The 72,089-nt window shown below is 38.4% G+C and overlaps 1 protein-coding gene across 1 annotated transcript; it reads right to left on the bottom strand.

Annotated features, from left to right (window-relative positions):
- Positions 1–24,541: 24,541 nt before the first annotated feature.
- Positions 24,542–41,645, bottom strand: AGR3 (anterior gradient 3, protein disulphide isomerase family member; the record flags this gene model as incomplete). The annotated part of the gene is made up of 7 exons (XM_080915997.1): positions 24,542–24,591; positions 25,117–25,200; positions 25,574–25,637; positions 25,827–25,903; positions 26,549–26,601; positions 36,305–36,368; positions 41,540–41,645. 7 exons carry the CDS (start codon positions 41,643–41,645, stop codon positions 24,542–24,544), a joined length of 498 nt encoding a protein of 165 aa, XP_080772123.1.
- Positions 41,646–72,089: the final 30,444 nt, after the last annotated feature.

Here is a 72,089-nt window from a genome sequence, read left to right as displayed (position 1 = left end):
CTTCACTTTGTACCTTTTGCATACATAAGTGTTTAATTTCCTCCCATTCCACAAGTCCTGAGGGGTTCTGAATGGGTTCTACTGGATTAGTATATGAGAATCATCTTGTACAATAATTTCCTGCTAATGTGACCCTTCCTCTCCTACCTCATGATAGGGAGAGATTTCCCTCTTGTTCTGTCTTCAGCGAGTCAGTCTATTCTCTTGGCTACACATACTAATTACTTTGGGTTGTCTAGAATGCTGTCTTAGTTAATTTTACAATGCTTTGATAAAGACCCTGATCAAAAGGGGAGGGAAGGATTTGTTTGGTTTATATCTTTGGGGTTACGGTGCACTGAGGAAACCCAAAGCAGGAATCTGGAGGCAGGAACTGAAGTAGAGAGTATGAAGGAATGCCCTTAACTGGCCAGTTCTCCATGACTTGCTCAGCTTGCTTTCCTATGCTACCCAGGGCCACTTGCCCTGGTGTGGCACTGCCCCTAGTGTCCTGGTCCCTCTCACATTATTCATCAATCAAGGAATCATACCACAGTCTTGCTTATGTTCCAAATGGATGGAGGCATATTCTCTGTTGATGTTCCCTCTTCCCAAGGGACTGTGACCCGTAACAGGTTGACAAAAACCATCTAGCACAAATGCCTCATCTGGGCATTCTCATCCCTGTTATCATTTGTTTCCTCTTGAACACAGAATTTCTTCTGTGACCTCTTCTTAATAGAACACTGGGGAATTGATGTTTTTGTTTTGTTTTGTTTTGTTTTAAGATCTAGCAAGACAATTCTCTGAGTGGTTGGGGCCAGCCAGGAATAATCTCACCTCCTGGCATGGACATGCACAGGTGGGGTAGTAGCTGCTCTGCAAGGGCTTGTTTTAAGGATTAATGATTATTTAAAAGATGTCTGCTGTATATTAGGTGCCCAATAAAGAAAAGGTATCAACATTACTAGTGTTAATAGTGGTGTATGACAATGTCTTTGAAAAGTGTTCACATTAATATAGCTGATAGCTTTCTACCAAAGTATAAGGTAATATTGGCTACGTGTGTGTATGGAAGAGGGCTGTTGGGGCACAAACCAACGCAGCTCAAGAACCTTGGCTCTCAGGACTTCACTTAAATCAGGCCCATATGGACTCTGGGAAAATAGGTCTCAAGTCCAAAGCCAATCTTTTGGGGGAGTGGGCAACCAGTTCTCTTATATTTTTTTTGCTGGACAAGGATGTCTACATTTATTTAAAACTTAGGTATTTTGTTTGTTTAAGACAGGATTTTGTTGTGAAATTATATAACCTGACTCTCTCTCTCTCTCTCTCTCTCTCTCTGTGTGTGTGTGTGTGTGTGTGTATGAGAGACAGAGAGAAAGAGAGAGAGAGAGAGAGAGAGAGAGAGAGAGAGAGAGAGAGAGAGAGAGAAAGGGGAGAGGGAGAGAGAGAGAGAGATCATGATCCTTTGATCTCATTTTTTTGAGTACCTGGCTTCATTTAAATTGTTTTTCTTTTGATGACTCTTTCATAAGCAGCAGGATGTTAAGATTATGTATTTTTTTTTCACTTTTGATCATCATTGTCTGCTTTCTCTAATTATCAGGACGTCTGAAAAGAAATCTGTTATAATTTCTTTGTTTTTCTTTATGAGTAACATGTTACACTGTTTTTCTTCCTGTGTTTAATATTTTTCCCTTTTGTCTTTAGAAATATGATTGCTGTCTGTCTGGCACTTTATTCTGCAGTTTCCTCACTGCAGAATTTATGCTGTGCTGTCATGTGTAGTACTTGAGATTTATAAATTACTATTTTTTGGAACTTTCTCAGTACTGACTTTCTCTTTTCCTTTCAACATGCCAATCACAAGATTGACCCCTCCCCTACTCCCACAGCATTATTAAATTCACAGATTCTTTCCTGGATCTTCATTCTACTGTTTGAGCCCAACTCTGGGGGGAGGGGTTTCATTTGTTTATTAGTTAAGTCATTGCACATTTATATTTTTAAATTCCCATTATTTCTCTGTCTTCTCTCCTTCTTTACTGAGCATTTCTGATCTGTTTGCTTCAAGCACGTAAGTATTTTAAATCATCTTTATGATAGTTGCCTTAACTGCTTCACACAGGGGTTAATATTTTATAATCGTGCAAAAATTAAACATAAAAATGGGCTAGTAGCTGGAGAGAAGACCCAGGAATTAAGAGCTGTTGCTCTTGCAGAGGACCTGGGTTCAGTTCCAACCATGGAGGCTCACACCATCTATAATCATCATTCCAGTGGATCTGCTACCCTCTTCTGAACTCTGTGAACGCCGGGCCCACGTAAGGTGCACATGCACACACGCAGGCCAAGCAATCAGACACGTAAAGTAAGTAAATCTAAATATAAATACAGAAATGAGTGGGCCAATGAGATGGATACACACCTTCTACAAAAGGATTCTCAAATGACATCTTCAGCCATGGGGGAAACACAAAACTGCTCTGAGATTGTTTTACTCCCAGTGAGAATGGTCAATGTCAAAAAAACAGGATGTGGCAAGAAGAAATCTTTATTCACTGCTGGTGGAAGTAAAACTGACTTAGTTACCATGAAAATCAGTGTTGAGGGTTCTCAAAAAATTCATGATGAAGTAGTAATGACCAGCTAGACCACTCCTAGGAGTGAGAGGACACTTTCCTAAATATGTACAAGACCCTGAGTTCCAATAGAAGGATGAAGAGAGGAGGGAGACCAAAATATAAAATGTTAATAAAATTGTAATTAAAAACAATTTCTGGGATCAAGGGACTGTACATTCCAGAATGTGAATTTAATTATCAAGGTTTGTGTTAATGTTGTCCTCTACCCATGATACATATTTGTCAACATTTTAGCAGCTTTGAAAGTTAGAATGCTGTTTAGGATTGATAATCTGTCATAGCCGAACCATTGCATTTAATTCATTTCTCATATTGAATATAAAAGCCTCTTTCTTGTTTTGATGAAAACACATATATTTTACAATTTTAACCCACGGAGTATTAGAATTTACTACTAGCACAAGAATGGCATCCACAGAGAGAAGAAAGATGCTGGTAATATAAAAATGTTTCTAAATGGCTGGTGTCATGGAAAGCTGTAATGTGCAATTGTGGTGGCCGAACTTGACTATCAATGGGAACATCTGTGAGGGGTTTTCTGGACCGACCCTAAATCTGGGCCACACCTTCTGGTTGCAGCCCACATAAACACACATGGAAGAAGGAGGTTTTGCTTTTTTGTCTGCTTGCTCTCATTCTCATTGTCAAGTTCATCCATGCTCCACTATGTTCATGGCAACCTTACTTATAATAGCCAGAGGCTGGAAGGGCCCAGATGTCCTTCAACAGAGGAGTGGTTACAGAAAATGTGGTACATTTACACAATGGAGTACCACTCAGCTATTAAAAACAATGACTTCATAAAATTTTTGGGCAAATAGATGGAACTAGAAAATATCATCCTGAGTGAAGTAACCCAGACATAAAAGAACACACATGGTATGCACTCACTGATACATGGATATTAGCTTAAAAGTTCGGAACACCCAAGATATAATTCACACACCATATGAAGCTTAAAAAGAAGAAAGACCAAAATGTGGATGTTTCAGTCCTTCTGAGAAGGGGGAACAAAATATTCATGGGAAGAAATGCAGGGACAAAGAGTGGAGCAGAGACTGCCCCACCTGGGGATCCATCCTATAGCATACACCAAACCTAGTCACTATTGCTGATGCCAAGAAGTGCTTAATGGCAAAAGACTGATATGGATGTATCCTCAGAGGCTTTGTTAGAGCCATACTGATACAGATGAAGATGTTTGCAGCTAACTTTTGGACTGAACATGGGGACCCCAATGAAAGACCTAGAGAAAGGACTGATGGAGCTAAAAAGGGTTTACAACTCCATGGGAAAAACAACAATATCAACCAACCAACTCCCCCACCCCCGGAGAGTACCCAGGGACTAAAACACCAACCAATGAGTACACATGGAGGGACCTATGGCTCCAGCCACATATGTAGCAGAGGACGGCCTTGTCTGGCATCAATTGTAAGAGAAGCCCTTAGTCCTGTGAAGACTCTTTTCCCTAGTGTAGGGTGTCGAAGTGGGAGTAGTTGGGTGGGAGAAGGAGCATCCTCACAGAAGCAAGTGGAGCAGATGGGAGAGGGAGATTCCAGAGGGAAAAATGGGGAAGGGGATAACATTTGAAATGTAAATACATAAACTATTCAATAGTAATAATAATATTAAAAACATTTCCTGGGCCTTGGAGCTGGGAATCTTCTTCTTCCATTCCTATAATTCTTATGGTTGAGACTTTTCATAATATCCCAGATTTCTTGGCTATTTTGTGTCAGGAACATTTTAAATGTAACATTTTCTTTGACCAGTCTATAGATTTCTTTATATTTTCTATACCTGAGATTCTCTCCTTCATCTCCTGTATTCAGTTGGTGAGGCCTCCATCTCTAGTTCCTGTTCTCTTACCTAGGTTTTTTATTTCCATCTCTAGGATTTCCTTAGTTTATGTTTTCTTTATTGCTTCTAATTCCATTTTCAGGTTTTGAACAGTTTTATTCATTTCCTTTACCAGTTTGATTGTGTGTTCCTGTATTTCTTTAAGGGATTTATTCATTACTCATTAAATGCCTCTGAGTCTATGGAATAGATTTGTACCCCAGTGACTGGATCTTCTTTTTCTTTTATTGCTATGTTTTACATGGTATTGTACTCACTCCCCACCCCCACTGGAACTCATGTCTCACAGCCCTGCAGCAGAGCAACTCTCTTACATTTCCCAGGGAAGCTGGATCAAATACTAACACCTACCCTTTTTTTACAGGTGCATAGAGAATGAAAACAAGAAAAACGAGCTAGGAAAGACAGGCCCACACACTCTGACTCTAAAGGTGTAAGGGGAAACCGAAATTCTCATAAAGCAGCTAAACACTACTCAAATATCCTGAGCAGCACATTCACATCCAGGGGAAAAGTGAACACCATCATTCCATGGAAAGAAACAGCATAAAATATTAAAGAAACTCAATAGGCCACATTGGCAGGTACAGTTGGTAATGTAACTTACATATTTTATTAGAACTCTGATGCTTGCATTACTGTTTCTTGCAGATCTTTTTTGGATGGAGAAAACATAATGTTTCTCAAACACACCTCACTGTGTTTGTGCCTTCCAAATGTTTTCTTTTACCTGCCAGGGCAGGTTTTAGGTCTAAGCAACAGGAAGGGCAGGGCTTGGGGCTCATCCCCTCATTTCCCTTAGTCATCTGAATGCTGAGGTGTCCTAAACTTCAGGCATTCTTTGAAAGCTTAGCTCTAGGAGGTTATTTTCTTTTTCCTCCACCGTACTTACTCTGATACAATGCAAATATTTGTCTATTAAGAAATTGACAGCACACTGGAATCATAAACCCACCATCTGCTTACAATGAGCCAACACCCACGTGTAAAGAGACGGATGTAGGCTGGTATCCTGTTTCTCCTCCTCCGGAGAAGGCAATTGACACTACGGGGCCCTGCTGTGTTTGCCCTGCCCCACGCTAAGATTGCTGATAAAATGTAGGAAAGGGTGTGTGTATTTGCTGCAGCTCATAAAGACTGCTTTCAGGTTCTCTTACACAAATCTTTCTACAGTAATGGAGTCAGAAAGGGGCTGCATTATCATCCGCTTTAGGTAAATCGATGTCTTTGTGGAGTCTCTGTTCTGATGTTTAGGGAGTAAGGAATGGAATAAGAAACTTGGCATATCGCCCTGTGGGTGTTAGAAGGGATGGCTATTCTGGGAAAGAGATCTTCATTGCTTCGTCCCTAGCAAAGACAGAACAAATGAAAGCAGAAAAAGACACACAAGCCACGGTGGTGTGTATCTTTAAAATGATCAGCAACTCTTGTTTTAAACTGTAGATGCTTAGCTGAACTTAATCTTACAGCTCACCCTCAAGTGTTTGCTCTGGGCACTGGAGAGTGAGTTTACAGGAACTGGAAAGTGAGCCTTGACTGGAGAGCTGTCCCTTGAAACAGATGCCTTTGCTTTCAGAAGGAAGCGCTAAGGGAGCCTTCGGCTTTCTACTTGCACAGTGTCACCTGGAAGGCTTGCTTCTGGTGGGTCTTTTTCTTTGGGAAAATTCACATATAAGATAAAGACAGAAAATTGACTGACTTTTGATTTTAGAGCTTGAAAGTTTTGAGACAAACTATAAATGGTTTAAAAAATATATAGTAAGATGCCTGCACTAAGAAACAAAACTTCCCCCAGACTCCCAGGTGGTTTCTCTAACTTTGTACATGTTCTTTGATAAATCTAAGTGTGAAAACACATCATACTTACCTTGATTATTTGTGATAAATTAGTATGAAAGACTTCCTTAGGCCACCAAAGAATTGTGAAGAATTAATGAAATTCAACAGTATTTCATAGGACTAGTAGAATTAGGAAAATATGATTTCAAAATGGTAACAAACCCAGGTGAAGGTGGATAGTATTTATTAGAACTACTATATTCTATTATATAGAGTGTATGTTATATATTATGTATATTATACATATTATAGACTATATACTACACTATTATATAGAGAGGTAGTCAAAGGCTCTGACTTTATTATGCTATTGTATTGGTACCCTAAACCTCTAAGGCTTTAGTGCCCCAGGCTTTCTATGCTAAGCATGGAGTTCGCAGACATAGCTCAGTTGGTAGGTATTTGTTTAGCATGCATGAAGCCTCGAGTTTGATCCCTACAACTGTGTAAACTAGGTGTGGTGGAATGCCCCTGTAATCTCAGCATTCTGGAGCAGATGCAGGAAGGTTAGAAATTCAGGGTCATCTGCAGCTATGTAGTAACTTCAAGGCTAGCCCAACGACAAACCAGATGCCATCAGGGAATTATAAGAAAAAAAAAAAAAAAAAACAATGTTGATCACAATTCCTGGAAGAGGGTTAGTCTACTGATTGTTCAAATCCCTTTTAAGGTGGGCAAAGGGCAGATGGCTTGAGAGACCAAGGAAAGCAAAGGGACTGAGGAGAGCAGACACTTCCAAGTAAGGACAGTGAGTCTGTGGAGGGGAGAGGCTCTGGCCAGGGGCTGACACTGAAAGAGGAAAACTTGTGACTTGGAAAAGATCTAGGAGAACTGGGGCTGGAGAGACACCTTTTAGGTTAAATGTATTCCTAAGACCCAGATTCAGTTCCTAACACTCAACACCAGAAGGGTCATAACCACCTGATTCCAGGTCCAGTGGCTCTTCCTCGCCTCCACAGACTATATATATGTTTCTCATATCACACAAATTAAAAGCAGAATGCTATGAAGTTGAGGACATGGACACAGAATCTAGATTTGCTGGATTTGAGTCCTGGATCCATGAATGTGCGTATTAGTGACCTTTGAACCAAGCGATAGAACAGTGTCAAGTTCCCACTCACTCCCAAGCTGAGTGGATAACACAATTTTCCATTGACATAAACACATTAGTACATTAGTCCACTCAAAGACTTTCACCATTGTGCCTGGAACATAGTAAGAGTCAATGTTGCATCTGACACCTGGAGTAAGCAGCTACTTCCCCAGAGTTACTTCTGCTTCTGAGTTGAAGCCACAGCATTGGCTTTATGTATTTCATGAACTTTATTAGTTTAACTTGGGATCCAGCAATAATGTAAAACTGAGCAGAAATGTGTGCAGAATAGAAATAGAACCCGATGAACTTCCTGTGAGACATAGCTGCTTTTTTGTATCAAGGTTTCTTACAAAATGTGTCATGGGGAAGTTTTGGCATTTTCTTACCCATTGTGGAAATTCTGCAGTTTGGACCTGGGAGGGATGATCAGATCCGTGAGTTTTCTAGGGCTGTCATAGCAAAGCACTACGCTCTGGATGACTTTAATAACAATTTTTGACTCACAGTGCTGTAGACTGGAGGTCTCTGACTGAGATCTTGATATTGTTTCTTTATGTGAATGTCTTTTACCCAAATCTCTCCCTCTTATTGAAAATTTATTTTTCTCCCACCTAACACATTCTTATTATGGTTTCTGTCCCTCTAACCCCCAGTTCCTTCCCACCTCTTCTCCTGTTTGAATGCACCGCTTTCTAACTCTCATTAGAAAGCAAACCGGCTTCTAAAAACACAGTACTAAAATAAAATAAGATAAACAAAAACTGTGGATGGAGCAGGAAAATCCAAACAAATAGAAAGGAGCTGAAGAGAAGGCACAAGAGACAGAGATCCAATCTTTGCATACTCAGGAACCCCATCCAAACACTAGACTGGAAACCATAATAAATGTGCAAAGTGTCTGCAAAGATTGAAGAAAAGATAAATGAAATAAAATAATAATAGTTAAAAAACAAGCCCTGACGTGACATTATGAGACAAGGGACCTCCAAAGATGGGGCTGAGGTCATTTTGTGCGGGGCAGTTACTGCTGGACCTGCAGTCTACCCTTAAGAGTCCTTTATTTCCCCAGCAACATTCCCTTGGAGGAAAGGAAAACTTCATTTATAAGTGTTTATGAGTTGAAAATAATTTCTGGATCAGGTATGGGGGCATGTGTCCACTTCTCTGTCCGGATCTCCATGTAGATCCCTGCAGGCCCCGTGCCTGCTTCCTCAGTTTCTGTGAGTTCATATGGTAGTCAGACCTGCTGTGTCTAGAAGGTCTTGGATTCCATAGTGTCCTTTATTCCTACTGGCTCTCGCACTCTTTCTGCCTCCCTTTCTGCAGTGTTCCCTGAGCCCTGAGCGGAGGGATGTGATGGGGACATCCAATTGAAAAAAACTGATTTTTCCAAGGTCCCTTACTTTCTGCACGTAGTCCTGTTCTGAGTATCTGTATTTATTCCCCTTAGCCAGAGGAAACTTCTCTGATGATGGCTGAGCAAGGCACAGATCTATGGGTAATATCATCAGGAAGCATTTTAGTACTTCCTTTGTTGTTACTGTTGTTGATTTAGAACACTAGTATTTGGTTTTACCCTAGGTCCCGGTCTTGTCTAGACTCAGATTTATAGTCAACTAAGCTATGTCATATTTTTTTTAAAAGATTATCTATCTATCTATCTATCTATCTATCTATCTATCTATCTATCTATCTATCTATCTATCTTATCTATGATCTATCTATCTATCTATCTATCTATCTATCTATCTATCTATCCATCCATCCATCCATCCATCCATCCATCCATCCATCCATCCATCCATCCATCCATCCATCCATCTATCTATCTATCTATCTATCTATCTATCTATCTATCTATCTATCTATCTATGTTCTATCTGCATGTACACCTGAATACCAAAAGAGGGCATTGGATCCTATTACAGATGGCTATGAACTACAATGTGGTTACTAGGAATTTAACTCAGGACCTCTGGAAGAACAGCCAGTGCTCTGAACCACAAAGCCATCTCTCCAGTGTCATCTTGGTACATCATTTTGTGGAGTGAGCCTTAGGTCAAATCAGATATTCATTGGTCACTCCCACAAGCTTTGTGCCACCATTGCTCTAGCATATTTTGCAGGTATGATACTATCATAGAACCAAGAACTTGAAGGTATGTTGGTGTTTACATTTCTCCTTTGGTAACTTGCAGAGTGTTCCTGTACCAAAGAACTAGCATACAGAGATGAAGAATATATATGGGATCCAACTCAGTTTCTTCATGTTCAATGAGTTGGGTAGGTGTTGTCTTCAGCAATGGGGACTTATTATTGGTTTGTGGAGAACACGGGGAAATCTTTCCATCTTCTGATATTTTCTTCAATTTCTTTCTCCAATATCTTAAAAGATTTTATCATGCAAGTCTTTTACTTGTGTGGTTTAAGTTACCCCAAGATATTTTATATCATATGAGGATATTCTGAAAGGTGTTTGTTTCTTTTTCCTTTCTCAGTCCATTTGTCATGTGTATAAAGGAGAGCTACTGATTTGTGTTAGCCATTTTTTTTAAATTCAGCTATTTGCTGAAATCATTTATCAGCTTTACAAGTTTCCTGGTAAGATTTTTAGGGTCTCTTATGTATATTATCATATCATCTACAAATTCACACACACACACACACACACACACAGTTTGACTTCTTTCACATTTGAATCCTCTTGATCTCCTTCACTTACTGTTGTAACTAAAACTTTAAAACTTTAAGAGTGAGAGAGCACAGATATAAGGGGAGTGGACAACTTCGTCTTCTTCATGATTGTAGTAGAATAGCTTTGAATTTCTCTCCATTTAAGGTGATATTGGCTATGTCACTTGTATCCCTAATCTGTCCAAGACTTTTATCATGAAGGGATATTAGATATCTAGTTTGTTTGCAAGAATTTAATTGATAGCTTTTGCATTTATATTCATAGGGGAAATTGATCTGTAATTTTTTTTGGTTGGGTCTTTATGTGGTTTGGATGACTATGGCCTCTTTGACAGACTCTGAGAATTCTGTACTAAAGCCATCTGTCCCCAGGCTTTTTCATAGGTAGATTTTAATGACTGCTTCTATTTTGTTAGGTGTCATAGATCGGTTTAAATTTCTTATCTGGTCTTGATTTAACTTTGGTAGGTGGTATGTTTTAAGAAGATTATCCATGTGTTTTAATGTTTTTTAATTTAATAGAGTACATATTTTTATGAGTTTCTGGATTTCCTCTGTGTCTGTTGACCCCCTTTTGTTTCTGGTTTAATTTATTTGGAAAATGTTTGTGAATCTTATTGAGGATCTCAAAGAACCAACTTCGGTTTCATTGATTTTTTTTTTTTTTATCTTTTCTTTGTTTCTATTTTTTAAACTTCAGCTCCTTGCCATATACTCTTTTTGAGTGTGCATATTTCTTTTTGTTTCAGAATTTGAGTGCTGTTAAGTGACTAGTATGATATTTCTCCAGTTTTTTTTTTTTTAATCTAGAAACTTCGTGCTATGAACTTGTCTCTTACTACTACCTTCACTGTGTCACACGAGTTTGGGTATGTTGCAGGTTCATTGACTTCTACAAAGTCTTTACTTTATTTCTGTCTTGACCTATTTTTCATTCAGTAGAGAGTTCTTCAGTTTCTGCGAATTTGAAGCTTTCTCATAGCTTTAATCTATGGTGGTAATACAGGACACAAGAAGTTCTATCCACTTTCTTGTATCTTTTGAGACTTGCTTTGTGTCCAAATGTGATCAGTTTTGCAGAAAGTTTCATGAGCTTCAGAGAAGAAGGTATATTCTTTGGTGTTTGGGTAAATTTTCAGTAAATATCTGTTAGCTTCATTTGGTTTATAATACAAGTTAACTCTAGTATTTCTCTGTTTAGTTTTTATTTGGATGACTAGTTCACTGGTGAAAGTGTGGTATTGAAATCTGCCACTATCAGTGTCTTAAAGGTCAGTAAGTGATTTAAGCTATAAATGTGTTTGTGAACTTTGATGCCCTTGTGTTTGACCATAGATGAAAAGAATTTCAATGTCCTTTTGATAGAATTTTTTGATAGAATTTTTTTGATAGAATTTTTAATTAAATAATTTTACTTTAAAAACAGATAAATGTACAGATTTTAAAAGAATTTTTGCATAAAAGTATATGAGTACATTTTTGTCAGTACTTCATTTTTTTAAAGGTTTGATAATATGCATTAAAATCTTACTAGTTACAATGAGCATAAAGTACATGTAAAACACTATGTAACCTGGAAATAGTCAAAGTTTTCTTGGTGTGTAAAGATTAAACATAATGATTTTTCATTTTTTTGTCCTTCGTTTTTCTTGGACTTCATATAGTCTGTGAGTTGTTTCTGGGGTGTTCAGAGCGTTCTGGGGTTATTATGCAATTATCAGTGACTGCACATTATGTCTGATCTTTTGTGACTGGGTTATCTCACTCAGGATGATATTCTCTAGATGCATCCATTTTCTTAAGAATTTCATAAAGTCATTGTTTCTGATAGCTGAGTAGTACTCCATTGTGTAAATATATCACAATTTTTGTATCAATTCATCTACTGTTGGCTCATTTCCATTTATTAAACCATCCCTGCATCCCAGGGATGAAGCCTACTTGGTCATGAAGAATGATTGCTTGGATTCAGTTTGCAAGGATTTTGTTGAGTATTTTTGTATCAATGTTCATAAGTGAGATTGGTCTGAAGTTTTCTTTCCTTGTGCGATCTTTGTGTGGTTTAGGAATAAGGGTTATTGTGGACTTCAAAAAATGAGTTAGATAGTGTTCCATCTGACTCTGTTTTCTGGAATAGTTTGGAGAGTATTGGTATTAGTTCATCAATAAATATCTGAGAATTCTGCACTGAACCCATCTGGACCTCTTGGGTGTATCTGCTTCCTTTTGTTCTAGAGATTTCAACTGTGCAATCAAGTTGCTAGTGTATGCTCTCTCCAGTTTCTTTTTGGAAGCACTCAGAGCTATGAGTTTTCCTCTCAGTCCTGCTTTCATTGCATCTCATAGGTTTGGGTATGTTGTGTTTTTATTTTCATTAAATTCTAGAAAATCCTTAATTTCTTTCTTTGTTTATTCTTTGGCCATGCTATCGGTTAATAGGGCATTGTTAAATTTCCACGTGTATATGGGCTTTTTGTTGTCTTTGTTGTTAATAAAAACCAGCTTTAGACCATGGTGATCTGATAGAATTGGTGGGAGTATTTCAATCTTCTATGTATTGAGGCTTGTTTTGTAACTGATTATATAGTCAATTTTGGGGAAGTTGCAGTGAGGTGCTGAGAAGAAGGTGTATTCTTTTGTTTTAGGATGAAATGTTCTGTAGATGTCTATTAATTCCAATTGGTTCAAAACCTCTGCTAGTTTTACAGTGTCCTTGTTCAGTTTCTGTTTCCATGATCTGTCCATTGATGAGAGTGGGGTGTTGAGGCCTCCCACTATTATTGTGTGGGGTGCAATATATTTTTTGAGCTTTAGTAGATTTTCTTTTATGAATATGGGTGCTTTTGTATTTGGAGCACGTATGTTAAGGATTGAGAGTTACTTCTGGCAAATTTTCCCCATAATGGGTAAAAAGTGTTTTTTCTTATCTTTTTCCATAACTTTTGTTTGAAAATCTACTTTATTCGATATTAGAATGGCTACTCCAGCTTGTTTCATGGTGCTGTTTGCTTGAACATTTTTTTTTCAACCTTTTCCTCTGAGATAGTGTCTGTCTTTGTCTCTGAGATGAGTTTCCTGTATGCAGCAAAATGCTGGATTCTGTTTATGTATCCAGTCTGATAGCCTATGTCTCTTTATTGGGGAATTGAGTCCATTTATGTTAACAAATATTGAGGAATAGTGGTTGCTGTTTCCTGCTATTTTTGTTTTTAGAGGTAGAATTGTGCCTGTGTGTCTTTTTTCTTTTCGTTTTCTTGCTTAGGTATTTTCTTGTTTTTACTTGGATGTAGTTTCCCTTCCTGTATTGGGGTTTCCACTTATAATTTGTTGTAGTGCTGGGTTTGTTGTCAGATATTGTGTAAATTTAGTTTTGTCCTGCAATATCTTAGTCTCTCCATCTATGGTGATTGAGAGTTTTGCTGGATATAGTAACCTGGGATGACACTTGTGTTCCCTTAGGGTCTGCATGATGTCTGTCCAGGATCTTCTAGCTTTCATAGTCTCTGTTGAGAAGCTGGGTGTGAATCTGATTGGTCTGCCTTTATATGTTACATGACCTTTTTCCCTTACTGCTCTTAGTATTCTTTCTTTGCTCTGGGCACTTGGTGTTTTGATTATTATGTGTCAGGAGGAAAATCTTTTCTGGTTCACTCTATTTAGAGTTCTGTAGGCTTCTTTTATGCTCATGGTCATCTCATTCTTAAGGGTAGGGATGTTTTCTTCTACAATTTTTGTTGATATTTACTGTGCCTCTTAGTTGATATTCTTTGCCCTCTTCTATTCCTATTATCCTTAGGTTTGGTCTTCTCATTGTGTTCTGAATTTCCTGGATATTTTGGGTTAGGAACTTTTTGGCTTTTATATCTTCTTTAACTGTTTTGTCTATGTTTTCAATGTTGTCTCCAGCCCCTGAGATTCTCTCTTCCATCTCTTGGAGTCTGTTGGAGATGCTTACATCTGTGACTCCTGATTTCTTTTTTAGGTTTTCTACTTTCAGGGTTGTCTCTTTTAGTGTTTTATTGTTTCTATTTCCATTTTAAATTCCTTCTTCAATTCCTTCACCTCTTTAGTTCTGTTTTCCTCTACTTCTTTGATTTCTTTGAATGTTCCTCATGTTTCCTCTGTAAAAACTTCTATTTCGTTATGCTTTTCCTCCTGTTCTTGTTTAAAGATCTCCACCATCATCTTGAGGTATGATATCAGGTCTGAGTCTTCTTTTTCTGGATTGTTTGGCCTTCTGTTGTTTGCTGTGATGGGAGAGCTGGGTTCTCATGTTGCCAGTTTGTCTTGGTTTCCCTTGGGTAAGTACTTTCGCTGTTCCTGGTGGCAAATGGCCTGAGATTTTTTGAGGATTTTTTTTTTTTTTTTTTTTTTTTTTTTGATGAGTGTGTGTCTTTGCTTATTTTCCTCTGATTACTTTTTAAAGTCTTTTTTGTCAGGCATTAACATAGCTATATGTGTTTGCTTCTCCTGACTTCTTTAGGGTTAGATTTATAGAAAGATAATTGCTTAAATTTGGTTTTATCATGGAATAGCTGATTCTCCCCATATGTTGTGACTGAAAATTTTCTGGTTATAGTAGTCTGGGCTGGCACTTGTGGTTTTTTTAGACTTTGTAGAACATCAATCCAGGCCCTTGTGGCTTTTACAGTGATAGGTCTCTGCCTTTATATGTTACTTGTTTCTTTTGCTTTGTAGCTTTTACTATTCTTTTTTTTTTTTTTTTTGTTCTGTACAATTAGTTTTTGATTATTATGTGCAAAGGATAATTTATTTTATTGTTTAGTTTACTTGGTGTTCTGGAAGCTTATTATATCTTTATAGATAGCTTCTTCTTAAGGCTAGATTTTTTTTCTTTTGTTCCTTTGTTGAAAGTATTTTCTGAGCCTTTGAGACTAGATTCTTCTTCTCCTTCTATTTTTATTATTCCTCGATTTGCCTTTTCATATTGTTCCATGTTTTCTAGATATTTGGTGCCACGCTTAAATTTTTTTTTCTTTGACTGATGTATTTATTTTGTATATCATGTCTTCAGTGGCTGAGAGTCTCTCTTCCATGTCCTTTATTCTGTTGGTGGTGCTACATCTGTAGTTCCTGTTCTCTTTTCTAGGTTTTGCATCTCCAAAATTGCCTCAGTTTGTGTTTTTTTTATTGGTTATATTTCAATTTTCATGTCTTATATTTTTAAAAATTTCTTTAACTTTTTTGTGATTTCATAGATTTTTAAAAAGAGATTTATTCATTTTTTAAAAAACTTCTATCATATTAATAAAGACCATTTAAGGTCCTTGTGTTGTGCTTTACTTCTATTGCAGTTCACAGAGCCTATTGTGGTAGGGTTGCTGGGCTCTAGTGGAAACACATTCTCCTTGCTGCAATTAATTCTGTTTTGTGTTAGTGTCTAAATCCCTGGGATTTGAAAGATTACAATTCTAGGTGATGATGTATAGTCTTGTCTTTGATAGATGTTTTGTTTCTTGGTTTCTGTTGCCCTCACTGATTTTTTAAAATAATTTTTGGGGTTGGGCTGGTTTGTTCATATTTATAATTATTTTTTATAATTTTTATTAGATATTATGTGTATTTTCATTTCAAGTGTTATCCCCCCTTATCATCTCCCTTGTCCATCCTCTTTCTTCCATGAAGATGCTTCCACTCCTACCTCATCACCTTGGCATTCCCCTACACTAGGAAAATGAGACTTCACTGGACCAAGGGCCTTTCCTCCCACTGATGCCAGACAATGCTATCCTCTGCTACATATGCAACTGGAGCCATGGGTCTCTCCATATGTACTCATTGGCTAGTGTTTTAGTACCTGTGCACTCTGGAAGATTTGGTTGGTTGATATTGTTGTTCATCCCATCAGCTTCTTCAGTCCTTTCTCTAGTTCATTCATTGGACTCCCTGTGCTCAGTCTAATGGTTAGCTGCAAGGATCCTTATCTGTATTGGTAAGGCTGTGGCAGGAGACATCCATGTCAGGCTCCTGCCATTAAGCACTATTTGGAATCAGCAATAGTAGCTGGGTTTAGTAGCTGCATATGGGATGGATTACCAAGTGAAGCAGTTCTTGATCCACTATTTGTCCCCGTATTTTCTCCCATAAATATTTTTCTCCTTTCTATAAAAACTGAAACATCCAAATTTTGGTCTTCCTTCTTTTTGAGCTTCATAAGGTCTGTGAATTGTTTCTTGGGTATTTGGAGCTTTTGGGCAATTACCCACTTATTGGTGAGTTCATACAATGAGTGTTCTAATGTATCTAAGTTACCTCACTCAGTATGATAGCTTCTAGTTCCATCCATTTGCCTAGGAATTTAATGAAGTCATTGTTTCTAATAGCTGAGTAGTACTCCATTGTATAAATGTACCACAATTTCTGTATTCATTCTTCTGTTGAATGATATCTGGGTTCTTTCCAGCTTCTGGCTATCATAAATAAGGCTGCTATGAACATGGTGGAGCATGTGTCTTTGTTATATGTTGGAGTGTCTTTAGGGTATATTCCCAGGAGTGGTATATCTGGGTCCTCCGGTAGTACTGTGTCCAATTATCTGAGGAACCTCCAGACAGATTTCCAGAGTGGTTGTACCAGCTTGAGATCCCACCAACAATGGAGGAGTGTTCCTCTTTCTCCACATACTAGGCACATTTGCTGTCACCTGAGTTTTTTTTTTTTGATCTTAGCCATTCTGACTGTTGTGAGGTGGAATCTCAGTGTTGTTTTGATTTGAATTTCCCTGAGAACTAAGAATGTTGAGCATTTCTTTGGGTGCTTTTCAGCTACTTGATATTCCTTAGTTGAGAATTCTTTGTTTAGCTCTGTACGCAATGATTTTAATGATTCATTTATTTTTTCTATATGTGAGTAAACTGCAGCTGTCTTCAGATACACCAGAAGAGAGCTCGGATTCCATTACAGATGGTTGTGAACCACCATGTGGTTGCTGGGAATTGAACTCAGGAACTTTGGGAGAGCAGTCAGTGCTCTTAATTGCTGAGCCATCTCTTCAGCCCTGTACAGCATTTTTCCTTATGCTTATTTGAGTCTCTGAAGTCTTACTTCTTGAGTTCTTTGTATATTTTGAATACTAACCCTCTATAATATGTAGGATTTGTAAAAATCCTTTCCCAATCTCTTGGTTGCCATTTTGTCTTCTTGACTGTTCTTTGTCTTACAGAAACTTCACAATTCCTGAGGTCCCATTTTTTCACTCTTGATCTTAGAGCATAAGCCACTGGTGTTCTGTTCAGAAAAAAATTTCCCCTGTGTCTATGTGTTTTAAGCTCTTCCCCACTTTCTCTATTTCTGGTTTTATGTGAAGGTCTTTGATCTACTTGGACTTGAGCTTTGTACAAGGAGATAAGAATGGTTTGATTTGCATTCTTCTACATGCTGACTGCCAGGTGAACCAGCACCATTTGTTGAAGATGCCGTTCTCATTTCCATTGAATATTTTTAGCTTCTTTGCCAAAGATCAAGTGACCATAGGTGTGTGGGTTCATTTCTGTGTCTTCAATTCTATTCCATTGATCTACCTCCCTGTCTCTGTACCAGTACCATGCAGTTTTTTTTTTTTTATCACAACTAATATCTAATACACCTTGAGATCAAGGATGGGGATTGCAGCAGAAGTTTTTTTATTGTTGAGAATAGTTTTTGGTGTCCTGAGTTTTTTTTGTTTGTTTGTTTGTTTTTTGTTTTTTTGTTATTCCAAAATGATCTTGCAAGTTGCTCTTTCTAACTTTATGAAGAGTTGAGTTGGAGTTTTGATAGGGTTTGCCTTGAATATGTACATTGCTTTTGGCAAATAGTCATTTTTATTATGTTGATCCACAGAAGAGATAAAATCAATGTGTTCTACAAAGCTTTTCAGTCCCCTGGGCATATGGGCAGAGTAAGGGGAGTCAACAACAGAGTCTGCTAGAGAGCTGGGGCTGTGACTAGGGATGTGGAGAAGAGGGAGAAACAAAGATCATCAGCTAGGATTCTGCAAGTTTCCCACAGAATTCCTGCTGGAGCTGTGTAAGAAGAGCTGCGTGGTCCCCTGGGCATTGGAGCAGAGAGGAATGGGAATCTACTTCATGTTGTCTGCTACAGGGCTGAGCATGATGCTAAAATTCAGATTTGAAGGAGAAGGGAAGAGCCAAAGCTAACCCCCCTGCCTCCCTGGCAGATGTGACCTGGTGGTTCCCAGAGGATGCCTGCTAGAGTTAGGGGCTGGGAGAATGAGATGATTGAGGGGTGCATAGTTTCAAGGGGGGAAGATCTGTGTGATTCACTGGAGGTGGGGCCAGGGAGGGGAAGGAAGTCATCAGCAGGCACAATGCTTTAGATAAGACACAGAGATTGGTTTTGAAGGAACACACTGAGAGGTGAATATTTTTAGGAAGTCTTCCTGCTTTTATGGCTAGAATGGGATCAATTTCCTATTTGTAAAGACACCATCATCACATTGGAGTTGGGACCCATCTCACCCAATATGTCTATGTCATAACTAATGACATCCCTCAAGGTCCCTACTTTTAAGTAAGGTGATATTTGAGGTACTATGAACAAGAACTTTAACATGTAAAGGTTTTAGGAGGAGCAATTCAACCTTTATGTGATGGATAGTTTAAATTAACAAGTAGACACAGCCTAGAATTTCCTCAGAAGAGAATCTCAGTAAGGAACTATCTAGGTCTTGTTTGCCTGTAGGCCTGCCTGTGGGAGATCATCTTCACTGCCTTCACCGAGGTAGAAAGACCCAGCTACTGTAGACAGCTCCATTCTCTAAGTTTGGCTCATGGTCTATATGAAAGTAGAGAAAGCATGCTGAGGACTAGTATGCATGCATGTCTCTCTCTGCTCTGACTGTGGATGTGATATTGTGATGTGCCCAGGTACTTCAAGGTCTTGAACATTTTGACTCCCCTGCAATTTGGACTATAAACTAAAATAAACCCTTTCTGTTTAAGCTGTTTTCTTCTTCTTCTTCTTCTTCTTCTTCTTCTTCTTCTTCTTCTTCTTCTTCTTCTTCTTCTTCTTCTTCTTCTTCCTCTTCCTCTTCCTCTTCCTCCTCCTCCTCTTCCTCCTCCTCCTCCTCTGCTTCCTCCTCCTCCTCCTCCTTCTTCTTCTTTGTCAGGATGTTTCATCACAGCATGAATGTAGCTAAATATGATTACATATTCTCTATGAAAATCACTGCACTGTATTTCCTTGTGTGCCAGTAACCAATGGTTAGTGTGAATACAGTCACATTCTAATAGATCTGTTACAGCCAAGGTATGCAGTAGTCCTAAACCAAATCTGGGCAAATAGCAGGTGGGTCAAGTGTTTAGTAGCTTCTGGTTGCAGGTGGGTTCCAAAATCCTTTCGCTCTCCCAACATCCATACAACTTTGGGATGCTGTGTATCAGTGTAGATGCGCAAGAGGGCCAGGGAGCCATAGGGAAAGACTTTGTTTCCAGGGGTTTTATTACTTAGTGAAAAACAGACAGGGAAGAAACACATTTAAGAAGCAGAAAAGAATTTTCTCATTTTTCCTTTACTCAGGAAGACCAGTGCTGAATATGTAGATTGTGCATAATTATGTTTTAAGAAGTATCACTTTAAAATCTTTAGCAAATCTTAATGTATATATGTATACTGTTCTAGAAAGATGAGTTTTCTTGAAGCCTGGCAAATTCTTGTTAATTATAAAACCCGTAAATATAAAACAAGCCTATGTATACTTTTTCTGTTTTTAGGACTATACCAATGGATTTTTAGCCCTGAGGTATACTTTCCCTTTTATCAAATTGGCAGTAATAGAACACGCTGTCTTTTCACTTGAGATTCCTCCACGCTACAGCTTTCGTGGAACTTGACAGCATGGTGAGACATCTGTGTCTCTCTCTACTGGTCAAACTCCATCAAAGTCATGGTTGGAAGAGATTGTTTCCTATTGATTAGGCCCATACATATCTTATCACTAGATGGAATTTCACGGAGGAGGGAGATTGCTTAAACTTTTTCCAGTCTGACTTTGCAAATACAGTAACAAATGCCATTGCTGGCACAAAACAGAAAACAGATGCTGGATAAGTAGGAAAGATTACAGATTTTAAAATACAGTCTTTGTGTGCTCACGCTTCCTTACATGAACGTATGTTGTTTGTTTGCTTGGTTTTGAAATGGAATCTCTCATTGGCCAGGGACTAGAACCTGCTTAGCACCAGACTGGCTGACCAGTGAGCTGCAGAGATCCGAGTGTCTCCATGCAACACGTCTATTCCAAGTGGGTAGCACTGTGCCTGGATCTATTCACATGAGTTCCGGGATTTGAACTCAGGTTATCATGATTGCGTGGGAAGCATTTTACCAACTGTTCGCTGTTCAGTCTCTAATGGACAATGGGGCACTGGAATGAGAGGATCAACCAAGGGTAGGGAAGGGAGAGGGGGTGAGGGAGGAAATATGGGGAGAGATGGCTAAAACTATGGCCATGTGAGGGGCCATATGGAAACATAATATGGTAAGATCTTCCTAAAATACACACATATATAGAGGTGATCTAAATGAAATTGTTAAATGATGGGAAGATAGAGCTTTAAGTAAACATTTCCTGTTCCTAAATGAAGCTTTCAGTACCAGGGTCATATGGGATCTCCCAAAGAATCAAGGCTATTGCCAAGGTTATGAGTGGCTCTCTGCAAAATAATAGTAAGGCCCCATTGCTGAAGACAAAACCTACACAACTTCAGGAACATGGAGAAGTTAAGCTAGGGCCCATATTGAGCCTTTACCTGTATGTACCCAGCATTCATAGTATTGGAAGGTACTTTTCATGATACCAAAGGAGAACAGTTAAAACCAACCCAGCAACAAACTCATCTATGATTGTAGTCTGCCTTCAGAACACACTGGTGCAACAGTGGCACACAGCTTGTGGGAATAGCCAACCCGTATCTGACTTGGGTTAAGCCCCATTTGATGAGATGGATCTCATACCAGATGTTGCTTGTGTGGCCAACATTCTGAGACTAGAGTGGCCTGGAGCCTAACCAAATACTACTATTCTGCTAAAGGAAAGTGGCAATAAACTGACTCCCAGTGACATTCTGCTACATTCATAGGCCAGCGCCTAATTCAGCCATCATCAGAGAAGCTCCTATTGTAGCAGATAAGAACAAATACAGAGACCCACAGCCTGACAGTATGCAGAGTGAGAGACCTTGGAAATGTACTCCACAAAGGTATTTCTCCATCAGAACTCTCTCCTTGGGGCATAGGAAGCTCTGTGAAAGAGACAGAGTGCAAGAGACAGAGGGGATGTATGTGTCTCTGCATCTCTGTGTGTTTCCTGTGCTTTCTCTTTGGCTCTTTTTCTTGTTTGTCTTGTTCTTTTCTTGTTTTTGTTTTATCTTATTATTCTTTCTTGGATGCCTATAATTTTCTAGGGAGCGACAGAAAAGGCATGGATCCAGATGAGAAGAGAGGTGGAAAAGAAAGGGAAGGGGAAGCAGGAGGGTGAACTGAATATATTATATGAAAAAAATTTATTTTCAAAAAAATCTATTTTTCTTTTTTCAAAAGAAAAAAGTTATGTCTTTTATTTTTGAGATCATAATATAATTACTTCATTTCTAGTCCTCTTCCTCCAAACTTTCCAATATTCTCCTCTTTGCTCTCTTTAAAATTCATGGCCTCTATTTCTCTACTTTTTGTTGCCCACCCACACATGAACACACACATTTCTAAATACAACCTGTTCAATATGAGTAATGTTTGCTCTATTTATGTTTTCAGAGCTCTCCATTTTGGTACTGGTTAACCAATTGGCGAGTTCTTCTGTGGAGAAGACTAGTTTTCCCATGTCCAGACTTCCTTAGATGTGTGTACATCTTTGTGTGGGATGGGGGACTCATAGGCCTTCCCCATCAAGTTTGGCATGTCTATTGCTCTTGTTCAGCAGTCCCATTGATGAGACTTCATGGCTGTTGATTCTGACATTGAAGAAGACATAACCTCACAGGAAACTGCCCAATCTTTGGTTTTTACAATCTTTCTATTCCATCTTCTGCAATGATTCCTGAGCTTTAAATAGAACGGTGGCTTTGTAGATGTAGCCACTGGAACAGCAGCTTATCTAAATTTAAGTGGGTACCCTATAGAACACAACCCCACTTTATCACTTTGAATATTTATCTTTCTGACTACTACATCTCTTTTCAATGGAAATGAACCCTGAAAGATCCCCTATATAAATTCCATTCATACAGGATTGTACATACAGTTTCAGAGAGTTGATATTAGTAATATTTTCTTAATGTTGAGTACATCAGGGAAGAAATTTAGAAGTTATAGGTCTAAATGATGGGAAAGAGGTTATGCTTGTGCCTTCCTTCTCCCAGAACCTCCTCCATGCTCTAAGTACAAAATAGAAGAGCAAATCTAGGAGCAGTGAGGTCCAAGCAAGTCATTTAGGGAAATGATCATATTAAGTAGAAACATTAAGTAGTCTACAGAGTTTAAAAATGTAAATGAGTTTAGAGAAAATAACAGATTCCAAAGCTATATTTCCTAATATAAGTATTACAAAATTACACTTAAAAATGAATGTCATTTAATGCATGCAATAATACAATTATATATCAATATATAAAGAAATATTAATTTTATTACAAAGAAAATCAGTTTCTTATCCAGTGACATATTTACCATTAACTCTAGATAAAAGCAAGTGAACTGTTTTTTTTAATTTCTAGAGATTAAGGTTTCAGTGAATCCCTTCTGTAGGTCATATTTAATAACTACTGACTTTCTTCTTTTCCTTTGTATTCAGTAATGGATTCCTTTAATCCACTGTATTATGTTAATCTTTATCTATCAAAAGAATATTAAGTGTCACATTTTATACTATATTCTATTTTTAATTTTAGATCAATGTCAAATTAGTGTTTAAGTAAATACCACAATATTAAAATGCACTAGTATTCTTTAATTTGGGAGCATGAAATTTTTGTGTGCTTATGCCTTTTGCAGATAGCTTACATAGAAATGTATTTCAGAGAGTCATGCATCCTATTTGTATCCAAGTAGACCAGGTTCCTAAAAGTGTAATTTAAAACCAACAGGATGGTGATCAAATGACTCCTGGAGCAATCTTTCTCTGACTCATCAAATCTTGGGGTCATTCAGACATGGGTATCAGACTGTGTGCATCTAGCTCAATTACATGCTTTTTCTTTCTTTCTTTCTTTCTTTCTTTTTTTTTTTACTTGAAACACCTGAGAAATATGATCAGATTTTGTAGGTTAGAAACACTAACTATACAGAGCTGTTATGCCTTTTGATAATTGCTCCTTCCAGACTATAGGATTCCTTTTGGCAGAAATTTTATTATTATACCAACCATCTGGTATACTTGTCAAGAACTGAATTAGAAATTGGTCATCTGATATTAGGGGGAAATATCATCCTTTCCTAATAATTATTTGGAGAAATTCTTTAATATTACTGAGATGATTTCACTTTTCTTGAGACATTAAAAATTTAAAGTATTTACTAATGATTAAGAAAAACATGTAGTTTGAATTTTAAATTTTATTCTAAGTTTAGTTGAATTAGCTTTCAGATGCCTATCTTAATCTACAGGGGAAAATAAGTAATTAATTAACTTTGCAATATTATGCTAAAGGTTTAAATATGTAACAAGTAAGTCATCATTTACCACAACATATTTGATGTGCTGCGGAGCACAGGTGTACAGTTAGATGAGTGGACAACGAGAATGAGAACTGGGGATGTAGGCAAAACCACAGACTTCTTACTGAGCCCTTCTTCCTCCACTAAAAATGTATTAGTACTTTGTGCAGTAACCAAAGCATCTGGCATGGCAACACAAGGGAGGAAGACTCAGAGGGTCTGGTCCATAGTCAGTCTGTACCAGAAACTTTGGTAGAAAATTTATAGTGGGGAGTGCGAGCGTGTGTGTGTGTGTGTGTCTCACAGGTTTCTCCTTTTGGCCAATAGGAAATAGAAAGCAAGACAAAAAGGAGTCAGGGACGATATATTCTTAATGAGCTACTCACCGGGACCTATGACCTCAGTTAGATCGCACCTTCTCAAGTTTCCAGAACTTCTTTACTGAGAGCCAAGCCATCAAGACCCGAAGCAGGGGAGATATTGCATATACAAACCATAGCAACCCTGAGCTCATGGCAAACTGTCTTTGCTACAGATAGAGGTAGACGTCAAACTAGAATATCACCATGCAGTTTAACATTTATTAAAATATAATTTTACATTCATACACTATCACAGACATTTCACAAAGTTCAAGAGTGGTGCTATGAAATCCATGCGGTTGCACATTTGGTGTTTGTTAGTGAGCCAGATGCTTGTGTCACACGATTGACCATTTAGAGCGGAAGCATCTTTCCATCATTCCTTACAACTCTGACTGGATAAGCCTTAATGCTTTCTTCATGTTGTCTATCACTGAAATAAGAGTAAACACGTGTTATGCTCTTAGTAAACAAAAGTAGTAAATGTTAGAACTTAAATGATAATAAATAAAATTGAATTAATTAAGATTTCATATTAGTTGGCTCATGAGCATACTAAATTAACAAGCTAAATGAGTATTAGTAAATTTATGGATGATTAACTAGAGTTGGCTCATGCCATAAGCAGCTTTATTAAAGGAGCATTTCGAGAGTGTTCTCTTTTTAATTAGCTATTGAATTAATCCAGTATTGCTGTGTCTGAGATCAATACCATCTTATTAAATATGACTGATGGTGACAGTTATTAAAAATAGTTACTCTTAAGTAAATTTTGTACCTCATTATTTATAGGCATTTGAGAAAGACAAAATCATCCTTACTGTCATCTGAGAAAAATCATACTGGGTCTTTGACACTAGGATGAAGTGTTATCTCTCCTAATGTTTGTGTCTTTTTAGTGTGTGTCAGGGTCAGTTCTTGCCAATGACCAATATAATTTATGATGTAATTTACTCACACATGGGTAAGTCCCGGGGTTCATATGTATATAATCTGTTAGAATATCTTCCAGTGATATCAGCCCTAACCGTCAAAGAAGGGTCTGTCAAAAACAACACAAAACAAAGTCACCCAAACATTACTTAACATGCTCTTCCCCCTACTCTAAAACCAAGGTCAGGGAATTTATAAGCAAAGTCAGTTTTCATCATTTAAATTCATGCTGGATTAGCCTTGTTTACTTTTAGAGAGGCACGGCTCTATTTTGGGGTATTGATTTAAGATTTTAAATATTTAAAATTTGTTAGCAACATTGTGTATTTTGGCATAGATCTAACAAGAACATAATGTTATTGACTGGATGGAAATGAATCCTTTAAAAAACAGTGCTTAAGTTTGAATCTTAAAGCAAATGAAAGCAAGCTTGCTAAGGTGCCTCTCAATTTAGCAAACCGGATGTGGAGCTGTACACATACCAACAAACATGATCCTTGGCACGTACTGCCCATCAGGTGACAAGTTCTTGTCTGTGGTCTCATGCTAGCAGAAGATGAAATAAATGTCATCGGATTGTGTAGCATTCTTTATGGAAGCTAAATTTACAGGAAATTATACATTCAAGTCTTTTAAAAATCCTGTAGTAACTAATACTTGACCCTACATGCTTAAAAAAAAATAAAGAATTCAACATTTCCATGAAGTTATGACATTATTGTTGGGTTTATATACCATGAGATTCAGCATGATGAAGTCATTTTGTGCCATTTCTTGTATTTCTTCATTTTTGGCAAATTCTTTCTTTAGTGCTGTGAGTGAGAATAAAACGTCAGTTTGCCTAAAAAGCCAAGACATTGTCGATGTAATATCAAAGTTAGTATGCGTTCTGTAATTTGTGTCAATGGCATGGGTTTTTACATGGCTTGTTGTCCTTTCTCTACTTAGTCTATCATTGTGAAGCAATGAGCTAGACTCTGCTTATGGAGATGCCAATGGACAATTACATTAATGAACACAGTAGTTTTATAATTTACATTGTGTAGTTAGCTCATTGGTTAGAAGAATTTCTGTCAGCAAATTTCCCCACTCATTTTTATTTTTAAGAAGTGGATATCACATTTCAAAGAACATATCATAGTTTCACCTTCAACAGATTTGAACAACCATTATAATCTTTTATCTGGATTGTGTCTCACTACTTAGCCCAGGTTTACCTCTGACTCATAATCTTCCTGCTGCAGTTACCAAAGGGTGCCCCTGGTAGCTCTTTTTTGGTCGTTAAGCATCTTGGCAGGATTGTGCTACTCTAGGAATTACATTTTTAAAATGGTATTTTTTCTGGGTGTTAAGCTATTCTTAACTTTCTTACCTATTTATCTTTCTTAAATTATCCTCACCAGCTAATGCCCGTCTTATGTTTGTGTATGCACTAAGATCCTGGGAGCTAACGTTACCTTGAGAGTATTGACAGTCTTCTAGGTGGTGGATGACCATCAGTGGTTTGTTACTGAACAGAGAAAGCATAAAATGAAGTTGATTAATGCTGGGTCAAATTCTAAAACGGAATTATATTTAAAGTGTTGGTACTATTGATAATATTTAGATATCTTAGGCTCACACTTCATTGCAATGTAAGCTGTAGTAGGTGGTGTCATCTGGTATGTGGCCACAGAACATATGTACAACGTGTCAGCTCACAGGCTGCATATCAGACCGAATCAGATAGTTGGCATAGGTACAGGAAGCACAGCTCAAAGTAATAGGTAGCTTTTAGGTCTACTATAACATGAATAGATAACTAGAAAGTAATATTATCTCCAGGACTTATGTAACCAACATTTATTTCTAATGAAACAGTGATACATGATTTTAGGAAAGCCAACTTAAACTATTCTTGGTTTATCATTTAAGTTTTTACAAAATAGTCATATTTGATTAGTTTCATATCATTTTGTTCATGTGTCAACCCAAATTTACACATAAGTGAGAGTTCCCTATAATGCCTTTTTAGGATCATTTTGATTTTGACTCTGAAAAAGTTGTAATACTAAGTTACTTCCCAACTCTAGACTAAAAGTAAAATGACAATAGTAATTGCAGAGTGGAGAAAATGATTATGATATGGATATTTTCATGGTTTAGGTTTTATCCTTTTCCCAAAAGTTCTCGTGGTAGAAGCAAGGTCCCTAGTAGGATAACAAGGTGGTGGAAACTCTAAGGGGGAAGTGGTTAGATAATGACTGTGTCCTCAAGTATTGTCACTGTGTTTCCTGGGAGACAATCTGGTCTCCTGGGACTGGATCTGTTCCTACAAAGATGCTTTGCTGTGAGGCTGGGAAATTCTAATACTCTTTGTACACAATCATTTTAACCATTTGCCACGAGAGCCAGGCAAATATTGATTCCTATGCTCTTGAACTTCCGGAGCCAAGTAAACCTTTTTGGTTTACAAATTTCCCTGCTTCATGTATTTGATTATAACTGACAACACAAAACTGACTAAGAAAGACATATTGGATAACTTTTAAAAATATGGCTTTAATACTAAAATAATCATAGATATCAAAAGATAAATTTTGTAGACATGCTTATTCAACAAAAAAATTTTACCTATTATTATTTATTAATTTGGCGATGCTGGTAAGCAATCTTTGGACACGCTGGCCAAGCACTCTACTAGGTGGCTGCATTCTCAGGCAGCATGAATCTTCTCAAAACCAATTACAAAATATAATTATATAAATTTAGTGGTTGCAGAATAACTGAAAAATACTATATCCAGCATTGAAAAATACTATATAACTTAGTAAATGTTAAATACAAACTTTGAATGGATAACTTTATTTACTTTTCAAACTTTAAGAGAACATTTTGGAGCCAGGTGGTAGTAGTGAACACCTTTAATCCCAGAACTTAGTAGGTTGATGCAGGCAGATGTCTGAGTTCAAAGCTAGCCTGATCTACAGAGTGAGTTCCAGGACAACCAGGACTGTACACAGAAGCCTTGTCTTGAAAAACAAAACAAAATGACACCAACAAAACACCAATACACCCAACAAGAAATAAGTGCATTTTGGGTAAAACTCTTTTAGATTACATTTAGGATTTATGAGAAAATTAGAAAGCTGCCATTCACCAACATCAGACATTGGCAAAACTGGAGACTTGAGCTATGAAGAATGAAATGTTATACACACTTCTTGTAAGTAGCATGCTAAGACTAGCTATTCAGCGAGGCCTTCACAGACAGCACACACTAGATCCAGACATCCTGAGCCTAAGATGTTTAATGATACTCTCACAAGCTTAGTAAACTAAGCCAAAGAAGTTTTCTATTAGGTGGCTGTTCTTCTGATGGAGGTCAGTGAAGACAAAACTTTAAGGAACATTTTGAGACAAAGTTGTAAGGAATATGGGCTCTCCTGACTGGCCAACATTTCTTCCCAGTAGACCTCTTTTTCTTGTTATTTTTTTATTGATATATTTTATTTACATTTCAAATGTTATCTTCTTTCCTGGTTTCTCCTCCATACACCCCATATCCCATCACCCCTTCCCTTGATTCTATGAGTGTTTACCCACCCACCCACCTACCCTTGCCAACCTCCCCACCCTGACATTCCCCTACACCGGGGCATCCAGCCTTGGCAGGATCAAGGGCCCAATAAGGCCATCTTCTGGTACATATGTAGCTAAAGCCATGGGTCTGTCCATGTGTACTCTTTTGATAGTGGTTTAGTTCCTGGGAGCTCTGGTTGGTTGGTATAGTTGTCCTTATGGGGTTGCAAACCCCTTTAATACCTTCAATTATTTCTCTAACTCCTCCATTAAGGACCCAGTTCTCAGTTCAGTGGTTGGTGAGCATCCTCCTCTACATTTGTCAGGCTCTGGCAGAACCTCTCAAGGTATAGCTATATCAGGCTCCTGTCAGCATGCATTTTTGTCCTTAACTATATTGTCTGGATTTTGTAGCTGTATATGGGCTGGATCCCCAGGTGAGGCAGTCTCTGGATGGCCTTTTCTTTGATCTCTGCTACAAACTTTATCTCCATATTTCCTCCTGAGAATATTTTTGTTCCCCCTTCTAAGAGGAACTGAAGCATCTGCATTGTGATAATACTTCTTTGTGAGCTTCACGTGGTCTGTGAATTGTATCTTGGGTATTCCAAGCTTTAGGGCTAATATCTACTTATCAGTACATACCATGAGAGGTTTTTTTTTGTTGTTGTGTGTGTGTGTGTTTGTGTGTGTGTGTGTGTGTGTGTGTGTGTGTGTGAGATTGGGTTATATAACTCAAGATGGTATTTTCTAGATCTATCATTTGCATAAGAATTTCATGAGTCATTGTTTTTAATAGCTGAGTAGTACTCAATTGTGTAAATGCACCACAGTTTATGTATCCATTCCTCTGTTAAAAGACATCTGGGTTCTTTCCAGCTTCTGGCTATCATAAATAAGGCTGCTATAAATATAATGGAGCATGAGTCCTTGTTACATGTTGAGCACTTTTTGGGTATATGCCCAGGAGTGGTATAGCTGGGTCCTCAGATAGTACTTTGTCCAATTATCTGAGGAACAGCCAGACTGATTTCCAGAGATGTTGTACCAGTTTGCAATTCCACCAACAATGGACGAGTGTTACTTTTTCTTCATATCCTTGCCAGCATCTGCTGTAACCTGAGTTTTTGGACTTAGCCATTCTGACTGGTGTGTGGTGGAATCTCAGGGTTGTTTTGATTTGGATTTCCCTAATGACTAAGGATGTTGAACATGTCTTTAGGTGCTTCTCAGCCATTTGATATTTTGCAGTTGAGAAGTCATTGTTTAGCTCTTTACCCCATTTGTAATAGGGTTATTTGATTCTCTAGAGTCTAACTTCTTGAGTTCTTTGTATATATTAGACATTAGCCCTCTATCAGATTTAGATTTGGCAAAGATCTTTTCCCATTCTGTTGGTTGCCATTTTGTCCTATTGACAGTGTCCTCTGCCTTACAGAAGCTTTGCAATTTCATGAGGTCCCATTTGGCCATTCTTGATGTTAGACCATAAGCCATTGGTGTTCTGTTCAGGAAAATTTTCCCCATGCCTATGTGTTCTAAGCTCTTCTCCACTTTTTTTCTACTAGTTTGGATGTCTCTGTTTTTATGTGGAAGTCCTTGATCCACTTGGACTTGAGCTTTGTTCAGGGTAATAAGAATGAATCATTTTGTAGTCTTCTACATGCTGACTGCCAGTTGGACAAGCACCATTTGTTTAAAATGCTGTCTTTTTTCCATTGGATTGCTGTAGCTCCTTTGTCAAAGATCAAGTGACCATAGATGTGTGGGTTCATTTCTGGATTTTTAATTCTATTCCACTGATCTACTTTTCTGTCTCTGTACCAATACCATACACTTATTTTTTTTCATTATCTCTCTGTAAAACAGCTTGAAGTCAGGGATGGTAATGCCCCCAGAAGAGGTTTTTATTGTTAAGAATAGTTTTCCCTATCCTGGATTTTTTCCCCAAATGTATATTTAAATTGCTCTTTCTAACTCAATGAAGAATTGAGTTGGGATTTTGATGGAGATTGCATTGAGTCTGTACATTGCTTTTGGCAAGATGGGCATTTTTACTATATTGATTCTTCCAATTAATGAGCATGGGAGATCTTTCCATCTTCTGAGATCTTCTTCAATTTATTCAGAGACTTGACTTTCTTGTCATACAGATTCAGTTGCTTGGCTAGAGTCAAACTAAGTTATTTTCTATTATTTGGGACTATTGTAAAAAGTGTCATTTCCCTAATTTTGTTCTCTGCTTGTTTATCCTTTGTGTAGCAGAAGGCTAAGCATTTGTTTGTGTTAATTTTATATCCAGCCACTTTGCTGAAGTTGTTTATCAGTTGTAGCAGTTCTCTGGTAGAATTTTTGTGGTCACTTAAGTATACTATCATATCATCTGCAAATAGTGATATTCTAACTTCTTTTCCCACTACAGCAAGCCATGGATACCATAACACACCTGAAAAGCAAGATTCTGTCATTAAATCCTATCTTGTCAAGATGATAGAGGCCTTTAAGGAGGGTATAAATAACTCCTTTAAAGAAATACAGGAAAACACAGCAAACCTGTAGAAGGCCTTAAGGGGAAAACAAATCAATCTATTAAAGAAATACAGGAAAACACAGCAAACCTGTAGAAGGCCTTAAGGGGAAAACAAATCAATCTATTAAAGAAATACAGGAAAATACAATCAAACAGATGAAGGAATTGAACAAAACCATCCAAAACTTAAAAATAGAGATAGAAACAAAGAAAACACGAAGAGAGGTAACCCTGGAGAGGAACAACTTAGGAAAGAGATCAGGAGCTACTAATGAAAGCATTCCCAACAGAATACAAGGGATGGAAGTGAGAATATCAGGCATAGAAGATACCATAAAAGATACTGACACATCAATCAAGGAAATACAAAGTGTAAAAAGTTCCTAACCCCAAATATCCATAAACTTTAGGATACTCTGAAAAGATCAAACCCAAGAATAATAATAATAGAAGAGGGTGAAGATTCCCAATTCAAAGGGCCAGGAAACATCTTCAACATAATTATAGAAGAAAACTTCCCTAACCTAAAGAAAGAGAGACCCATAAAGGCACATGAAATCAACAGAACCCCAAATAGACTGGACCAGAAAAGAAAATCCTTCTGTCACATGAAAATCAAACCACTAAATTCACAAAACTAAGAAAGAATATTAAAGGCTGCAAGGGAATAAGGCCAAGTAACATATAAAGGCAGAGGTACCTATCAGAATTACACCAGACTTCTTAACAGAGACTCTAAAAGTCAGAAGACCCTGGATAGATGTCATACAGACCTTAAGAGAACTCAAATGTCAGCCCATGCTAATACAGCCTCTCAATCATCATAGATGGTAAAACCAACATATTCCATGACTAAACCAAATTTAAATAATATCTTTCCACTAATACAGCCCTACAGAGGATAGTGGAAAGAAAACTCTAATACAAGAAGGGAAACTATATTCTAGAAAAAGCAAGAAATTAATCATCTCACAGTAAACTCAAAAGAAGAGAATCACACACACAATACCACCTACAGCAACAAAATTAACAGGAACTAACAATGATTAGTCTTTAATATTTCACAACACCAGTGGCCTCAATTCTTCAATAAGAAGGCACAGACTAACTTACTGGATAGGTAAACAGGACCAAGCATTTTGCTACAAGAAACACACTTAAGCGACAAAGACAGACACTACTTCAAAATAAAAGGCTAGCAAAAGGTGTTCCAAGCAAATGGTCTCAAGAGACAAGCTGGAGTTCCCATCCTAATATTCAATAAAATGGACTTTCAACCAAATCTTATCAAAAAAGATTGTCAAAGACACTTCATATTCATCAACTAAGAGGAAGTCTCAATTCTGAACATCTATGCCCCAAGTGCAAGGGCACCCACATTCATAAAAGGAACTTCACTAAAGCTCAAAACATACGTTGAACCTCACACAATAATAATGGTAGACTTCAACACCCCACTGTTACCAATGGATAAGTTATTGAAACAGACATTAAACAGAGACATGTGGAACTAACAGAGGGTTTGAACCAAATGGCTTTAACAAATATCTATAGAACATTTCATCCTAAAACAAAACCTTCATCTCAGAACCTCATGCAACCTTCTCCAAAACTGACCATATAATGGACACAAAACAAGCTTCAACAGATAAAAAAATATTGAAATAATCTCATGCATTCCATCAGATCATCACAGACTAAGGATTCAATAACAACAAAACCAACCAACCAACCAAAACAAACAAACAAACAAACAAAAAACCCAAAACCGCAAACCCCAACATACTCATGGAAACTGAACAACTCTCTGCTCAATGATAACTTGGTCATGAAAAAAATAAAGAAATCAAAGACTTTATAGAATTCAGTGAAAATGACGACTCAGTGTATCCAAACTTATGGAACACAATTAAAGCAGCAATAAGAAAATTTATACCCCAAGTGACTTCATAAAGAAATCAGAGAGATCCTATACTAGTGACTTAACAGCGCATTTAAAAGCTCTAGAACAGAAAGAAGCAAACACACCCAAGAGGAATTGATGGCAGGAAATAGTCATAGGGCTGAAATCAACGTATTAGAAACAAACAGAATGATACAAAGAGTCAACAAAACCAGGATTTGGTTCTTTGAGAATATCAAGAAGATAAATAAACCCTTAGCCAAACTAACTAAAGGGCACAGAGACAGTATTCAGATTAACAAAACTAGAAATGAAAAGTGAGACGTAACAACAGAAACTGAGGAAAAAAAAAAAAACAAAAACCTCACATTATATCTTACTACAAAAGCCTATACTCAACAAAACTAGAAACTGTTAGCTAGATCAATTAGACAACAAAAGGAGACCAAGGGGATACAAATTTTAAAGAAAGAAGTCAAAGTGTCACTATTTGCATATGATATGACAGTACACATAAGCAACCCCCAATTCCACCAGACAACTCCTACAGCTGAAAAGTTGAGCAAAGTTGCAGGATAAAAAATTACCTCAAACAAATCAGTAGCCTTCCTTTATGCAAATGATAAACAGGCTGAGAAAAGCATTAGGGAAACAACACCCTTCACAATAGCAACAAATAGTATAAAATATTTTGGTGTAACTCTTCCAAGCAAGTGAAGGATCTGTATGCAAGAACTTCACATCCCTAAAGAAAAAGATCAAAGACCTCAGGAGATGAAAAGATCTCTCACGCTCTTAGATTGGCAGGATAAATATAGTGAAAGTAGCCATCTTACCAAAAGCAATCTACAGATTAATTGTAGTCCTCATCAAATTTCCAACACAATTCTTCATAGGCATGGAAAGAGCAATTCTCAACTTAATATAGAAAAACAAAAATTTATACTAACCAAAAAATTCTCAACAATAAACAGTCTTCTGGGATCCCTGACCTCAAGCTATACTTCAAAGCCATAGTGATACAGACTGAATAGTATTGTAGAGTCAGAAAGATCAATGGAATAAACTTGAAGACCTAGAAATACATCTGCATACCTATGGAAACTCGATCTTTGACAAATTAACCAAAACAAACAGTGGAATAAGGAAAGCATCTTCAAGAAATGGTACTGTTGGTCTAACTGACAGTCTGCATGTAGAAGAATGAAACTAGATCCATATTTATCACTGTGCACAAAGCTCAAGTCTAAGTGGATCAAGGACCCTAACATAAAACCCGATACAGTGAATCTAATAGAAGAGAAAGTGGAAAGAGCCTTGAACTCATTGGTACAGGGGGAAATTTCCTGAGCAGAACACCAGTGGTTTAGGCTCTAAGATCAACAATTATAAATGGGACCTCATGAAACTGAAAAGCTTCTGCAAGGCAAAAGACAATATCAATAGAACAAATTGGCAACCTTCAGATAGGGAAATTTTTTTTTACTAACCCTACATCTGATAGAAGGCTAATATCCAAAATATATAAAAAACCCAAGAAATTAACCTCCAAAAAACTAAACAACCCAATTAAAAATGGGGCACAGATGTTAACAACTACTCTGGAAATCAGTCTGGCAGTTCATCAGAAAATTGGACAGAGTCCTACCTGAAGACCCAGTTATTCCACTTCTTGGCATATACCCCAGAGATGCTCCAACATACAGTAAGGGTACATGTACCACAATGTTTATAGCAGCCTTATTTATAATAGCTAGAAGCTGGAAAGAACCCAGATGTCCTTCAGTAGATGAATGGATACAAAAATTGTGGTACATTTACACAATGGAGTACTACTCAGCTATTAGAAACAATGACTTTATGAAATTCCTAAGAAAATGGATGCATCTATAGAATATCATCCCGAGTGAGGTAACCCAGTCACAGAAAAACAGACATAATATGCAGTCATTGATAGTTGGATACTAACCCCAGAAGCTTTGAACACCCCAGAAACAACTCACAGACTATATAAAGCTCAAAAAAAAAAAAAAAAAAAAAAAAACAAAAAAACAAACAAAGACCAAAAAAGTGAAAGTCTCAGTCCTTCTGAGGAAAACAATAAGTGTATAGCACCCTCTCAGAGTGTGGTACACCTGGACCTTAATTCATTAATAATCCAAGAGCTAAGAATATAGCCTTGTGGCAATTTCTGGTATTCAAAAATCATTATGTTTAATCTATACGCACCAAGAAAACTCTGACTGTTTCCATGTTACGTTCTTTTCTACATGTACTTTATGCTTATGGTAACTAGTAGATTTTGATGCATACTATCAAATTTCTAAAAGAACTAAGTACTGACAAAAATATATTCATATAGTGTTATGCCAAAATGCCTTTAAAAATCTGTACATCTCTCTCTCTTTCTCTCTCTCTCTCTCTCTCTCTCTCTCTCTCTCTCTCTCTTTCTCTCTCTCTCTCTTTAAAAATAACATCGAAAGAGAAAAAAATTATGTTACATTTGATTATCAATCAGTGCCTGGTACATAACAGGGGATGATCAACTAAGAACACGAAGCATGAAATAAAGATTCCCAGGGTGTCTGACCCATCAAACCTGATGAAGGACTGACCGTTCCTGTAAATTGCTTTCCTACTAAGCTTGCACAGTGCCTGGTGAGGAGCACCACCGTATTCATACAACTTATATTTAATGCTTGCCTGTGTAATAAAGAAATTTGAACAGAAGGATTTAGAACCTTTACAAATAAAGAATACCACTTGTTATGGTTCAAATGGAAAATGTTCCTATGGGTTTGTTTGTTTGAACAATTGTTTCCAGGTGATGGTATGTTTTTGCAAGATTGTGAAACCTTTAGAAGGTGGGGAGAGTGGGGGCTGGTGGGAAGTTCACATAGGATATACCTGACCCTGGCCCCATTCTCTACTGACTGCCAGCGTGGTGGAACCTTCTGCCACGAATTCTTCACAATGATGGATTCTATGTCCAAGTTCTGACTGAAGATAGATCCTTCCTTCTTACGTTACATCCTGTCAGGTGTCTGGCTACAGGAAGGAGAAGAGTAGCTAAACCAGCATAGTGTTAGCATCTGTGACCTCACACAGACACAACAGCACAAGAACTGTGGCTTTCTTTCAGGAGCTAAAGCAACTCTTTCTGGTTCTTCCATGAGGCGTGAGAGATGGGATGTGAAGAGTCACTGAGAGAGATTTTACCTTTTGTGAGCGTGGAAGAGACCTTCTTCATAAGTTTGCACCCACGTGATGTCATCTCCCCATCCTGAAGGAGAGAGAAATTCTTGTATTATTCCAGGACTATAGTTTTCTAATTGATGAGTAGATGCCACCTTACAGACCTATAATAGCCCCAAAGCTGTTGAGTGGCACAGACTGTAAAAGATAGTAAGTTATATCTAGATTCGGAGAAGTAGTGCCCTATCAGATTGTATGTCAGAGAATTTGGGAGTGCACATCAAAGCTCAAGGCCAGCCTTGAACCTGGCCAGCACTAGTCAGGACCTGATAATTGCTGCGAGGTGGCTGAGAAGACATCTTTGGTCACACAAAAGCTCTAGCCTGCAACGTGTACATGAAACAACAGTTATCTTAGCATACTTCAAAGGTACTGCCAAGGGCCCTTTGCACTGTGCTACCAAGTGCACTTTGAATCTTGATCATCCAAGGATGCTGACTGCTTCAATGCAGTGCACATTTGGGCAACAGAGTTCCAAATTCTAATTTCAGGATTTGCTTGAAATATGTTTAAGGAGGAGAATTTCGTGTTTGAAAACCACACACACACACACACACACACACACACACACACACACACATGCACACAGGCATGCACACACACAGAGTATTCTGGAAACATATAAAGAGTGAAATACAGGGAAAGAGAAAGCTGTGACTACAGAGAGAATAATTTGGCTTAGAAAGGAAATAGCAGTAGTTGTGAATGCACGGTTGAGATTAAAGGATGAAGCTTTCGGGAAGTAGAATATTGCAGTGTTTAGGATTTGCTTTGCTGGGATATTCCATGCTGGTCCACTGAGGTTGAGAAATTAGCAGTGATTAAGAAGAGTCCAGCACTGTTGAGGTGAAATCAACAACACTGACCAGAAGTGTTTTCTGAGTCAGCACCCAGAATGTGGCCAAAGCTGTACCTTGTGCTGGCAGTCAAAGTTGGTACTGTAAGAGTCACGCAAATGGCAGTGGTTTGGAAGGCATAAAACGGTCATGGAGAGCTGAGACATGGCACTGTGAGTGACTAGATGTGGCCTTTGGTGAAGGTGCAGCCTCAGTGGCAGTTGAAGGCCCAGGATTGAAAAATTGGAAAGGACCAGGCAGAATAATTGAGGCATGAAAGTGCAGCTCATTCGGAGCAGAAGACACCAGCAGTTTGGAGATGCCAGTGCTACGGAAAGTAACATCAAGAAGAGCAGCGGCTCTGGAGTGGAACCAGCTGGAGCCAGCAAGAGAGAACAAGGTGTACCTGTTGCAGAGGGCAGAGCTGGAGAAGTAACCCAAGCCATTTGGAGGAGCCCACAAGTTTGGGAGTGCATCAGAGATAATTGGACAAGTTATTTACACCTTTGGAGTTGGTTTTTGTTTTGTTCAGGTTGCTGGTTCTTCCCTCTTGAAGTAAGAACATATTTAATTTGTTTTTTTCTAATTTTATTTTACAGGAGCCCAGAGTTGAGAGACTGAGTTTTTAAAGTGATTCTTAGGTTTTTAAAGGAGACTGGATGTTTTTTAAAGAGACTTAATTTTAAAGAGTTTGAATTTGTAAAGACCACGGGACTTTCACTGTTTGTAAAATATTTTATGTTATGATATTGATCTTGGGGATGAACAAGAAAGGAGTGGTTATAGCTTATGAGTGATATATCGGAGTGTCAAATTGGCATGGGATCAATTATCCTTCCTGGTTTTATGTCAACTTGACACAAGCCAGAGTTGACCAGGGAACCTCAACTGAGAAAATGTCTCCATAAGGTGCAGCTGTAATGTACTTTCTTAATTAGTTTTTGATGAGAGGGGCTATCTCATTGTGGGTGGTGCCACCCCTGGGCTGGTCATCCTGGGTTCTGTAAACAAGCAAACCGAGCAAACCATGAGAAGCAATCCAATAAACAGCACCCTTTCATGGCCTCCACATCAGTTCCTGCCTCCAAGTTCCTATCCTGTTTGAGTTCCTGTCCTGACTTCCTTCAGTGTTGAACAGTACTGTGGAAGTGCGAGCCAATAAACCATTTATTTCCCAAGTTTCATCGGTCCCTCATCATATCAATAGTAACCCTAACTATGACAACCACTTTTTATATATTATTGCCTGATGGAAATTTGGGTTGCTTTAACATTTTGAGTTTGATGAATGATGACTCTATGAACATAAAAGAAGTCTGTGAACAAGTATGTATTTTTATTTGTTTGGGGCCTATAGAGAGAAGTGAAATCACTAATATAGATGGTAAAACTGTATTTCAACATTTTTCCCCCACTGAGACATGCTCTCTGTAGCTTTTGCTATCCCCGAGCCAGCGTGGACTCAAATTCACAAGCGGGGACTAAAGGCAAATGCCACCACACCTGGAACGTATTCTAACTTTCTGAGGAGTTGTTAGTTAAATTGTTCTACAAAGCTGCTGTGCAAATTATAAGGGCAAAATAATTGATGTATTTGTGCTTGATCAATATCTTAACATCTGGAGACATCTTTGGTGTCTTGGTGCCTCCTCACCTTAGCCGGAGTCTTCTCTGTAATGATGCTAAAAGGTGATCTGATGTTGCTTTAGTACATTTCACATTAACCTACTCTAGAAATATGACAACAGCCCCTTGATTACGTGTTGTTCTTTGCTTGTATTTATTTTAGATTTTATTTTTATATTTATCTTATTTTTTAGTTTTTTTTTGCATTTGGGTGTTTTGCTGGCATGTATGTATGTTTACCACATGTATGCCTCGTGCTTATGGAGATCAGCATTAGATTCTCTGGAACTGGAGTTACAGACATGTAAACAGCCATGTGGCTACTGAGATGCGAACCCAGGTTATCCTGGAAGAGCAGCAAGTGCTCTTAACTGCTGGCCATCTCTCTTGCTCCGTTCATCTGTTGTAAATGTCACTCAAATACTAGAGCTTTATCAATGGAAACATTCCAGCTTCTTTTTTCCTGCCCAACCTAGTTCCACAGGCACTAAAGGATCGTCTCTTCTGTTTGAATGCACTTATCTCTGAGAATACAAAGAAAGAACAATATAACTCCCCACGTATCCATAACTCTGTGAGGATCATACCATGTCTTAACTGTTTGCATGCAGTCTAGGTCATGATCACAATGGGGCAAATGAGACAGAGTTTAAATTCTCTTCCAGGTCTGGATTTGTGGTTATTGTTTTGTCTCTAGCTTTGGCTAAGTTTTATGTTTTTCTGTGAATGATCTTATTCACTAATCAGCTGTGCATTTATTGAATATCTGTTGTATGCTAGGCATTAGCATTGACTTCTGGGCAGTTCTTTAGTTTTGTAGAGCATGTTGGACTTGAATTCATAAAGCTGGGGGGGGGGGTGATTTAGGCAAGCATCACCATGCCCAGCTACAGTTCTTACATCAAAAGGATGCTAGGAAATGCTTTGCTCACAAAATATTTGTGTGAGTATTATTTAACCACCTTTTCTTTTTCCTCACTAATCTTCTGTTTTCTTCCAACAAGTCTCTGTCCTTAACTGGAACCGTTCTTTGCTTTTCAGGCCTGCACTGGGCACACTGTACTCTGACTTTCTCACTTGCTCCTGCTTTTCATCCTCACTTTCCCGGCCATTTCTAATGTAGAAATAGATAGCCATAGGGTCAGCAAAGCTAAGCCAACCCTCCACACGGTGACTCAACATCAGTGGTCTTTTTTTCCTATTAAAGCAGTTTCTTAATAAGTGAAGTAGCAGAACCAAGTTGTTCAAAGTGAGCCATATGTACTCTAATTTGTTTTCATAAAGTTTCCCATAAAAGGGCCCAGAAAAACAGCAGGTAAAGGCTCCTACCAAAATCAATGACTCGAATTTGGTCCCTGGAACCCAAATTGAGGGAGGAGAGAACAGAGTTCGGCAAGTTCAGCAAGTTGTCTTCCAACCTCAGCACATAAATGAATACACACAGTAAAACTTTGCCGCAGAGTTTTAGACCAACATCTCAATGGCACTGATGTCTTTCACACCAGATACAGCAATGTCACCAGCTCCACTCTGGAAGGATTTGAAGAACATCCAGTAGTTGGCCTTGGGTGTTTAAAAGTGACTAAGCTATTTATTTTGTAACCATTATGTTTGTTTGGAGAGCTATGTGATAAATTATATCCAGGTTAGTATTTTTGCCCTTTATTTATTTTGCAGCATACATTGCATTTCTGACATATAGACGGTGATTGCCGAGCTAAAGTTAAATTAATTCACTTTGGTAAACAATTATGGACACATAGCTGGTAGTCTACATATGGGACAAAACGAGTGGCTTGGAAGCTATTCTGCTCCAGCATTTTAGATACCCTGTAGTACACTGTACTGCTCACTGCTCAAAGCACTATTTCTAAGAGTTGCCAAATATTATTTGGTTATCCTGCTCATCATGTTGGGGCAAATAATTCTCAGCATTTACCATTTCCCTGGAAACATAATGACAAGTCTGAGAACTGTTCCTTTGTTATCCTTTTGGATATGAAGATTTTTTTTTCCCTTTAGGACAAAGTAAAACAGTAAGTATAAAAAATATAAAAAGTATAAAATATATAGAGAGGATTGTCTGAAGCCATTTCGATGGCAAATCTAAAACCAGTGCAGCACTTTATCGGAGTCCTTAGAACGACAGGTTATTCAAAATTATCAGGAAGTGAGAGAAAGCATGGATTTTTTTTTGTATAAAATAAAGAACAAATTATTTTCTTGACCTAAATAGGGGTTTGGAAATTTGAGAAACTTTGCAGAGTCTTAAATTGCTTTCAGGACACTGCGGCGTTAAAGAACCTTTTTTTTTCGAAGATTCTGATAGTCAAAGCTACACACATCAGGCCAGCTCTATACAACATCTAAAAAAGAGACATCAAAACATTTTTATTAATCCAGCATGGAGGTTGGGAGACAGAGCCAGACACATCTCCATGAGTTTGAGGCCTGCCTAGTGTATATAATAAATTCCAAGCCAGTCAAGGCTACATTGAGAGACCTTGTTTCAAAAACAAAACAAAAACCCAAACCCAAAAAGTGTCATTATTTCTTTGACATTTTATTATTTACTGTCTAAAAATATATGATTCCCTTTTGAATAGCTTATTTTAAGGTCATATGTAACAAATATCTAGGCATTCATTGCTTATAGTCAAGCTATAGATGGACACACCAAATATACTGAGGACAGTTGAAATGACGGAGGTTAGAAACTACAGTGAGATTACAGTACCTCTTGATAGTGTCTGAGGAGGTCTCTTTTCTTTTTTGATAGCAATGGCAAGGTTGGAAGACACTGTGATCAGCAAGAGGCAGAGGGCCAGAGCAGAATGTAGCATGTCTTCTAGAGTCCCCCAGAGGCAGCTAGAATATAATTGACAGATTCTTGTCATTTTTAACAGGCTGTTAAAGGTATTTGGGCAAAGCCTAAGCTTACAGGTTCATTTTTCAATTTCACATTAGATAATCTCAGGGGATCATTTAAAAAACATTTTAAAGCCCTTGGAACCATCTTAGTAGATGTTAAGGTTGTGAAGGTTCTGGAAATCCTGTCACAGAGTGACATTTAAGAGCAGGCTGAGGGGACCCAGCTGTACCGAGGTCACTGTGCTGTGTGTAGCTCCACAGTGAAACTCAAACACCATCCTGTTTGTTACCACTTTCAAATGTCGTCATGCAAAGCAAAGTTGACTCTCAGCACCGAGATTCTTTGTCTTTTCATTGTTCTGGGCCTAGTAGCTGAGATGACATTTTTAACTCTATAGCAATGTGAGATTAGATATAAAAACATTTCTTCAGCTACAAAAAAGAAGCAAAACAGACTATGGACAAGCCTTGTTTTACTGTGCTCTGTAGGCACATAGCACCAACAGTCACTTAACCTTCCATTTCAAACTTTTCTGTTTAAAAACAATGCCACATATCATTACATTACTGAAATAGCACATTGGGACAGCAGGGTAGAAATCAGTGCACAGATATCCTCTGTGCTTTTTCAAATTTCTTAAGACATTTTTGACTACAGGTTTGTATCATTTGGCAGTTAATTCCACCATAAAACTGACATTTTCTAGCCTAAACATAATCAACAACTGTTTACAGATTCTGCTTGAGGGTGGCTGTATTTAGCCCCATTAAGAATTGTAGAAAATGGAATGATTCACAAGACACAATAATTTGGTCCTTTGTAGGGCAAAAACTCAGTGAAGGTTTATAGGCCCTGGTTTCTCTGGATACTTTCTTATTTGTTTTTTTTCCAGTGTGTTCTCATGCTTAGTGATATCCCTCCTGTCCCATTTCTGAATTGATGATGTTTACCACCCCAGTTAGTCTTATTGAAATTACTCCCATCCATAATATTGCCAGTAGAACCATTTATTGCTTTCTTTGTATGCGGGGGTCTAAAACCATGTTAAACAGTAACCATGTCTGATAACACTATCTGTTTCAATTCTTCCAGCTTATTAAGTCGTAAAACATACGATTTGGCCATCTTGTACCTGGCCAATGAAAGGAAAGCAATGGACAGGGAACAGGACAGTCTGGGCTAACAAGACCAACTTGGGAGGGTCAACTTGAGTCAGGCTGCAAGTTGCCATAGGGATGCTGAAAAACTACTTACAAGAAAGTCCTACCAGCTTCTGGAAGGCCTACAAATGAGCTACAGGTGGGGAATTAAAAAAAAAAATCCCAGAGATTGTCTCTTCATTGTCCTCAAGATGGTCCAAAAATACTTGAGATTCTTTTAGAATATTAGAAGGAAAAGTTAAGGAAAGTTAATCTGGAGAAAATATCTGGAAAATTCTTGATGTTAGAATCAGAGGCAAACAGGTGGAATCTACATCAAGGAAAGGGAGAGAATGTGTAACTTCAATATTCCTGCCATTTCAGGTACAGTTAGTTCATAGTTGAGGATGAACCTAATAATCTCTCATTTCTAGTATTTATGTATTCATTACATATCTAGGTGCCACTGTCATGCACATTTTAATATTCAAGGTTAAGAAACTTTTGTTAGATGTTGCAGAAAAGGTACCAACTGTATTCAAAATACCGTAGCTTGTTCACTGTTGTTTGGGAATCAGTGATGCTTCGCTTGGTCCAAGTGTGTCTTGCTGAGAGTCCTTAAATTCTAGTTGGAAGGGACAGGCATTAGGAAGAATGATTCTTGCCTTACAGCAGCATCAGATGCTTTTGGGAAGTACCAACCCTGCTGTCTACCAATAGGATTTATCAGCATTGACCAATTAGCACTTTCTAACTCTAGGCTTGTACTTTTGAAAATGAATTTAATATAAGCCATTTGCTTCAATATTGTACTTTTTTGTACTTTAAAATAAAAATTATGGGATGAGAGAGAAGGCAAGGTAGTTAAGAGAACAGGCTGTTCATCCAAAAGACCTGGGTTCAGTTTCCAACACCCACATGGCAGCACACATCTGTCAGTTCCAGGGGGGATCCAACACCCTCATAAAGACATACATGCAGGCAAAACACCAGTGCAACATGAAATAAATGTACATAAAATTAAAAACAAATAAAACCTTAAAAATACAAGGAAGCATTGGTATTAGCACCCAGATTTTTAAAAAGAGATTGTTATAAATTAAGTTTAATTTATTATATTATTAATCCGAATTGAGAGTAAAATGTGAAGCTAGCCCAGGAGCCAAGTCAGTAGCAGCAATGAACTATATAGCATCATTTCACGTTTTACACTTCCAAGAATCTTACTTTTAAATAGAAAAAAACAAAAGATCATTTAGATATAGCAGAGGTTAAAAGATTGAACAATCAGCAATCTAGAAGTTTTGCCAGCTTACCTGAGCTGCCCAGCGCTCTTGTCAGAAATGTATTCTGGCTGTTACTCATTGCAAAGGGGTGGGGATTTATAGATGCACACACACCTGACCTACAACTTCACCTGCATGGCAACAGCAGTATCACCATGTGCTCACAAACAGAGGCTTGTCCAAAGAACTTGGCTTCTTTCCATTTCTCAGGCTTTGCAGGAGAAAGCACTCCTTGCTCTAAATTAAGATCACATGTCTTCATAAAAGGACACCAAAGACTTTCTTTGTACTTTTTTCTCTTTACCTTTTACTTTCCAAGGTAAGTGGACATTTGGCTAGATTTCAGCACTGCAAGAGAAAGGAAAGAAAATGGGGGCGGGGAAGGGGTTGAGGGTGGAGTTCAGCAAGCTTTGTGGATTACACATGAAGAAAATAGAAAATCTTCAAAGAGAGTCAGATTGCAGGGATATAGTAAAGAGCTGAAGAGATCAGGATTGCTTTCTTCTATTGCTGAAAGAGAAAGAGTTGTTTTAAAAGTTTTAAAATAATATGATAACCAAATAATGATTTGGTTATTCTCTGCAATTCTTGTTAGTTTTAGATATTGTTAAATACTGTGAATTTATCTTATTTAGTTTTAGAGAACAGCTGTGTCTCACTGACTTGCAGTGAAATTCCTGAAAGTTAAACAATGGCATCTACAGAGCAGGTGAGCTTCCCAGTGCCCTCTGTCCCTCCATCCTCTAGTATGACGACACTGGCCAACTGGAGACATCAAGTCTTGGAAGTCTCTTCTAGAATATTTGGGTTGGATGCTTCCAGCTCAGTTCAAGTTCCATGAGGATGTCCTGGAATGGTGAGGTAGCAGGAACAGATAGAAACAGGAGGGATGGGGAGCAAGGGATGGAGGGAAAGACTAATGGGAGAGATTACTGGAACTGAGGGGCATTTTGAGGGCAATGTAGAAACTCAGTGCAGGGGAAATTTCCTGGAATCTATAAAAGTGACCCTAGTGAAGATCCTTAACCAGCCATCTTCTATAACCAGGCACATCTTCCAGAGATAGGAGGCATCCACCCAGACACAAAACCTTTATTCTTCAGTTTTGTCCTTCTTGCAAGATGAGCTGTTCTGGGTAATGGTGGTACAGAACTGTGGGAGTGGCTACCAATGACTGGTCCAACTTAAGGTTCACACCAGGAAAGGGATCCCACTCCTGTTAACTTCCTGGAGGAACCAAAGGCTGGATAGCCCAGAAACCTAGGATAGAACCAAACTCCACTGAAGAAAAAAGTCAATGAAATGAATTTTAATGATATTCTGCTATACTCACAGATTGGCCCCTTGCCAAATTGTCTTCATACAACAATTAATGGGAGCAGATGAAGAGATCCTAGGCAAACACTAGGCAGAACTCAGGGACTCCTTTCCCTTCCCCCAGAAGAGGGGGAATTGTAGGATTATAGGATCCAGAGGGGTTGAAGACACCACAAGAACATGCCCCACAATATCAACTAAGCAGGTATCACAGAGACTGAAGAGATTATCAGAGACCCTATATAGGTCTGAGTTAACTCTTTCATGTATGTTATGATTGTGTCCCTTGGAGTTATTGTGGGACTTCTAAGAGTGGAAATGAATGTGTCTCTAATGATGTGCCTGCTCTTGAGACCCTTTTCCCTCTTACGGAATTGCCTTGTCCAGCCTTGATATTAGTGAGTGTTTGTGGTTAGTCTTATTATAACTTGTTATATGCCATGTTTGGTTGATAATCCTGAGAGGCCTTCTCCTTTCTAAGGGGAAATGGAAAAGTGGATTTGATAGAGAGGGGAGGTAAGGTAGAGGGGATCTGGGAGGAGTGGAAGGAGGGAAACGGCAGTCAGGATATATTGAGAAAAGAATTTCTATTTCTTTCCTTTTTAGAAAGTTAATTTTTATCGATTCTCTGAGTTCTGAGGGGAAGGACCCAATGATGACCCCTAATTATACTCTTTCTAAATAATGTTTAACTGTGGGTCTCTACATCCACCCCTATCTACTACTAGAGGAAACCTCTCTCATGATAACTGGACAAGGCATTGATCTAAGCATTTATCAGAATATCATTAGGAATCATTTTATTGACTTTTTTTTGGTTTGTTTCTTTTTTTAGATGAGTCCTGTTTGATACTTTCCTGGGTCTCTGGGCTCTCTATGTACTTTTCATTTCTTTCCCAAGTAGCATGCAGTGTCAAGAAGTGTTTCCTTTCATGGTGTAGGTCTCAAGTTAAATCAGACATTAGTTGGCCACTCCTATGAGTTTGATGACAGCATTGCCACAGAACATCTTGCAGGCAGGACAGATTGGTCCAATGTGTGTGTGTGTGTGTGTGTGTGTGTGTGTGTGTGTGTGTGCGCGTGTGTGTGTGCATGTTCTTTTCTATCTATCTATCTATCTATCTATCTATCTATCTATCTATCTATCTATCTATCTACCTACCTACCTATCTATCATCTATCTATCTATCTATCTATCTATCTATCTATCTATCTATCTATCTATCTATCTATCCATCCATCCATCTACCTACCCACCCACATACCCATCTATCTTCCTTCCTCCCTTCCCTTCCCTTCCCTTCCTCCTCCTCCTCCTTTCCTCCTCCTCCTCTCCTCCTCCTCCCCCTCCTCCTCTTCCTCTTCCTCCTCCTCCTCCTCCTCCTCCTCCTCGTCGTCGTCGTCGTCGTCGTCGTCGTCTTCTTCTTCTTCTTCTTCTTCTTCTTCTTCTTCTTCTTCTTCTTCTTCTTCTTCTTCTTCTTCTTCTTCTTCTTTGTATCCTGCAGAGTACCTTCCTGCACAAGATTCTATAACATAGCAGGTGAGTGCTCCAGGCAGGCACCAAATCAGCCTTTCCACATTCAATAAACCATGCAGATGTCCTTGACAATGGGGCTTCACAGTCAATTTGTAAAGAACAATCCCCTCTCCTAGCATCAGCCTGGGTTGTTTAAGGATCTCCACAGAACCCTCTTGGTTAACAAAACCAAATCTAGTCCCACCAGTGGAAGCCTAGTGTGGCTACAAGAGACAGCAAATTGAGACTCCTCTTATTTATCTCTTCTTATTATGAGCCCTCGATAGAATCACCCTCATAAATTACAGGAAGCTTCCATTGCACCAGTTTTCCACGCTACTCCCCCAGTGCCCCCCAATTCCGGACATCTCTTTCCACAATGTTTCTATCCATCCCCACACTACACACACTGGATCCCCCTCTCTCCAATCCCTATGTATCCCCAGTCCACACTTAAAATCTATTCTATTTCCTTTTCCTGGGAGATCGATGCATCTCCTCTAGACCACCCCCCTCTTCACCTCATGTCCTTTGTTCTATGGACTTTATCATTTACTTAATGCCTAGTAGCTGCTTAGAAGTAAACACATACTATGTTTGCTTTCTAGATCTGGGTCACCTCATTCAGGGTGATTTATTTTGTTCTAGTTTCATCTAGGTTGTTTCCATTTCTGGCTGTTAAGAAGAGAGACACAACAAGCATAGCTGAGGCAGTGTATTAATGGTGGGAGTGTTCTTGTGGCATATATTAAAGGTATACTCTATGGTATATGGCCAAGAGTGGTACATCTTGGACTTGAGGTAGATTGAATTCCAATGTTCTGAGAAGCTTCCATATTGATTTCCATAGTGATGATACAAGTTTGCACTTTCACCAGTATTGGATGAATGTTCCCCTTGCTCCAAATCTTCACCAGAATGAGCTGCCATTTGTGTTTTTGATATTAGCCATTCATAGAGGTGTAAAATGAAATCTCAATGTTGTTTTATTTACATTTCCCTGACAACAAAGAATGTTGAACACTTCTTTAAGTGTTTTCCAGCCACTTGTGATTCTTCAATTGAGAACTGTGTTTAGATATGTATCTAATGTTTAAATTGGATTATTGATTGATTGATTGATATCTAGCTTCTTGAGTCCTTTATACATTTTGGATATTTTTCCTCTGTCAAATTTGAGTTAGTGAAAATTTTCTTTTATTCTTCAGGTTTCTGCTTTGTTCTATTGAAGGTCTGATAGATTTTAAATTTCTTGAGGTTCCATGTATTAATTGTTGAACTTAGTGCCTGAGATGTTGGTGTTCTGTTCAGGAAGCTGTCTCTTGTGCTAATGCATTCAATATATTCCCCACTTTCTCTTCTACCAGATTTGGTGTATCCAGTTTTATGTTGTGGTCTTTGATTCACTTGGACTTGAGTTTTATCAGTGTGATAAATATGGATATATTTGCACTCTTCTATGTGTAGTCATCCACTTTGACCAGAACCATTTGTAGAAGATGCTGTCTTTTTTTCCAGTGTTTGTTTCTGGGTTCTTCACTAAAAGTCAGATGTGTGGATTTATGTCTGCATTGATAATTCAATTCCATTGATCAATGTATATGTTTTTATGTCAATACCATGTAATTATTATTACTATAGCTCTGTAATAAAATTTGAAATCAGGAATGGTGATACCTTCAACAGTTCTTTTAATGTTTGGGGTCGTTTTAGCTATCTTTATATTTGTTTTTCCATTTCAAGTTGAGAATAGCCCTTTAAAGGGCAGTAAAAATTTTTGTTGTAATTTTCATGGGTATTGCACTGAGTCTGTAGATTGCTTTGGTATGATGGTGTTCTGGCTGGTTTTGTGTCAACTTGACATAGCTGGAGTTATCACAGAGAAAGGAGCCTCAGTTGAAGAAATGTCTCTATGAGATCCAGCTGTAAGGCCTTTTCTCAACTATTGATCAAGTGGGAGAGCCCAGCCCATTGTAGGTAGTGCCATTCCTGGACTGGTAGACCTGGATTCTTAAGAAAGCAGGCTGAGCAAGCCTGTGGATGAAAGCCAGTAAGTAACATCTCTCTATGGCCTATGCATCAGCTCCTGTTTCCTGACCTGCTTGAGTTCCAGTCCTGACTTCCTCTGGTGATGAACAGCAATGTGGAAGTGAAAGCTGAATAAACCCTTCCCACCCCAACTTGCTTCTTGGTCATGATGTTTGTGAAGGAAGAAAAACCATGACTAAGACATAACCATGCTTATGATAATTCTACTAATCCATGAGCAAGAGGATCTTGGTATTTCTTCCATTTTTTTCAGAGACTTGAAGTTTTTAATCATATAATTTGCTTTGTTAGAGTTACCCCCAAGATATTTTATATTATTTGAGGATATTGTGAAAGACGTTGCTTCTGTGATTTTTTTCTTTAGTGTGTCATTTGTATATAAGAGGGCTAATGATTTTTTTTTTTTGAGTAAATTTTGTATTCAGCCACCAAAGTGTTTATTAGCTGCCATAGTTTCCTGGTAGAACTTTTGGTGTCACTTATGTATAGTATTATATTATCTGCAAATAATGATACATTTACTCCTTGCTTTTTAATTCACGTTCAGTTGTCTTATTGCTCTAGCTAAAGCCTCAAATGCTATATTGAGTAGCTGTGAAGAGAGTGGACAACCTTGGCTTTCCCCTGATTCTAGTGAAATTGCATAGTTTCACTCTATTTTGTTGGTGGCTATAGGCTTGCTATTATGTTTAGGTTAAGTTTTTTTTTTTTTTGTATTCTTGATCTTTCTAGAATTTTTATCATGCAGAGATATTGGATTTTGTCAAAGGTCTTTACTCCATTTGATGAGATGAGCATGTATTTTTTTTTCTTTCTGTGTGTTTATATGGTGTATTACATTGATAAATGTTTTACTTGGAAATATTTTATTCACATTTTGAATGTTATTCCTTTCCCAGTTTCTTCTCCATAAACACCTTATTCCATTTCCTTTCTCCCTACTTTTGTAAGGGTGCTCCCCCACTCACTCATCCCTTCCTGCTTCCCCACCTTGACATTCCCCTACACTGGGGCATTGAGCCTTGGCAGAACCAAGAGCTTCTCTTTACATCGATGTCCAAAAAGGCCATCATCTGCTGCATGTGCAGCTTGAGCTATGGGTCTGTCCATGTGTACTCTTTGGATAGTGGTTTAATTCATTAGAACTCTGGTTGGTTGGTATTGTTGCTCTTATGGGGTTGCAAACCCCTTCAGCTCCTGCAAACCTTTCTCTAACTCCTCCATTAGGGACCCCATTGTCAGTTCAATGGTTGGCTGGGAGCATTCACCTCTGTATTTGTCATGATCTGGCAGAGCCTCTCAGAGACAGCTATATCAGGCTCCTGTCAGCATGCATTTCTTGTCCTCAGCAATATTGTCTGGGTTTCGTGGCTGTATATAGGTTAGATCCTTAGGTGGGGCAGTCTCTGGGTGGTCTTTCCTTCAGTTTCTGCTCTAAACTTTTTCTCCATATTTTCTTCTGAGAATATTTTTGTTCCCCCTTCTAAAAATGACTAAAGCATCTGCACTCTGGTAGTCTGTGAATTATATTTTGGGGAGTTTTGGGGCTAATATACAATTATCAGTGAGTGTATACCATGGGTATTCATTTATTTATTTATGTGGTGTGTGTGTGTGTGTGTGTGTGTGTGTGTGTGTGTGTGAGAGAGAGAGAGAGATTGAGTTACCTCACTCAGGATATTTTCTATATCCATATATTTGCCTAAGAGTTTAACAAAGTAATTGTTTTTAATAGCTGAGTAGAATTCCACTGTGTAAATGTACATTTTCTGTATCAATTCCTCTGTTGAAGGACATCTGGATTCATTCCAGTTTCTGGCTATTATAAATAAGGCTGCTATAAACAGAGAACATGTTTTCTTGTTGTATGTTAGAGCATCATTTGGGAGTATACCCAGGAGTGGTATAGCGGAGTCCTCAGGTAGTACTATGTCCAATTTTCTGAGGACCCTCCAGACTGATTTTCAGAGAGGTTGTACCAGCTTGTAATCCTATCAATAATGGAGAAGTGTTCTTTCTCCATATCCTCGTCAGCATCTGCTCTCACCTGAGTTTTGAACTTAGCCATTCTGACTGGTGTGAAGTGTAATCTCAGGGTTGTTTTGATTTACATTTATCTGATGACTAAGGATGAACATTTTTTTCAGTACTTCTCGGCCATTTAATATTCCTCAGCCGAGAATTCTTTGTTTACCTCTGTACTCCATTTTTAATAGGGTTATTTGATTCCCTGGAATTTAACTTCTTGAGTTCTTTGTATATATTAAATATTAGCCCTCTATCAGATGTAGGATTGGTAAAGATCTTTTTCCAATCTGTTAGTTGCTGTTTTGTCCTAATGATCTTGTCTTTTGCCTTACAGAAGCTTTGCAATATTATGAGGTCTTAAATGTCAATTCTTGATCTTAGAGCAGAAGCCATTTGTGTTCTGTTCAGGAAAATTTCCCCAGTGCCCATGTATTCGGGGCTCTTCCTCACTTTCTCTTCTATTAGTTTGAGTGTATCTGGTTTTATGTGGAGGTCCTTGATACTTTGGACTTGAGCTTTGTACAGGGCAATAAGGATGACTCGATCTACATTTTTCTACATGGTAACTGCAACTTAGACCAGCACCATTTGTTGAAAATGTTATATTTTCTCCACTAGATGATTTTAGCTTCTTTGTCAAAGATCAAGTGACCATAGGTGTGTGGCTTCATTTCTGGATCTTGAATTCTATTCCACTGATCTATCTTCCTTTTCTTGTACCAATGCCATACATTTTTAAAAATCACTATTGCTGTGTAATACAGCTTCAGGTCAGGGATGGTGATCCCCCCCGCTCCTCGAGAAGTTCTTTTACTATTGAGAATAGTTTTCCCCATCCTATGTATTTTGTTATTCCAAATCAATTTGAGAATTGCTCTTTCTAACTCTATGATTAATTATTTTATTAATTTTGATACTGTCCCTATGCCCTTTGATTAGTTTGGCTAAGAGTTTATCTATCTTGTTGGTTTTCTCAAAGAACCAGCTCCTGGTTTTGTTGATTCTTTGTATAGTTCTTTTTATTTCTACTTGGTTGATATCAGCCCCCGAGTTTGATTATTTCTTGTGTGTATTTTGTCTTTTTGTTCCAGAGCTTTTAGGTGTGCTATCAAGCTGTTATTGTATGCTCTCTTCAGTTTCTTTTTGGAGGCACTCAGAGCTATGAGTTTTCCTCTTAGCACTGCTTGTGTGTGTCCTATAAGTTTGGATATGTTGTCTCTTTGTTTTAATTAAATTCAAAGGGTCTTTAATTTCTTTCTTTATTTATTTCTTGACCAAGCTATCACTGAGTAGAGCATTGTTCATCTTCCATGTGCATTATGTGGGATCTCTGCTGTTTTTGTTGTTATTGAAGACCAGGTTTGGTTCATAATGATCTAATAGGATGCATGGGATTATTTAAATGTTCTTGTATCTGTTGAGGTCTGTTTCATGACTGAGTACATAGTCAATTTTGGAGCAGGTACTATGAGGTGCTGAGAGGACAGTACATTCTTTTGTTTTAGGATTAAATGTTCTATAGATGTCTTTTAATTCCATTTGGTTCATAACTTTTATTAGTTTTACTGTATCTCTCTTTAGTTTCTGTTTTCTTGATCTGTCCATTGATGAGAGTGTGGTGTTGAAGTGTCTCACTATTATTGTGTGATGTGCAATCTGTGCTTTGAGCTTTAGTAATGTTTCTTTTATGAATGTAGGTGCCTTCACATTTGGAGCATAGATATTCACAACTGAAATGTCATCTTGGTGGATTTTGCCTATGACAAGTATGAAGTGTCCTTTTTTATCTTTTTTGATAAATTTTGTTGAAAGTCAATTTTATTCGATATGAGAATGGCTATATCAGCTTGTTTCTTGGGACCATTTGCTTAGAAAGTTGTTTTCCAGCCTTTAACTCTGATGCAGTGTCTGCATTTGTCACTGAGGTATGTTTTCTGTATACAGAAAAATGCTGGGTCCTCTTTATGTATCCACTTTGTTAGTCTATGTCTGCTTAATGGGAAAATCAGGAACATGTGGAAACTAGAAAGATCCTGTCCCAGACTGCTCTTTGGTTCCTGTGTCCTGAGGGCTCTGGGCAGGTTCCTCTTAGGCTCGGAATTTGAGCATAAGTGGCGGTTTCACCTGTGCTCTCAGATTTGTTAGCACTTCTGGGGGACTGAATTTTCAGGGTCTGGGTACAGAGGTGACTAAATTTTGTAAACTTAGTCACCAAGCATCTCTAGGATGAAACTTACTTGATCATGGTAGAAGATCGTTTTTGGATTCTGTTCGCAATCATTTTATTGAATTTTTTTCATGTACATTCATAAGGGAAACTGGAATATAATTATTTTTTTCTTATGGAGTCTTAATGTGGTTTCAATGTCAGACTAAGCTGACTGTAGCCTCATATGTTGAATTTGGCAAAGGTTTTTCTTTTTTATATTGTGAAATAATTTGAAGAGTATTTGTACTAGTTCTTCTTTGAACAATTTGTAGACTTCTGAGCTTAAACCATCTAACCCTGAGCTTTGATTTTTTTTTTTTTTAATATTGGGAGACTTAATGGTTGCTTCTATTTTTCTAGGTGTTAAAAGTCTATTTACATTGTTTATTAGATCTTGGTTTTACTTTGGTTAGTGGTACCTATAAAGAAAATTACCCATTTTTTTTTTCTAAATTTTTAAGTTTGGTGGAGTAAGGTCTTGAACATACGTCCATATAATTCTAAAGATTTCCTAACGTTTTGTTATTATACCCCTCTTTATTTTATGATTTTGTTAATTTGGATATTCTATTTCTTTTAGTTTGGCTAAGAGTTTGTTATCTTGTTCATTTTCCCAAAAAACCAAATCTTTGTTTCATTGATTCTTTGTATTGTTTTGGTTTCTGTGGTAGTGATTGCAGCTTTTTATTTGATTATTTCTTGCCATCTCCTTTTTTTGGGAGTGCTTAACTGTTTCTCTAGAGCTTTCAGGTGTGCTGTTAAGTTCCTAGTAGGAGATTTTTTTTTCCAATTTCTTTATGTGGGCACTTAGTGCTATGAAATTTTTTCCCTAGCATCTCTTTCATTGTGTCCCATAAGTTTTGGTATACTGTGTATTTATTTTAAATGAATAGAAGAAATTATTTAATTTCTTTATCTCTGTCTTGACCTGTTTTTCATTCAGTAGAGAGTTGTTAAGTTGACATGAGTTTATTTCTGTTGTTGAAGTTCAGCTTTAATCCATGTGGTACAATAGGATACAGGGGATCATCTCAGTTTTCTTTTACATGTTGAGACTTGCTTTGTGATTGGGTATGTGGTCAGTTTTGGGAAAGTCTATGAAGTACTGAGGAGAAGGTATACTCTTCTGTGCTCGAGTGAAATATTCTGAAACTACCTGTTATATCCATTTGGATATGTTTGCTAGCTCCAGTATTTCTCCATTTAGTTTTTGTCTGGATGATCTGCCTTTGAAGATAATAGGGTGTTAAAGTCTCCCACTATCAGTGTGTGAGGATCAATATGTGATTTAAACTTGTAGTAGTGTATCTTTCAAAAGCAAATGTCTATTTGTTTGGTGCATAGATATTAAGAGTTGCATTGTCTTCTTGGCAATTTTTCCTTTGATGAGTATATACTGTCTTTTCCCATCTCTTGATTAGTTTTGGTTTGAAGTTTGTTTTATAAGCTATTGAAATGACTATATTAACTTTCTTTTTAGGTCCTTGGGATATCTTTTTCTAACTTTTACCTTGAGATATGTCTGTTCTTAATATTTTTATGTCTCTTGGATGCAGATTGATAGTGAGAGATACCAGTGGCTGTTGATTCTTGTTATTTTATTTTTGTTGTCTGTGGTTGTGGTGTTGGTGGTGGTTGGTGTGTGTGTGCATGTGTGCATGTGTGCGTGTGTGTGTGTGTGTGTGTGTGTGTGTGCGCGCTTCTCTTTCACTTTTGCTAAAGTGCAGTTTCTGTGTTTTCATGGGTATAGTTTACCTCCTTTGGTTGAAATGTTTCTTCTAGCACAGTTTTAGGACTGGATTTATAGATAAATATTGTTTAAATTTGACTTTATCATGGAATATCTTATTTTCTCTATTTATGGTGTTTGAAGTTTTGCTGGGTACAGTAGTCTGGGCTTGTCATCTTGTTGCAAGATATTCACTGAAGATGGCTTAGACAATGGTTTAATACAATAGAAAGTCTTTATTAGCTAGCTACTACACTGGGTGTTTGACAACATAGGGTGGCATTGAGTCTTTCTCAGAGTAAGCTTTTAAGCACAGGAATTATGTTCTGGGTTGACATACTTCAGCTAACAAGAACAGTTAATCAAAAGTGAAAGTACAGAAGCTAAAAAACAAGGTTAGTACATTTTGAGACTTTCCCAAAGCTATATGGACTTTGAGAGTGTGGTGGTTTGAAAGAAAAAAAAAAAAAAAGAATGGCCACATAGGCTCATAGGCAGGCAGTAGCACTATTAGGAGGTGTGGCCTTGTTGGAGTAGGTGTGGCTTGTTGGGGCAAGTGTGCTCTAAGTAGTAGATTTTGAGCTCTTGGAAGCTCACACCTGGCTTAGTGGCTTACTGTCACTTTGTATTGTCTGCAGATAAAGATGTAGAAGAACTCTCAGTGGAACCTCTCCACCACTGTGTCTGCCTGCATGACATCATGCGTGCCACCATGGTTCCCACCATGATGATAACAGACTAAATCTCTGGACTGTGAGTCCTAATTAAATATTTTCTTTTATAAAAGTTGTCTCTTCACGGCAATAGAAACTCTAACTTAGACAAATGGATTTGGCATCTGTTTTTTGTTAGTTTTGGCATGTGGTACTGTCTACATGCTGAAATTTGCACCCTGAGTGGTCCTTTGATCATAGAGCCAATTGTGCTAATGTGTGGAGGCCCACTAAGATCTGGAGTCCTATTATATTCTCCACTGGCTTTGGTGAAAGAGTAAAATCATAGACTCAATTTGTTTTAGTTTAAGATGCTCAGGCTCAATGTTAATTCAATCAGAATGAGAATTAAAGGCCTAGGCAGTACTAATAGAAGAGTAGTTGGCCAGGAGACTAAGGGAATAGAGACTGAGACTAATTATTTCCCCAACCATGGAAAGATGTTTTTCTAATTACTCCTGATCAATTAGCATAAGACAACAGGTTTCTCCCAAAGCCATAAATAGTTTCCTTTATTTTATGAGGAGGCTAAACCTCTCCAATTTTGTAGGACCATATCTGAAGAGGGAATCTAACGGATGTTTTAATTTAGAAACTAAAAATTTTAATACTTCTAGGTCTTGATCAATCTACCCATTTCATCTGGAAAACACAGGAAGAGAAAAATTTAGTTAAGGCGTTAGTACATGCCCATGGAGCAGTCTCAGAAACTGAGGAATATTGTTGTTACTCATATGAATTAACCCATAAGGTGGAATATCAGGCATTGGAATAAGGGAAAGTGTTTATGATTAAGGGTTTGAATATTAGACAGGTTTTAGCCCCTTATAAGCCATCTAATGTTAATTTGGGCTGTGCCTAATCACAGTGAGTTTTGTCAGCCAATGGGATGAGAGTTTGGCTAGTCTTTATCTCTCTGTAGTACATGTCCTCAAAGCACGATCAGCAAGCTTAGCTGAGTTTTGGCTGGAAATGATTAACTCTATCCTCAGGAACCCTTTCTATGGGAGAGTCAAATTGCCGAGGATTTTTGTGTTTTCCAAAGGCCAGAATCTTTTACAGAATTTTCTTTAGAAAAACCTCAATTTTTATTTCCCCACTTTTGTGATGGAAAGTTTCCTGTTTTTGGAAGCCAGGGGATCTATCCATGAGGCATGTATAGAATTTTAAACTCAAAATATAAATTCCCATTTCTCCTTTTCTTCATACAGCCAGACAGTTAAAGTAGGTGATCAGCAAGTAAAGGTCAAGATGGAATACAGGTTGCTAGTCTGGAGTCATGCTAGCTCATGCTAGCTAATACCTTCCCTGGAGCTGACTTTTTTAATTCCTAGGTCCAAGACTGAGGGCCCTGAGGGTTGGACCATAACCCCGTATTTATATTAAACACAAGTCTCAGGAGGAAGTAGAGGGGCAGAGAGTAGAAGGGCCCAGGGCCCAATGAAACCTTAATTTTAAGTCTGGAGATGGTTCATTTGGCAGTAGCATCTGTGGCTTCTACTTTCTTGACCTGGGTAAGGTGGATCCCAATATCTATAATGGTGTCTGTAATGTCAGATGTCTTCACAGCCACAGGATTGGAGAGAATCCCCGTGTAGAGTCCTTTCCAAACTGGTTTCCGTGTCCCTCTGGCTACCTGCCTGACTCACACAGTGTTACTGGGATACATGAAAACTGGTGGTGGCCTTGGAGGCCGGCTGGCTCTCTTGAGTAGACCAGTGAATGAATAGCCTCTATGGAGAACTGGAGTCCCTGCAGTGACTTGAGAAAGGAATGATTAGAGAGAGTTTGTCAGCTCCTGGTCTTTGAGCTTGGGAAGTAATGTGTGTGTGGGTGTCTTCCTATAATCTTGTAAGGGGCGTAAATCCCTCTCTCTATGGCGTCCAGTGGGCTAAAGCAAAGGGAGGAGAGTTATCCTCTGGTAGACTCTGATGAGAGTTTTGTTAAAGTTTCCTTTAATGTCCTGTTTATTCTTTTTACCTGGCCAGAACTATATGCACAATGACATTTTCAATCTGTGTCTAAGGCTTTAGATATTAATTGAGAGATTTTTGGCTATGAAAGCCAGGTCACTGTCAAACCCCATTACTAAGGAAGAGGCTAAATCAGGGGAATAGTTTCTGGAGGAACTTCTTAGCTACTATTTAAACAGCTTCAACCTGGGTAGAGGATGTTTCTACCTACCCAAAAAAAGTATCTTTAAAAACTAGCAAGTACTTTTTTCCTTCCCTAGCAGGCTAGATCTTGATAAAGCCAGCAACTAGGACTGTGATGATTGTCTATGAATCTGTTGTGATTGTTAGTTTTCAGTGTCCTTGGCAGAATACTGCATTTTTAAAGATGTTTTTCTAACTAACTGATTCTATTCTTATACAGTGAGTCTATTTTTTTTCATTTGCCACCATTACAGTAAAGAAAAAAGTCAATAGTTTTTCTACTGTTAACCTCAGGCCAATATTGATAACCTCTTTTAAATCTCTCTCTCTCTCTCTCTCTCTCTCTCTCTCTCTCTCTCTCTCTCTCTCTCTCTCTCTCTCTCTCTCTCTGTGTGTGTGTGTGTGTGTGTGCAGGCGTGCATGTATGTGTGTAAGTACAACATGCATTGTTCCTTAGGTGTGTGTCTTCCACCTCTTGTTTGAGAATCTCAGTTGCCTAGGGCTTAAAAACTGGCCAGCAAACACCAGAGACATACTTGTCTCTGCCTCTCTTATGCTGAGATTACACAGTATGTGCCTAGGTTTCACATGGATGCCGGATATTGATCCCAGGTCTAAGTGAGGACAAAGCAAGTGCCTTACCAATGGAACCATTCCTGTATCCTCTAGCATCCAGCCTCTATGATTTGTGTTTTATAAAACTATGCTATGATCCCTCTGTAGAGGATGTGGCCAGGATTAAACCCTGAGAATGACCTCAGTTTCCTATGCTTGCATCTGTATTGGACTTCTGGTATGGATGACTTTACTTCATGATTGCTCCAAGATTCAAGGTGTAATTTTGTCTCCTGGAAATCCCAACACTATCAAAGTTTTCTCTCTCAGATGAGCCTATGTTTTATGCTATTTTCAAACTTCATTGCAACCCTATTGGGGCTGCTGGTGCCGATTCTTTTTGTCCTTATGCAAGTCTTACATTATGGACCTATCTATCTCTGATGGATCCTCTGCTGTCTCACAGATATCTCTGATTTCTCACTTCGGCTAGATGTGCTTTTTTAATCTTTCTAAGAGAGAGGTTAGTCAGGGTTCCTATTGTATAAATGAAGCACCATGACCAGAGGTAAATTGGAGAAGAAAAGGCTTGTTTCACTTACACTGCCATATAGCGATCCATCACTTAAGAAAGTAGGGCAGGGACCCAAGCTGGGCAGGCAACTGGAGGTAGGAGCTGATCAGAGAGTACGGGACCCTGCTGCTTAGTAGCAGCATGTGACTGTTAGAAATCTGTAAGGACAGTGTGTCCTCTGCCTCTAGTCTCCTGCTGTTTTTCTGTTTCAGGACTTTTGAGCTTAAGTCCTAACCTGTGACCTCAGACAATTACTGTTTTAAACAGAGGCATTCACACTATGCAGAATGGTTAGGGACTAGAGAGAGATATAAAAGCATCATAGCCAGCATATAGATTTTGTGTGACCTGGGACATCCCATTATACTCTCCTGAGGTAAGACAGAGCATCAAGGCCAAGTCCTGCTCCTTTGTGTAAGAGAAAAAGAAAATAAATGACCATAAAAATTATGGCAACAAAATTATGGTTGATAATGAAGTCATGTTATGTATTAGCTTTTTTTCTTGTTTTATGACTACTGCTAAGGGGCATTTGGATGATATTGTAGTGGGTATTTTCTCAAAGCTCAAGATTTCTGTAAAGGCAGTGTTACTCTCAAGAGGAGAAATAGCTAGGTTGATATTTATAACATAATTTGAAATTTATAACACAAAATGTTTTAATTATTAAATTTACTTTAACTATAAACAAATGATTATACAAATGGATTAAACAAACTTTAATTATAAACAAATGACCTTTCTTCTTTCTTCTTTTTACATTCTTTTTTTAACAACTTTATTTTACAAAAAAAGATAAATGTACAGATTTTAAGCATTTTTGCATAAAATTATACAATACATTTTTGTCATTACTTTTTTTTCAGATTTTAAAATAACTTTTACATAAAACTATATAAATATAGTTTTTAGTCAGTACTTGATTTTTTTAAAGGTTTGATAGAATGCATTGAAAACTTAATAGTTACAATAAGGATAAAGTACATGTAAAACAAAATGTAACATGGAAATAGTCAAAGTTTTCTTGTTGTGTAAAGATTTTTTTTTTGTTTTGTTTTCTTTATTTCTTGGACTTCATACAGTCTGTGAGTTGTTTCTGGGGCCGTACGAGCCTCTGGGGTTAGCATCCCACTATGAGTGACTGCATATTATGACTATTCTTTTGTGACTGGGCTATCTGACTCAGGATGATATTCCCTAGATGCAACTATTTTCTTAAGAATTTGGTTAAGTCATTGTTTCTGGTAACTGAGTAGTATTCCATTGTGTAAATGTACCACAAATTTTGTATCCATTCATCTTCTGAAGACATCTGTGTTCTTTCTAGCTTTTGGCTATTATAAATAGAGCTGCTATGAACATTGTGGTGCATATATCTTTGTTGTGTACTAAAGTGTTTCTGGGGTATATGCCCAGAAGTGGAATAGCTGGGTCTTCAGGTAGTACTATATCCAATTTTCTGAGGTATCGCCAGACTGATTTCCAGAGTGGTTGTATTAGTTTGCAACCCCACCAACAGTGGAGAAGTGTTCCTCTTTCTCCACAACCTCGCCAGCATCTGTTGTCATCTGAGTTTTGGATCTTGGCCAATCTGACTGGTGTGAAGTGGAATCTCAGGGTTGTTTTGATTTGCATTTCCCTGATGGCTAAGGATGTCAAGCACTTCCTCAGATATTTCTCAGCCATTAGACATTCCTCAACTGAGAATGTTTTGTTTAGCTCTGTACCCCATTTTTTAATAGGGTTATTTGATTCTCTGGTGTCTAGCTTTTCGAGTTGTTTGTATACCTTAGATATTAGGCCTCTATCTGATGTGGAGTTGGTAAAGATCTTTTCCCATTCTGTTGGCTGCTATTTTGTTTTCTTGACAATGTCCTTAGCCTTACAGAAACTTTGCAATCTCATTAAGTCCCATTTGTTAATCTTTGACCTTAGAGCTTGAGCCATTGGTGCTTTGTTTAGAAAATTTTCTCCTGTGCCTATGTGTTCTAAGGTTTTCCCTACTTTCTCATCTAATAGTTTCAGTGTATCTGGTTTAATGTGGAGATCTTTGATCCACTTACACTTGAGCTTTGTACAAGGAGATAAGAAAGGGTCTATTTTCATTCTTTTGCATGCTGAGTGCCAGTTGGACCAGCACCATTTGTTGAATAGGCTGTCCTTTTTCCATTGAATGTTTATGGCTCCTTTGTCAAAAATCAGGTGATCATATACATGAGGGCTCATTTCTGGACCTTCTATTCTATTTCTTTGATCCACATGCCTATTTCTGTACCAGTACCATGCAATTTTCAGCACAATTGCCTTGTAATATAGCTTGAGGTCAGGGATGGTGATTTACGCAGATGTTTTCTTGTTGTTGAGGATGGATTTCGCTATTCTAGGTCTTTTGTTGTTCCATATGAAATTGCACATTGATCTTTTCAATTCCATGAAGAACTGGGTTGGAATTTTGATGGTGATTGTGTTGAATCTGTAGATTGCTTTTGGTAGGATGGCCATTTTTAAAATGTTGATCTTTCCAATCCATGAGCATGGGAGATCTTTCCATTTTCTGAGATCCTCCTCAATTTCCTTTTTTAGAGGTTTGAAGTTCTTGTCGTACCTTCACTTGCTTAGTTAGAGTCACACCAAGGTATTTCATAGTTTTTGTGACGATTGTGAAAAGTACTTTTTCCCTAATTTCTTTCTCCACATATTTGTCCTTTGAGTATAGAAAGGCTACTGATTTGTTTGAGTTAATTTTGTATCCAGCCACTTTGCTGAACTTGTTTATCAGCTGTAGGAGTTCTCTGGTGGAATTTTTGGGGTCACTTAAGTACACTATCATGTCATCGGCAAAGAGTGATGTTTTTATCACTTCCTTTCCAATTTGTATCCCCTTGATCCCCTATGGCTGTCTAATTGCTCCAGCCAGGACTTCCAGAACTATGTTGAATAGGTAGGGGGAGAGTGGGCAGCCTTGTCGAGTCGCTGATTTTAGTGGGATTGCTTCAAGTTTCCCACCATTAAGTTTGATGTTGGCTGTTGGTTTGCTGTATGTTGCTTTTATTATGTTTAAGTATGGACCTTGGATTCCTGTTCTTTCCAGGACTTTTAACATGAAGGGGTGTTGAATTTTGTCAAATGCTTTCTCAGCATCTAGTGAGATGACCATGTGATTTTTGTTTTTGGAGTTTGTTTATATGGTGGATTACATTGACGGATTTCCTTATATTAAACCATCCCTGCATCCCAGGGATGAAGCCTACTTGGTCATGGTGAATGATCGTTTTGATGTGTTCTTGGATTCGGTTTGCAAGGATTTTGTTGAGTATTTTTGCATCAATGTTCATAAGTGAGATTGGTCTGAAGAACTCTTTCTTTTAGGGTCTTTGTGTGGTTTAGGTACTAGGGTTATTGTAGCCTCATAAAATGAGTTAGGTAGTATTCTATCTGATTCTATCTTTGGAATAGTTTGGAGAGTATTGCTGTTATATCTTCAATAAATGTCTGATAAAATTCTGCACTGAACCCGTCTGGACCTGGGCTTTTTTGGTTGGGAGGCTTTTGAAGATTTCTTCCATTTCTTTCGGTGTTATAGGGTTATTTAGATGGTTTACTTGGTCCTGGTTAAACTTTGGGACCTTGTATCTGTCTAGGAATTCATCCATTTCCTCCAGATTTTCCAATTTTGTGGAGTATAAGTTTTTGTAGTAGGATCTGATGATTTCTTGAATTTCCTCAGTTTCAGTTGTTATGTCTCCACGTTCCTTTCTGATTTTGTTAATTTGTATACTCTCTCTTTGCCCTCTTGTTAGTCTGGCTAGGGGTTTATCAATCTTGTTGATTTTCTCAAAGAACCAACTCTTAGTTTTGTTGATTTTTTTCAATGGTTATTTTTGTTTCTATTTGGTCTATTTCTGCCCTAATTTTGATTATTTCTTGCCGTCTACTCTTCTTGGGTATATCTGCTTTTTTTTTTGTTCTAGGGCTTTTAGCTGTGCTGTCAGGTTGCTGATGTAAGTTCTCTTCAGTTTCTTTTTGGAAGCACTTAGGGCTATGAATTTTCCTCTCAGTACTGCTTTCATTGCATCCCATAGGTTTGGGTATGTTGCGTTTGCATTTTCATTGAATTCTAGAAAATCCTTAATTTCTTTCTTTATTTCTTCTTTGATTCTGCTATCATTTAACAGAGTGTTGTTTAGTTTCCATGTGTATGTGGGCTTTTTGTTGTCTTTGTTGTTGTTAAATATCATCCGTAGACCATGGTGATCTGAGAGGATGCATGGGAGTATTTCAATCTTCTTTTATCAATTGAGGCTCGTTCTGTGTCCAATTATGTGGTCAATTTTTGAGAAGGTGCCATGGGGTGGTGAGAAGAAGCTGTATTCTTTTACTTTAGGATGATATGTTCTGTAGATATCTATTAATTCCAGTTTGTTCAAAGTCTCTGCTAGTTTTACAGTGTCCTTGTTCAGTTTCTGTTTCCATGATCTGTCCATTGGAGAGAGTGGGGTATTAAAGTCTCCCACTATTCTTTTGTGGGGTGAAATGTATTTTTTGAGCTTTAGTAGGGTTTCTTTTATGAATGTGGGTGCTTTTTTATTTGGAGCATATATGTTCAGGATTGAGAGTTCCTCCTGACAGATTTCCCTGGTAATGAGTAAAAAGTGTCCTTCCTTATCTTTTTTGATAACTTTTGGTTGGAAATTTACTTTATTCGATATTAGAATAGCCACTCCAGCTTGCTTCTTCGGGCTGTTTGCTTGGAAGTTTTTTTTCCACCCTATTACTCTGAGATAGTGCCTGTCTTTGTCTCTGAGATGAATTTCCTGTATGCAGCAAAAGGCTGGATTTTGTTTATGTGTCCAGTCTGATAGCCTATGTCTCTTTATTGGGGAGTTGAGTCCATTTATGTTAATAGATATCAAGGAATAGTTGTTTCTGTTTCCTGTTATTATTGCTTTTGTGGGTTGAGTTGTGTCTGTATCTTTTTCTTCTTTTGATTTTCTTGTTTAGTAGTTTTCTTGTTTTTACTAGGCTGTATTTTCCCTCATTGCATTGATTTTTCCACCTATAATTCGTTGTAGTGCTGGGTTTGTGGTCAGATATTGTGTAAATTTTGATTTGTCTTGAAATATCTTCATCTCTCCATCTATGGTGATTGATAGTTTTGCTGGGTATAGCAGCTTGGGCTGGCACTTGTGCTCTCTTAGGATGTGCATGATGTTTGTCCAGGCTCTTCTAGCTTTCATAGTCTCTGTTGAGAAATCGGGTGTGATTCTGATTGGCCTGCCTTTATATGTTACCTTATCTTTTTCCATTACTGCTTTTAGTATTCTTTCTTTGCTTTGGGCACTTGGTGTTTTTACTATTATGTGTTGGGGGTTATTTCTTTTCTGGTTCAACCTATTTGGAGTTCTGAAGGCTTCTTTTATGCTCGTGGTCATCTCATTCTTAAAGGTAGGGAAGTTTTCTTCTACGATTTTGTTGAAGATATTTACTGTGCCTCTTAGTTAATACTCTTCTCCCTCTTCTATTCCTATTATCCTTAGGTTCGGTCTTCTCATTGTGTCCTGGATTTCCTGGACATTTTGGGTTAGGAGCTTTTTGTTTTTTGCATCTTCTCTGGCTGTTTTGTCTATGTTTACAATGTTGTCTTCTGTCCCCGAGATACTCTCTTTCATCTCTTGTAATCTATTGGAAATACTTGCTTCTGTGACTCCTGATTTCTTTTTTAGGTGTTCTACCTCTAGGGTTATCTCTTTTAGTGTTTTCTTTATTGTGTCAATTTCCGTTTTAAATTCCCTGTTCCATTTTTTCATCTCTTTGGTTCTGTTTTCCTCTAGTTCTTTGAGTGTTTTTCTTGTTTCCTCTTTAAAAGCTTCTGAATCTTTTTGCTTTTCTTCCAGTTCTTGTTTAACGATCTCTATCAGCATCTTGAGGTATGATTTCAGGTCTGCGTCTTCTTTTTCTGGCGTGTTTGGCATTCCAATGTTTGCTGTTATGGGAGAGCTGGGTTCTGGTGTTGCCAGGTTGTCTTGGTTTCTTTGGGATATACTCTTTCGCTTTCCTCTTGCCATTTTGTTGTCAGTGATATGTTCTCGCCTTTCCCTTGTATCTGGTCTGTGTCCCTGGATCTCCACTGGTCCAGGTGGCAGATGGGCCAAGCCCTGTTTTATGCCTCAGAGTCGCCGGGTGGGAACAGAAGTTCCAAAGTTCTGTTCCTGGTCCCTGAATCAGGCAGGTCGGAGGGTGCACTTTCCGTGTGCACTCCACAGAGATCTCTCTGCTCCCTGGCTGCCTAGATCTCCTACTCACCAGTTTTTCAACCTTTAGGAGCTACCAGTCCGAGTGGCAGATGGGCCATGCTCTGTTCTGCACCCTGAAGTCTTCTTTTTACATTCTTTCTTCCTCCTTTCTTTTTGAACTTGCCAGTGAACCTGGAGAGTCCCACAGTCTTAAACATTTATGTGGTGTCACTGCTGTACTTTTTTTTTTTTTTTTTTTTTTGGTGACAAAGCTGAGAGATGGAAGTAAGAAAGGATGAATGATTAAATGGGGTTGTTAATGGGAGGAATGGAGGGAGGGGAGAATGAATGATTAAATGGGGGGATAATGAGAAGGATGGAGGGAGGGGAGAATGAATGATTAAATGGGGGGTTAATGAGAAGGATGGAGGGAGGGAAGGATGAATGATTGAATGGGAGGATAATGGGAAGGATGGAGGGAGGGGAGAATGAATGATTGAATGGGGTGTTAATGGGAATGATGGAGGGAGGGGAGGATGAATGATTAAATGGGGGATAATGGGAAGGATGGAGGGAGGGAAGAATGAATGATTAAATGGGGGGTTAATAGGAAGAATGGAGGGAGGGGAGAATGATAGATTAAATGGGAGGTAATGGGAGGGATGGAGGGAGGGGAGGATGAATGATTAAATGGAGGTATAATGGGAAGGATGGAGGGAGGGAAAGATGGATGATTGAATGGGAGGATAATGGGAAGGATGGAAGGAGGGGAGGATGAATGATTAAATGGGGGTATAATGGGAGGGAAGAATGAATGATTAAATGGAGGGTTAATGGGAAGGAAGGATGAATGATTAAATGGGGGAATAATTGGAAGGATGGAGGGAGAAAAGAATGAATGTTTCAATGGGGGGATAATGGGAGGGATGGAGGGAGTTGTGGATGATGCAATAGAGAAAGATGGAACAAGAGACTAATGATGATAATGAGATGAAGGGTGGGGGGATACAGGGAGGTGGGAAAGGGTGGCCATCTTTGTGTTTGTGTATGTGTTGTCTCAAGGCTCCCCTAGTGAATATCTGTCTTCAGAGAAGTTGCTCTTATAATCCAAGATCCCGTTAAGCTCGAAAACCTGAGTGGAAGGTAATGCTTGACTCTAACATCTGATGTCTGTCCCCCAAAGAACTGAGACAGTGGGTAGACAGTGGAGTTTAACTTGGCTGTGGCAGGGAAAGGTGTGTGTGAATCTACATATCCATATTACCATGCCCAGAGATAAACATCTACTTCACCGAAACATCATTCCCCCAATCAAACCCCAGCCATTTTCTATCTTGCTGTTCTCCTCCCTCCTCTCTGCCTCCTAGTGCTAGGATTACAGGTAAAAGCCACCCCCAGCTGGCAATCTGATTGTTAAGATTGATCCTATTGCCCAACTTCTGATTTCACAGTATAGCTAAGTTGGATTCCTGTCATGATGAGTTGTTCTTTTGGCACTATGGTGTTTTCTGAGTATGCTATCATTAACTATTTCCAATGCTGTAGCTTGATAGAACAAATTTGGATAGTCACATTGTATTGTTTATTGAATTAATACCTGGCAGAAAACAAAGAGAAAGAAGGAAAAAGGCTTTTGAGGAGAGAAACAGGATGTCAAATGTCACAGTATGGTGGCTTCCTGTGCTGCTCTTTTGGACTACATCTTCCAGCTTTCAATAGTCCCATTCTAACTGAATCTGAAAGGGAAATGTGGAGCTCAGCAGAAGGATGGGGTCCTAAGCAACTTGCTGTATATGAGAGACACGGGGCAAAGTGTCTGACTCATGGCTGTGGTTCAACAGCCATGGCTTTCATGTTGATGCATTAGAAAACACGAGGAACCAGAATGTACATCATCCACCAGTAACTGATTTGAGGATGATGTGACAGCAGTTGCCATGATTGGGATATAGGAAAAATGGCTTTCCTATGTCTTCGTTAATGTTTAATTTGAGCACAATGAGGTATATTTCATTTAATACATAAAATCATATCCAATAGACAGGTGGTGGCAGCTCACACCTTTTATCCCAGCACTGGGCAGGCAGAGGCAGGTGTGTCCCTGTGAGTTGCAGGTCAGCAAGTTCCAGGCCAGTCAGAGCTACACAGAGAAACCCTGTCTCAAAACAGAAACAAAACTAAAAACATTTTTTTTTGCATCCAATGACTGTTAAGAAAGTATGTATCCATATAACTGGTAACACAGTTACATTACAAAATATCCACCAGCTCTTAAAATTCCCTAGTGACAGCCAGTTCTCACCCTTGCTGTATTTATACATTAGACTTAACTCTAAATCAAGTCACATAGGACACATGGTTTGAGTAGTTAGTTGCTTTTGCTAACTACATTTTTTTTTTTTTTTTTTTGCCATGCATCCTATGTAGCTCAGTCCTTGTTACTGCAGAATACTAGCCTATTATAAAGATTACCTTCCATTTGGTTACATACTCACCTACTGAATACTGTGTTAGCTTTAGTTAGTATTATTTATAATGAATAAAGTGTTTATACATATGGGAGTATGAACTTTGTATAGATATGTGCTTACTTTCTCATCAGTAAACGCCTTTAAATGTAATGGCAGAGTCTTATTGGGTAATATGTATTTAATAAAACCTACTCATCTCTTTCTACAATGTCCGTATTAATTTCCATTGCTATTGGCTGTTCTGTATACTGGACCACACTTGGCGTTGTCAGGTGTCTTAACATTAGATACTTTGTAGATAGGCTCTGCTGTCTCTTTAGAATTTCCTTTCTCTAATGACTAATGCTGTCAGTGTACAGCTGGAGACTGAAAGCCTGTTATGTTGGTCTTCACTGTGAACAGATGAACAGAGGATGCATGGTGTGCGAAAATCAGGCAAGAGGAAGATGCTCAGAGTACCAGGAGCAAGAGGACCGGTTTTAAAAAGTGGCTCAGCTGACTAGACACAGAGAAGCATGAGTTAAAGAGAGGAAGCTCTCAGCCTTGCTACCACAGCAAAGGACAATTTCCATGACTTCAAGGTCACAAGGGTTCCAGTCAGCGATCTAGGAGAAGTCTTTAAAGAGAAGCATAGTATGTCAGTCAATGGAGCTTCTATGACCCCATAATGAGGAGATTTTTGAGGAGGGGTCAATTTACAGGCCATTAAGTCTGTTGTATTTATTTATTTATTTTTTATTTATTGATTGATTGATAGATAAGTGTGTGTGTGTTTGTGTGTGAGACATATGAATGTATAAGTGTGGCATGTGTGTGTATGTGAATGTGTGTGGTCTATGAGTGTGTGTAGTGTTAATTCACTCTGTTCTCCCAGTGGGTAATTGCACTTCTTGTCATCCACCAGAATTCTCTGAATTTGAGAATGGAAAGACAGACAAACAGACAGACAGACAGATGTGAATGTGCTCATGCGAGCGCGTGTGCGTGCTTGTGCACACACACATACACACACATACACACACAGAGAGAGACACACACACACACACACACACACACACACACACACACACACTTTTCTTTCTTTCTTTTTTATATGCCTTAACTAGCTCAATGTCTGAGCATTTCCAAAGCTCCCTTCTGATATTCCTGAGTTAAATCTCTATTTCACCTTTGCTGCCTATTTCCTTATGGGCATCCCTCCCATGGGACCACTTTCTTTTGCACCCACATTTCAGCTGTCTCACCCACTTGCTCCTTCATGGTACGGTCCATCTTACACCCATCTCATGGTGGATCTCCTCTATCTCCTCTGTGTTTCTTGCCTGGGACTAAAAGTCCTACCTCTGTCCCTCTGCCTAACCATCAGCCACTCTATTGACCAATAAAAAACCAACTGGGGACAGAGACCCTCACTGTCTGGACATGTGGGATTTTGTGGAGACAAATTAGACAAAGCATTAGAACCAATCCTCCCATAATACTTCTGTGACCTGCTATCTCTGTCCCAGGACAAGCCTGAGGTATTTTTCTCTTCTTGACTTTGTCCTGATGCCCCACAGAAGAGGCAAGATGTTCTAGTCTCATACCGTAGCAACTGAGGGGAGAACAGGCTTATTTTAGCTCCTGATTCTAGGATACTGTTCATCTTGTGGAGGAAGTCAAGGGAGCAGGAACCTGAGCAACTGTCCAAACCACATCCACAGTCAAGAGCAAACGGAGAACAGATTCCAGCTTGTTTGCTTGCTCTCAGCTAGCTTTCTCCTCTCTTCTGCTGTTGGAGACCTGCCTAGGGAATGGTGCCACCTGAAATGGCTGTCTTCTTACATGACTCAACAACTCCCCCCAACCTCACAGGCAAGCCTACAAGACAATATGATCTAGATAATTCCTTGTTAAGAATCTCTCCCCGTAGGCATCATTCAGGTTCAATGGATTGGTGATGCCTATGGGCAGCCCAGCAACTTCCTCAAGATCTACGCGAGCAAACCGCAGACCCTGGGGATTGGCAAGAGATTGCTTCACCCATTACGAGATAAGGGTCAAAACAAATCTTTCTATATTCAAGCTGAAGGAATCAACTGTTAGAAGAGGCTTCGAAGCAAAAGGGGGGGGGTGAAATTCCTCTGCTCCCTGGAAAACAATTTTTGAGGTTTCCTTTTAGAAGAGACAATGAAATATTTGATGACAATTTCATCAAGGAACGGAAGCAAGGACTGGAACATTTCATCAACAAGGTCATCGTCTGGCCCAGAAGAAACGTTGTCTTCACATGTTTTTGCAGGATGAAATTATAGATAAAAGCTATATGCCCTCTAAAATAAGACATGCCCGAGTTTAGCAAGAAGAGGCAAAACCAGAGACCATGAATGATTCTCTGGAGACCATGAGCGACTCTCCCGCACCAATGAGGAAATTGTAACTAACTTAGCACGCTGCGCAGACACCGTCCTAACACGGGCTGGCTGGGCATACAAACACTCACACACTCCCTTTCATTCTGTTTGGTTTTGGCAGTTGACAAGACAAGACGATAATTTGCTTGTAGTGGAAAGTGCCTCCCTCCAGCCTTTCTAAGTAACTCTTTCTGCTGTGTCCGCATGCACTGTAGCCTCGCAGCCCTGGAGAACCTGCAGCGTCCCGATTGAAGCTGCCCATTTGCTCGTATTTGCAGTTTCCGTGTCATGTTTGCTTCTTGAATCTGACTGACTAGAATATCCCCCCACATGTGTGAGGTCACCACTGGGTCCTAATTTATGTGCAGGAGCACGACGGCATTTGTCTTCAGTGCCACATTTATGACATGTACTCTGTGTGCAGAACGTGTCCTATAATCCCCTTCGCATGAAAGATTGAGGGAAATCTTTATATTCTGTATAAAAACCAAATCAAATTTATATATTAAAATCATTTGTCTAAAATTTAAGTTGTTTCAAATTTCATTTCAAATAAAAGTTGAAATGAAAAACAAAAACGATCTCTTCCCAGGTGATTCTGGATGTTACAATGGCAGTGAAGCCAGCACAGGGATGATAGGGCTGGTGTTAGGGTGTGGCTGTAGAGAGCTTTCCTCAGAGGGACAGCGTGAAAATGTCCAGAGTAAGTATTCAACTAACCGAAATGCTGTCCATGTGCTCAGTGTCTCTTAGGACTAACGGTGGCTTGACTCACAACGGGGAGCCATAGTGCAGGAGCTGAAGAAACGCAACCCCTCAGACCCGAGTAATGATTGCTTTTAGAAAAAAAAAATGTCTCATGTCATATCCATTTAATAACCTTTATAATCGACAGCATTGGATCTGTGTATTGCTCCTACTTCACACACAACCTTTCAAATTTGCATTCTGTATTTTTTTTTTTAAGTTCAGAATGGGTCACAGTTGGCCAAGATTTTTTTTTTTTTTTCACAGCACAGATTATCTGATCACAAAATGTCAAATTCTAGATATGTAAATAACATATCTTTTTCTTCGCTTTCGATGCTGGGTTGCCCCTGCTCCTTTCTTGAGATCCCCTTTCCACAGACTAAAGGTTTCTGTCCACAGGGGTTTGGGAGTGTGGTTCAGGTTTTTGTGTAGCAATGCTTGACTCCTGACTCCTGGGATGTCACTGATTCTTTCCCCACAGAGAAAGAAAAGGTCAGACTTTATTTTCGTTTTAAACAGTCTCTGGATTTTGAATACAAAGGGCAATCCTGGTTGAATGAAATTAGCATTTAAAATCCCCAGAGCTTGTTCAGTTCTTAGGATGATCTACCTACACACTCTACCTTTGAAATGCTTTCCTGCTAGTGGCACAGCCTTGGTTTAAGGACCAGAGAGCCAGGCTTGATTTGGAAGCTTGCTTCTCTTCCTCAGTGGGGTGCATGACTTGGGTAAAGAATGTAACCCGTGTGAGACCCAGTTTTCTTTTTGAGAGGCGGGTATAGTAGCGTCTGAGGTTTCCAGGATTAAGTACATAGCTGTGTGTGAAGCTGCAATCAAGAGCGAGCTACAGGAAAATAACCCAGCCCGTTCATAAGGAACCCTGTTTATTAAGTTTACGGATAATATTTGAAAAGCTATTTCTATGAAGTGGTGGCATTAACATTTGGGGAGGATTTAGGAATTTTAGGACTATCTATTGTCACCAATAGTGACATTTATTCCAATTAAAACAAACCATTTCAAATGTCCTGCATCACTGAAAGATTAAAGAAAACGGCCTTTGTGTTTTCAATTTCAAAGCTACGCTCACAGCGCCACCTGCTGATCAAGAGAAAAAACCGCTCTGGTCTATTTTTCATAGGCCAAATACATAAAATGCATTTATCTTTTTCAATACAGATGGTCATTGTCATTTGCTTGAGAAAATTACACTATTTTTTTTCAAATTTCTGTAATGTCTTTTGAAGTATCAAATATCAATATATTGATTTCTTGACTGACTGGACCCCATCATTGA

Source organism: Micromys minutus (genome assembly GCF_963924665.1).
Source record: "Micromys minutus genome assembly, chromosome: 1".
Taxonomy (NCBI): domain Eukaryota; kingdom Metazoa; phylum Chordata; class Mammalia; order Rodentia; family Muridae; genus Micromys; species Micromys minutus.
This window is presented reverse-complemented; position numbering and strand designations above follow the sequence as displayed.